Source organism: Helianthus annuus, chromosome 11 (assembly GCF_002127325.2).
Source record: "Helianthus annuus cultivar XRQ/B chromosome 11, HanXRQr2.0-SUNRISE, whole genome shotgun sequence".
Lineage (NCBI taxonomy): Eukaryota > Viridiplantae > Streptophyta > Magnoliopsida > Asterales > Asteraceae > Helianthus > Helianthus annuus.
Window position 1 is genome coordinate 169,625,409 of NC_035443.2, and position 60,948 is coordinate 169,686,356.

A 60,948-nucleotide genomic window follows, 5' to 3' on the forward strand; every position below is an offset into this window, starting at 1 on the left:
ATGGTGGTCGAAAAAGAAATATCTCTTATGATGTTGAAGGATTACTGTGTAATTGTTTTCCCTATTCTTGAATTTAATCATTGTTAATTGGTTAGCTTTGATATAGAAAACGTGGCTATAGCTGTCATGGACAATATGGATATACATGAGAGTCTTGTTACGCTAGTGAATGATGCAGCTTTCTTCAATAAGAGGACATCGTTCAAAGTGGTAACTATCTATATAATTTATAAATATGGTTCTTGTATATTTAATAAAGTAAGTATATGTGATTTTATCTGTAGAAAGATATTTTCCCAAAGTACTTGAAGGCAGTTGATCATCCGAAAGGTCATGAATTTGAAGAAGCAATGCCTTATAGGTTGGCAATTGAATGGGCGACGGTTGGCATTTATGTTGATTGTGGGTTGTTTGCAATGCGACACATGGAGACTTGGTTTGGGAGTAACAAAGGAAAAATGTAATTGTAGGTTTCTGCTTACACACATGAAAAAGAAGGCGTATTTGACATGACTATGGAAAAAATAGTTATGAAGTTGGTGTGTTAAAAAGCAAACAAACACCGTGATTGAATAATGGCTGACGCGGTTGCATATGACAAAGCGAATAAGAACTGTGTTTAGAATAATTTATGGTAGACAGTAATATATATGACAATGGTTTGTGACACATTGCTGGTTACTTTGTTTAAAAGTCGTTAGACGTTTGTTAATGTTGGTACTTTGTTTTTTTAGGAAGTAATCCTGTTTTTTTGGTTTGTGTTTGTGTGTTTTTTTTTTTTTTTTTTTTTGTGTGTGTGTTGCACATTTTGGAGCCTGTGTAAGATTTTTAGGTGTAAAACGATACCTTGGACTGTTGTTCGTCAAGTCAATTTGATGTCTATGTGTATTGATAAATATACATCAATGTATTGAAACTAATACATTGGTGTATAGAGCTCAATTTCATTAACCAATGGATTTGGAATATATGTGTACATTCATTACGTATTTTTGAATTGAAAATTAAAAATAAAAAAACTACTGATCTGTTAAAATTTTTGAATGAAAAAGTGAATTAGAATCTTTTACACAAATTAAATGATCTTTTGATATCACATAAATATAGGCTCCAAATAAGTATAACTCCCTAGTATAAATAAAGAATTAAACTAAATATATATGTATAATTACAATCATACCCTTTATCATCTTAAACTAAATGAATGGTTAGGATTAGTTCACACAGTTCACTATTAAAGGGGGTTGTTCACTCTTGAAGATAACCATATATATATACACACACACACACACACACTAGTGAGGAACCCGCTTGTTGCGACGGAAACGACAACACCGGGCAAGAACACAATTTAAAACATAAAACCATAAAAAAAAACATATATATGGTGTGTTTAAATGATATCCTGTCATGTTCTATATACATTTTGGCACAACAAAACATTTAGAGAGGTCTTTAATTTACACAACACATAAACGTAAGAAGCGAAAATTGTAATAAAAAGGGCACATTCTCCTTTAATTTAGAAGGCTTCGTCTGGAAGTGTTGGTTTCCAAAAAAAGTTGGGAGCCTATTTCCTAAGTGCACTTACGAATCAATAAACTTATGATTTATAAATATTACAATAAAAGTACTTAGAACAAATGGGTTGAGTAATAACAAAAGTTGCTTCTGAAGTACAAACATTGTCCACTACACCAAAATAGCTCATGGTTCTTAGTTTCAAAGAAAGAAACGGATCAACAGGAAACACAATGTAAGCAGATTTGCCAAATGGGTTGAGTAATAACATTTTCGTGTCAAAATGAGTATTTGTTGATGCGGTTTAAACTGGGCCACCATGGGTCAGCCATAAACATGTCTTGTCTTTAAAAATTGTATTTTCAACAAAAATAATAAACGCCGGGAATAAAATGGTTTAATTGTTATTGCATTAATCCTTGGCTGATTTTCAGCTCTTTTCACCCCCTTACTTTTCAATTTGCATCTGAGAGCTTGACGATATTGGAAAATTGTGGATCATTTGTTCGAAGATAAATTTCTTAAAATGCACTGAACAAATCAATTTTTGTATGATAGCTGATTCAAAATAAACACCATAAAGAATTTCTTAAAGAAAATAATTGTTACCATGATGGGTATTGATGAATCACATCCAAAATGTCTTTCAGTTTCTTTAGCTGAACTAATTGGCTTGATATGAAGTATGAACATTCAAAGAAACACAAGAATGAATTCATCATCAGTGTATAAAAATAAAAATATTCTTAACAATAAACATGTATGTTTTATTTAAATAACGATTTAAGGAATATCCGCGAGATGAAAGTATTGTGTCACCATCTTTTAGTGGAAAAGCTAAAGTGATTGTATCGTTTGAACATGACACAATGGAAACCAAATGAAAATTGATCATGATAAATGAAAAGATATCCTTTTTATCTTTTAATCCCATATTTAAGAACTACAAGCATTGTTAGAGTGAATCAATTAAAATCAAAGGAATGATGAACTCTGACCAAACAATGGAGCAGTTGCTATTACATTAAATTAAGTATTGCATCGTATGGAGTAAATCCATTTGAAAAAGGTGTCGTTTAAAAAAACACACAGCTCCAATTCATTGCAGTAAGGCGACCGTAATTTGGTAATGATATTTTCCATCCATAACTTTTTGATCCGACTCGATTATTAAATAAAGGGTTGCAACCTAAGTCGGTTTTTGTAGTTATATAAAATGAAAGGATGTGAGTAAAATGAACAAAAGGGGTGTGGCTTTTATAAAAATGAGACATAATCCAAGTTAAGAATTGTATAAGAGTATAATTGCTTTAAAATTAATAATTTATTTTATATTAAAAAATTAAAAGGTTATTGAGAACGAAATTGAATTTAAATTATGTACTTCCACTAACGGATGATGATAAAAACTAAATACTAATTTTTTTTTAATTTACTTTGATTTTTACTAAATATTTTTGTTAGATAATTGCTATATTTTCTAATATTAACTAGTGGGGAACCCGCGAGTTGTGCCGTAGTCGACAATTCAGAGCCAGAATATAACTCAAACCTTAAAACGATAAAAAGTTCACATCTAAGTTGTGTATGTTTGTGTTTATATATATATATATATATATATATATATATATATATATATATATATATATTGTACCAGGCGCACGAAGGAGCGGCCGCCATGTGGCTTGTTAGCTTTGGTTGTCAGTTTGTTCATCAGCTTTATGCAACTGTTAGTGGACTGGGTAGCCGCGTATTAGACGGTCAGCTGACCATTGGTGTCAATGCCAGTGCATGCCATTTGTTGTTGGTCAGGGAAGTTAAAGTGACAGTTCCACTTGCGTTATAATAAGATGTCGTCCTTGCGTGTGCGCCTTGCAGCTGCAAGGACTGTAGCATGTGTTGGAGAACATCAAGTGTTGCATGAGTTGCACATGCACAGTACAAAACAACACATCTGCATACTACTCTGCACTTCCTTCCGCAAGAGAAGGTTCCATCGCCTGATGCTATCCCCGCGTGTGCCTCCACGGGACTGTAGCATGGCGATGTGCGAAATGTAGTAACACGATAGTTATAGAAGATGTGGATTCAGGTGATACTAACAAACTGGATGATGATCATTTGTCACCACCGAGTCACAAATGCCATCTTTAGTAGTAACCACCGCATTCTGTGTATGCTGCCTAAAACATCCATTTTTATACATAAGATGAGAATCTCATCTTTATCCTAGTTGTGCATCTTTGTTACGAACCAAATCGTTAATTAATTGATCCAAAGAAATAGATAAGAGCTTGGAAGAACTTTAGAGAGAAACAAGACTTAATTTAACATATTTACTTCGCAATTTTTCAATTCAGAAACATGCCTTTAACTTGTGTAGGAGCATCCGACACCTAATCTGGAGATATTGCACGCCCGTCTTCTTTGATTATCATATTGTGCAATATGATACATGCATATACTATTAGGAAACTTTATTTGTAAGTATTGAAGAAAATAAGATTCAACTTGATTTATGAAGAAGATAACAGTCCTGAAGATCACAACAAGAAGAAGAAGATCAGATACGACAACAGAAAGCTGCAACATCTACTTCAAAGTATCATGAGTTGATCATGAGCTGAAAAAGATTATCAGAGAAGGTCCTTCTGATGGATCTGATCATCAGTTTCTGACGATTCTGATCATCAGATTTTCTGATGATTTGTTCACCAGAATTTCTGATGAAGTGGTTTATCAGAAATTCTGATGAATACCCCACTTGTCTAAAAATCAGCTCTATCCTGCCACAATAACTGAAGCAAGTTGACATTATTGGATATCATGTTGACAAAGGCCCCTTGATAATTGGATTCAATGAATATGTCAATTGAAGCTACTTTTTGCAGGAAATAATACATGAATAAACAAATGTTTATTCATGTATTCAGCCGTCTATAAATAGAAGGCTCATCAAGCAGAGAACAATGAGTTAAGCTTAGCATTCAATACATACTACAAACTCCATTGTCCTTTCACCCTCAGAATTCAAGTATTCATTTGTAATAGATAATAATCTTACAGTCACCTTGTAAACCATTTTGTTTCAAAGTGATATAAACTTGAAAATTCTGTAGGTCTTGTTTCTTCAAAGTCTGATTTTCATTTCCGCACACTTTTTTCACATCTACTGAAATCACTTGCCATATTATGTGAAAAGAAGTTTTAAAGTCCAAACTGGGACCAACAATTGGTATCAGAGCAGATTGGATAAATTATTTCCAAGATCCCTTGCTCCTGTAAGAGAGACGTATATTCATGATCTGCTAAAGGTAAAAAGAAAAAAAAAATCTTTTTTTTTTGCAGATCTAAATAAAAAAAATAAAGTATGTAGAAGAGTTATTATTTTTTTCTGTTATTTTCATTACTTTTATTATTGCTTTTATTACAGTTATTATTATTATCTCTATTAGTATTTATTTTTTCTTTCTAGTATAAAAAGAGGTGTAGAAAAAGGATATAAAAATACAAAAGAAAGGAGTTAAACAAAGCTAAATGAACTTTAGTTTATCAGAAAGAAAAATTTTGACATCTAAAAAGAAAGTTTCTGATAAAAGAAAGTTTGTTCGTATCTCATTTAATGAAATAACTCCAAATTCTGGTTAGTTAAATCTTCAAAAAAAAAAAGAATGATAATGGTTAAAAGAGGAAAAAAAACTGTGTGAAAGTTTAGAAAACATACTCATGACTATTATCTTTTAAAAAAAAAGTTTTCACAAAATATTCCTTGAAGAAAAGAACAAGTACTTAGACTTCCACCAGAAAAATATGTGTAAATAATATCTCTTTACTTATTCCCTCTCATCTAAAAAAAATCAGATTTTCTAATGCGTTCGTCAGATTTTCTGTTGATTTCTTATCCGTTCGTCAGATTTTCTGGTAAAAAAAATCAGAAAAGGCCATTTCTAATGGATCTAATGATATTTCTGATATCATCAGTTTCTGGCGATTCTGATTAAAAAAAACCTTTTATCAGATTTTCTGATTATTTTATCTGAAATTTCATCAGATTTATCAGAAAACATCAGAAATTCTGTTAAAAAAATAAAAAAACTTTTATCAGATTTTCTGATTATTTTATCATAAATTTCATCAGATTTATCAGAAAACATAAGAAATTTTGTTAAAAAAAAATTAAAAAAAAGGCTTGTATCAGATTTTCTGATTATTTAATCAGAAATTTCGTTAGATTTATCAGATATTCTGATCAGAAGAAAAAAAAAATCTCGACGGTTCAAGATCATTTTTTATAGCCTTGCATGATTGTTATTTTCTGAAGTCTCGTCAATCGATAGCCTAAACACTTATCCTATATTGGATAGAAGATACTTATATCCTACGTTGTGGGGATACAAGTTATAATGCTTACATTTAGGTGGAACTATAAATTGAGGTGAAGAATTATAACAACAAATTAAATATAATCAGATGATCATCCATAAAATGTCGGACGTTTGCCAAATAAACTTTCATGCCAATGAAGATACATTCAACGAATATCACTAAAAAGGTGCCAACATGATAACGTAACAAGAAGAAAAGAAAGATACATATTCAGCAAGTTTATTTGTTATTTCTAAGTATAAGTGCATTGTTTGTATTTTCAACAACAAATAGGGGGTGATTGTTAGGCAACTTTATTGTATTTGTTGTTAAAAATAGTTTAAGTTACTTAGAAATAATTTCGTCAACACGAACCGACCGACGAACCGTCCCAGAAGCACTATGAAGACCGAGAAAGAAAAAATAATCAAGCTTCAAATTCTTTGATTAAAGATCACGACAAGGTTACAAGAATTCAAAATGTTAGCGGGACATTATGGAGTTTATAAGATACAAAGTCAAATAATTGTGTTAATAAGATAATATATCTTATTAACACATTAAATATCTTTCCTTATGAAAAAGCTTTCATAAGAAAAAGAAAAGCATTTCTAATTAAATGATTCAAGAAAAACTTTTCTGATGAAAAGGAATCTTTTCTTTAATAGGAAAAACAATTCTGATGAAAATAATCTTTTCTTTCATAAGAAAAAGAATCTTTTCATAAGAAAAGATATATTATCTCATATGGGAGGTTTCATCAGAAAAGAAAAAGGGCAAGTTGGTGATAAAAATAAAGATAAGCCACATGCAAATGGATGGGCACACATACCAACTTCTCTCATCAGCCAATCCCATTTGAGATAGGATATGAAAAATCTCTATAAATACATAATTCCTACGAACGAATTATGTGTGTCTTTGTGTAGTAATATTTAAGTATAGAGTTTTTCATGTGAGATTACCCCCTGGTTTGGCCTAGGGGGTGACATTTAGATTCGAGTTTATTCTCGGATCGACCCCTTTTTCTTTGTTTGATTCCGACAAACAAAGATTAATTCTTATGTTCATAGAACTATACATTTATTTTATAAGAATTAATCATTGAAAAAATCCCACTCTCACTGTCTCTATTTTTATTCTTTGAATGTTTATATACTTCATAAACACCCGTCTCAACGAGCGAAGAAAGTTACATCATTCGAACAGGCCCGCCAAAGGGGACCAACATATACTATGCTATGTATTGCTTTCTTGTTCATCGCACGAACCGGTCGGTGTAGTATACCCCATCTACCCTTTAAAACACCAAAAGCCCTCTCAACATCATTTCTTCCCGATTCTTGCAATTTTTTGAACACGATTTCTTTAGCCTCGACAGGAAATGAGGGAGCTTTCACAAAAACAGACCATGACGGGTAGATACCATCCACCAGAAAAAAAAGTCTCGTCTGTAATACCGTCCGTTAACATAGAATGGAGAGGAAGGTGCGGTACCATCCGTTACGGTTTGAAACAACGGCGACGTGTGCAACACATTGATGTCGTTGTTTGAACCTGGAACACCGAAATATGAATGCCAAATCCATAAATCATTCGACGCCACCGCTTCTAGTATGATGGTTGGTCTTTTGATATCACCCCTAACATACGCCACTCGCAACTCTCTTGGACAATTTTTCCACTCAATATGTGTACAATCCATGCTACCGAGCATCCCTGGAAAATGCCATCTAGCCTCATGTGCGGCGTAAATACGTGAGATGTCGTGGCTCGTCGGTTTACATAAAAACTATTTACCATACAACTTAATGACCGCGTTGCAAAAAAATTGCAGACATTCACGGGAAGTTCTAGACGCCATAGCTAGGTATTCATCATATTAATCGGGAGGGTTACCTGTCGCTAGTTGGCGAATGGCGGATGTGCATTTTTGTATCGGTGTGAGACTTGGTTTGCCCCTCGCATCGTAACCTTCTTGAAACCATTCCTCGCTTGCTTCGATGTCTCCAACAATCTTAAAAAATAATTGTTTTGGTAAACGAAACCGATCTCTAAACGTTTCGGCATTGTAGAGTGGATTCTCCACAAAATAATCGTTCATTAACACTTCGTTGGCACGTATACGATCACGTCTACCATCTTCTTCTTTGGGCGGGACGAACTAGTATCAAGTTCGTTATACACCGATACAAAATATTTTAGCGTCTCATTATCAGAAGACGACTCGGTATCGCTGTCGCTAGACATCGGAAACGTCGAATCTGTAGAAAATTCCATTTGAGAAAGATGTAGATTGTGTGAAATGTGTTTGTGTTTTGGTGTGGGTGAAATGGTTTAAAATGGAGAAGTATATATAAAAGGTTTAAAGGGTTTTTTTTTTTTAATTAACTTTACCGTTGAAAAACGGTCAAAAATGAACCAACATTCAAATTCTTTCAATATTCAACGTGTGATATAAACGAGTTAAAACTTCCACGCGTTATAAATAGTGGCGGCGGCGGTGTGCGATCATGTTCCACTCGTGATGGGGTGGCCATCACAGACCACCCCCACTCCCCTTATAGGCTTACACGACACTTTAATAAAACAAACCACTAACCCACAATCACAATTAATGCATAAATAAAGAAAGGTAAATGAAAAGAAATTGCAACAAAGAAAAGGTAATGCATGGCAACGTGGCGGTGATGTGGAGTTGTGTGGGCTTGTGAGTTGTAGAAGGAGTCCTGGCTTGGAGACACACATCAATCCCTCCCGCTTAAACGCACCTTGTCCTCAAGGACGAGTTTCGGACGGTGCTTGGTAATTCTCCATGGTGGTCGCCATTCAAGCCTTCCTACGGCGTTTGGTGTTGTAGCAACAGGGCGCCACGGTGGGCACGACTCGCGTCTTTCCAATGCCCATTTAATTGCTGGATCGTTATGCACAAAGAAGCTCTAATTGTTGTGCGTGGAACATGGAGGAACAACGACAACCTCAATGGCATTTAAATGAACCACTAAACTCCAAAACTGTTGTGGAGATGGGGCATACGGGTCTAGTGACGGTGGTGGTTTTGGTGGAGGTGTTGGGGCTGTTTTTGGTGGTGAGGCAGGTGGTAGTAACGTGGTGAAGAACAAACCAACAAGCACAAGAACCAGGAGAACACCACTTGGATCTTTGTAGAAATAATGTACAAGTGGATTGTATTTTTTCCTTAAGTAAAAATCTTAAAAGGTTTATTACTGCAAGTCTAAAGTTACTATCAAATACATCAATATTTGAATTTTTTGCATAAATAGGGGAGTTCATCCCCAAAAGAATGGAACTAGGTGGCCTAAAAAAATGATCAAAATTAGGTAGTTCGCTGTATCAAAGTGACATATTCTATCAAGTTTCTGCCAAAACCTGCAAAAGCTGCAGGTTTCCTACAATTATACTGAACTTCGCTGTTTCAAATTAACATCATCTTAGTTCGCTGTTTTATATCACAAATATATCAGAAGTTCGCAGTTTCAGAAGTATATCTAACATGTTCGCTGTTTTGTTTTAAGAAGTTAATATAGTTCGCTGTTTTAAACTGATAAGTCCTTTAAGTTTGCTATTTCAATTAGAAATGTTCACATGTGAGTTTCTGCAAGATGTCTTCTGTCTAGGATTATTCAGTTGATTTATAAGTATTTTTTGCTTTCCTAATTGTTTTTGCTTACAAATGTTTTATTTTTTTTTCTTAATGTTGGTTTATTATACATGTTCAAGCATGATGGAAAATTATTTTCGATGTATTATACCATCAAGTAAATAGGTATGAATATTTACAACACCGTTAAGTAAATAAATAAGAATTGTTTTACCTGACCCGTTTTGCACTGCCTCATTTTTTTTCTCAACTAATTTGACCCTATCAATTTTTGCACCTCCTCACCAAAATTTCTGGATCCGCGGCTAACTGAAATTGTTGTTTCATATCAAGAAACTACTGATCACAATGGAGAACTGGAAGATAGAAAGAAACAAACTCATACAAACGAGTCTACCTACTGTTACGTATTTATTTAAATAAAAAACATGCATAAAATGTGGAGCCACGTTGACATGTTCCCACGTTTAGCACCAGCCCACTACTTCACTTTCAGAAGATCATTGTTCTAAACAGCGATTTTCAAAACATAATTGTTTGAAACAGCGAACTTTCATTACATTTATATTTGAAACAGCCAACTTCATTAGTTTGTGCTTTCCAACAGCGAGGTTCTGATAAATTGTAGCTTCAAACGGCGGACTTAATAAATTTGTTATATAAAACAGCGAACTTCTAATAACATTGTGGTTTCTGTAGGTCCGGCTAGGAGGATCTAGTCGCCTAATCCTTGTGTACAAACCAACCCGGTTGTGCGGAATCCAACCGGGAAAGCAAACCGAGATAGAACACGCAATACAAACAACACACAATATTTACCGATTAACACCTCTGTATTAATACGTATGAAAGGTCGGTTACAAAGCAATGTTTACAAATGTATTTTGCAAACTCTCTCAAACTCTCGTGTATGTGTGTTCTGTGCTCTTCCTTCTTGTCACCTGTTCTATGACTAGAGACTGTCTATTATACCCACAGACACCACGAAACAGAACTAACTCGGCGAATCAAATCTCCATCGACGAAACAAGTGGAACATGCGACGAAAAGGAAACAGGTCGACGAAACACATGTGTTTCGTCGACACTCTATATGTTTCGCCGGCTTGGGCTTCGGCCCAGAACATAGAAGGCCCAAACTTGTGATTTCTCATCTTTGTTATAAGCCCATGTTTGATTCGCCTAGTTTGTTTAGCCCAAGGACCAAAGCAGAGTCCTTAATGTCTTGATCCAACATTGATCTTGAAGCATACAACGGAGGAAAGTCGTTGCTAATCCGAATCACGTCACGTCGAGTCGCGTCCACAAATCGTGTATTAACAAACTCCCCCTTGGACGCTACTCGCGAGATTCGCCTTTCATGTCTTCTATGTCGGAGGATCTTTAAAGTCTTCACGTCTTGAAAGCAGAAAGTGTATCAACAAACTTCCCGTTTCATGTAGGAAGTGTGTTGACAAACTCCCCCTTAACATAAGCTCCCCCTTGAGTTATGCTCGTGAATGACTTGATAAAAAGTGCTTGAGATCCTTGTGGTATTGATGATGGTCAGCGGCAACTCGATCATCTTCATCATTTGAGTGCCTTCATGTCGTGTCTTCATTCCGAAGCTTGTCATCGACCATGTTCTCCTTGCCTTTACAATCTGCACATGCAAGAAATCTAAACGCGTAATGAGAACAACTGCTTGGAATATAGTTAGTATAAACAAATGACACACATATGACCATATTTTAATCAAACACCGTCCGACAGCTTGAAAGTTTAATAAATTTGTCAATTTTAGTTTTTAACTTTCAAAACTTGCAAATTTCGACCGTTTATGAAGATTTAGTCAATTCGGTAACGAAGACTCGAGATCCAACATCGTACAATCGAAAATAAGCTAGAAATAAAATCTTTTTGGCTTTTAGAAAGTTTATATTAAAACACACCTAAAATCTTTTTGGTATTTTTGAATACTTCAAATGTAAAGACTGAAAGCAGTAAATAAATATTTACAGACATTCTTTTTGCGAGTTTCGAGGGTAAGAGAATCATATCAGTGTACGGTCATTCCAAAACGCTCTTGTTGTTCAGTTAGTTAATATTAAGATAAGCATCCTATAACAATTATCGGTATTGTTGTCCACATAAGCTCAACTTATCAGATGTAATCATGGCGAGAGGATACATTAAGGTACGATTTATACTTACCGACCAGTGTTCATCCACATCGTTTTTCATTTAAGGGTTTGAAGAGGTTTGGATAGACCACTGATGTACTATCATATTCTCTTTTTCTCACCAGGAAACTCATTTTTGTTTTTCTATTGTTTTTGTGTTTTTGAAATTTTTCGATGTTTTTAGATTTTCAAATTTGGATTTACTCCCCCTAAAATCAACAAACTAAGATAAATTTAAAAGACACAAAGATATTTACAAAAATGATTTTCCGATATTGGTTTACTTTTGCTTGACCTTAATGCCGTTTACCAATAATAAAAAGTCAAACCTTGATTTGTCAAATGCTTTGGTAAAAAGGTCGGCACGTTGGTCATCGGTTGGACTTTAACAACATCGATTAACCTTTTCTCAAAGCAATCACGTATGAAGTGATATTTGATTTCGATGTGTTTGGTCTTTGAGTGCTACACAGGATTTCTAGTGATCTGTAATGCAGCAGAATTATCAACGTAAATAGGAGTAGTTAGGAATTCAAAACCGTAGTCGCGCAATTGTTGTTGGATCCACAGGACTTAGGAGCAACAACTTGGGCAGCAATGTATTCAGCTTCGCATGTTGATGTAGCAACACAAGTCTGCTTCTTGCACTGCCATGTGACTAGGCGATTTCCTAAAAACTGACATCCAGCCGTTGTGGATTTGTCGTCGATTTTGCATCCGCCAAAATCAGAATCACTGAAAGCGATGAAGTCAAAGTTATTATCCCTAGGGTACCATAGACCGGTGTCAGGGCAACCCTTCAAATAACGAAAAATCCTTTTTACAGCTGCAAGATGTGAGGCCTTCGGGTTGACTTGATATCTGGCGAGCAGGCACGTTGGGTACATTATATCTGGTCTTGATGCTGTGAGGTACATAAGAGATCCGATCATCGCGCGGTAGTATGAGGGGCTAACAGATTCACCCTTCAAGTCTGGAGTAATTCTGTGATTTTGCGGCAATGGGGTACCGATGGGCGTTGCATCAGACATCTGGAACCGGCTCAAGATGTCACCAATATATTTAGTCTGATGGATGAATATCCCAGACTCAGTTTGTTGCACTTGTAGGCCCAAAAAGAAGGTCATTTCCCCCATAGCACTCATCTCGAATTTATCCTGCATAATGCGCTCGAAATTCCTACACAAAACATCATTAGTAGAACCAAAAATAATATCATCAACGTATACCTGTACCAGTAGAAGATCTCCATCTTGTTCTTTGATGAAAAGAGTACAATCGATAAGACCTCTGCGAAAACCATTCCCCAACAGATAATTAGATAAGGTTGCGTACCAAGCTCGTGGTGCTTGATGTAGACCATATAGAGCTTTGTTGAGCAACCGAACCCGATCGGGATGGATAGGATCTTCAAAACCTGGAGGCTGTTCGACGTACACCTCTTCTTTAACCACACCATGTAAGAATGCACTTTTGACGTCCATATGGTAAACCTTGAATCCTTTGAATGAGGCATAAGCCAGAAAGATCCGAATTGCTTCCAGACGTGCAACAGGTGCATAGACTTCGTTGTAGTCGATCCCTTTAATCTGACGAAAACCTTGAACGACTAAACGTGCTTTGTTTCGGATAGCAACTCCACGGTCATCCTTTTTGCATTTGAAAACCCAATGGGTACCAATCTTCTTGTAACCAGCAGGTTTCTCTACGAGTTTCCAGACACCCAGCTTCTGGAATTGTTGCAGTTCTTCCTGCATTGCTTCCACCCAAGAGTTATCTTTCATGGCTTCTTTCCAAGTTCTTGGCTCTTCCTGTGAGACATAACACGCGAAAGACCAATCATTTTGTTGCCCGGATTCTCGAATAGCTGCATACAAGCCTGCATTATTGTTGTTCCGCAACATGTTTCTCGTTTGAATGCCACTTTGCACATTTCCGATGATGTTTTGTTGAGGATGGGTATTATGAATCCTTGTCTCAGGATTATCTCGAACTGGAATATTTGTACCCAGATTGTTAAGATTGAGATCAACAACCAAATCAATGCCCGGAATTGACGAAGAGGATGATGCAGTAGCTTCAGCTGTTCTAGGGGCATCCACTGGAGGTGTACCCTCTGAAGTACCATGAACTGTTGTTGATGGGGCTTCTTGATCTGCATCGAGAAATTCATCATCCTCTAAAGATTCGTTCAATTCGGTAGCATCGTGAAAATCCTCATTGTCGAGGGCATTATTGTTCACTGAAGATGGCTCTTGATTGACAAGAATTGGTCGAACCACCGGTGAAACTGTTGCATTGTCACTCTCGAAAAACATCCTTGCCGCAGCATTTTCTTCAACTGCTTCAACATTGATCGAATTGAAAAAGTCATCGTACTCAAACATCCACGGCTGACCAGGACATTTGACTGGCAATGTGTGCCTTTGTACTCTGACCTTAGACCATTCCTCGACCCTTTTAGTCTCTAGATTCCAAACTCTTAAGTTCGGGGTGGCATACCCAAGAAAGTATCCCTCAATTGCTTTTGCCCCAAACTTTCCATTCGGATCGATGATTGTGCATGGAGCTCCAAACGGTTCAAGATATGATAAATCTGGTTTCCATTTGTGAAGAAGCTCAAAGCAGGTCTTGTTGTGCCTTTTGACTGTAAGGACTCGGTTCAACGTGTAACATGCAGAGGCCACAACCTCAGTCTAGAATGGAATGGGCAACTGTGACTCTACCAACATAGTCCTAGCAGTCTCGATCAATGTGCGGTTCTTACGTTCTGTTGAGGAGTATAGGCTGCACTAAATTCGTGAAGAATACCTTTTGAAGTGCAGAACTCTGCCATGGCATGATTTTTAAATTCAGTACCATTGTCGCTACGTATCCGCCTAACCTTCAACTTATACAAATTCTCAATCTGAATGATCAAGTTTTTGATAATACCAAAGGTTTCACTCTTGTGTGCTATGAACGCCACCCAAGAAAATCTTGAATAATCATCAGTTATCACGAGGCAATATTGATCATTCCGAATGCTTTTATGCTTGACAGGACCGAACAAATCCATGTGCAAACGTTCAAGAGGAACAGCCACCGTGTTGATCTTCTTTGTAGGGTGTCGCTTCTTCGTTTGTTTTCCTTTCTGGCACGAAACACAGACGTCTTGAAGATGGAAATTTTTAAGAGGAACACCATTCACCAATTCATTTGATACCAAATGATTCATTTTGCGTAAGTGAATGTGACCCATACGTCTGTGCCAAGAGATTGAGTCTTTTTCTGTGGCTTTGGAAACGAAACATGTTGCTTGTGCACACGTTGTAATAGCTTGGCTCATATCAAGGACATACAAATCATTTATCCTTGGAGCTGATAAGAGAATCCATTCTTTTGGAATTTTGAAGCCCGGCTTCAGCACATAACATCCATTAGCATCAAAGTGTACTGAGAACTGCTTATCACAGATTTGAGAAACGCTGAGAAGATTGTGATCAAGTTGTTGCACGAAGTTGATCTTATCAAAGCTGACAATCCCGTTGGATATCATTCCTTCACCCGTAATATATCCGCCCTTATCTCCAGCAAAAGCAACATAACCTCCTCTAATAGATTTGACGCCGTAGAGAAGCTTCATGTCACCTATCATGTGCCTGGATGCCCCACTATCAACAATCCAATGACTACTGATAGTTCCTCCTGGAACACCCTGCACATGAACTCACTTGATTAGTTGGAGATGGGGACCCAAGCCATTGTGGACTTGGGTCTTCCATTTTCATCAACAACAATAACTTCTATTCTTTGATGATTCGTAAATTGTGATGGTCCCCCTGATTCAATAACCGTTTTTGGTTTCCAGGTCTGTTTTGTTTTACCAGTGTTATTCTTTAAAATTTTAACTTCATGGTTATCAGAAGTTTTTGAATTTTCTGGTTTGACAGAAATAGATGTTTTGTTAACCACCTCGGTGTTAATCGCCTTTTCAATTTTCTTGACCTGTTGGCATTTCTGTTTCTTTTCCCTTTCTTTACCAAGACGGGGATCTTGTGTTACAGAAATAGATCGCTTGCGGTCAATTTGGTCACGGGGAACATCAACTTTCCCTTTTTGTTTATGAAGATATGGACAATTTCGAATTACATGTCCAATTGTACCACATTCAAAACATGATCTTCGTTCAACAAACCCCAAAGCATCATGTGATCGTCTTGCCGATGATGATGAACTTTGTGATCCCGAGGTACTAGGTTTTGAACAGTTTGATTCATTTCTTTTCAACACCTTTGCTTGTTTAACAAAATCTAAGTTAGATTTGTTTTCAAACGTTTCAATTTTGTCTGTTCCCTTTGATTTCACAAAGTCCACAAAGGGGGAGTTTGTTGATTTTCCTTTGGGTTTGGTATGATTTTGCTGTTTTTGCACTGTTGGTAACTGCTGATTGCCGTATTGTTTTCGAACTTCGGCCTTTGGAATAGGAGGACACTGTGTTACTATAACATGTGATCCAGTCTTTCCCAAAAACTTACTTGTCGAATTTTCAAAGACTTTACTGATTAGAGATTGATTAACATTCTTAATAGGAAACTCTTTGTCAGAATATATTTTATCATCACCAACAAGAGTGTACAACAAATTCACACTCTCCGACTCTTTTGCAGACGTGGACTCGATTGCAACAGTCTTAGCGGTTTTTGCAGGAGGATCACATAGAATATGATTCTCAAGAGGTATGTCCTTTTCTTTGATTTCCGCATCAGACTTTGCTGCGTTAGTATCATCAGATTCATCATCAGAAGAATCAGCATCCTCAATAATAACTGGAGAATCATGATTCGGTTTAGCAGAAGACACACATGTATCTGCTGACACATCTGAATCGGATGATACTTCTTTCTTGTATCCAAGTCCTATTGCAAATTCCTTGATGTCTAACGGAACAGATGGTTCAAAGAAAGTTATATCCTCCTCGTCAGGCATTGCATCATAATTGTGTCTCACAGGTGGTGGACATTTCTTGTAACCTATGCATGTGACATCCCGTTTTTCTTTTTGAACGTCAATGATGTGATCCAACACATAGCTAGAGCTCAAATAACTATCTAGCTTAAGTTGGATCGCCTCACTTTCAGTTTTAACACAAGCCATCTCTTTTTGCATTATCTCAAGGCGAGTTATATACAAATTTATATCAGTTTGTTTTCTGGAAACCATTTTAGTTAACTCGGTTTTATCTTTCTTTAATTTCTCAATTACCGATTTAAACTCCTTTTCATGGTTTTCATAAAACATGTTGGCTTCAGTGCATTTGGAAAGATCCACGGTCAACTTCTGGTTGTGGATGAATGTCACATCATACTTTTCTTGCAAAGCCTCGTGTTTGCTTTGCAACTCACACCACTTAGCATTCAATGAAACATGTTTGTCTTGCAAGTCAAAGAAACTAGCTTGTATAGCATCATGTTTGCCTTGCAACTCAGACATATTTGCTTCTAAATCAGCACATTTAATACTCAAACTATCACAATTATCACAAATAACAGCAGTGGGTTCATCGACACATACCTGACTTGATGAACTGTCGACATTAGCCATAAAGGTTGAATGGAGAGAAGACGAAGAATAAGCAGCTTGATCCACCAAGATAGATCTTCTATTAGTTCCTGCTGCAGCTTCCTCTAAAAGCTCATCAATATCTGCATCAACTGACACACTTGATGTCTCACCCACATGATCATCGCCTGAACTCGAGGATTCTTCATCCGAACTTCTGCTGTAACCAGAAGAGTCTTCATCCTCAGAAGATTCACCACCATTGGCGGAAGATTCTCCACCACTGGCGTGAGTTAAATCCATAACAAGCTCAGCAAAACACGCTGTTCCATCCGGAGCATCACCACTCAACTGAATTGACCAATCACAACCTTCATCTACTTGAACCACAAGTGCCTGGTTGGCATTTGATGGTCCTACTTGACTTTGGTTGTTGACAGGTATCAACGTACGTTCAGTATTCCTGTTCTGATTCTGCTGGTTGCCTTGGTTTCTGAAAGGATTCTGGTTCCCATGCTGTGCTGGCCTTGTACATTCCCTTTTAAAGTGACCCCGTTCACCATAGTTGAAGCACTTCACTGGCTGTTTATCAAACCCATACTTGGTGTCTTTCTTGCTTTCCAAGCTGGTTCTGCCAGTTCTTTCCATGAAATCCTTTGCCCTCCTTACACCACTTGCAAAGGCCCACTTGATGTCCATCAAATCCATCTCTTCCTTGTAAATCTGCTGATAGTCTTCTTGTGTCAGATTAATGTTGCCAATCTGACCTTCCACTAACCCACAGTATGCGCTCACTAAAGTGTTAAGCAGCTCCATGTGTTCCTTTGCTACTTCCACACTGACCTTTGAAAAGCATGAAGTGTCGAGCCGTACTGTATTTGGCTTGGATTGCTGACCAGCAGATGACGTGCTTCCATAACAGCTTGTTGTTGAGCAGGAAGTGGATTCCCATATAGATCAGTTGCTACAATAGATGGCCGATAGGCTTGCTGTTAAGAAACTGGCTAAAGAGGATTCCCATACAGATCTGTTGTTGGAGCTGGCTTGACAGGAACCTGTATCTGATTGCCATAAAGATCTGTGCTCGTGACAAATACTGTCTGAAGAGGAGCATGTGAGACTGGTCTTGCAGAAGAGGTGCTGGAGGTTCTATAATACATCTCTGGATTCTGTGGCACTGGAACCTTCTTTGCCTTTAGAGTTTCCTCCTGATCCTTATTCTCCAAAAGCTGCACGAAGTCGTTGATGTTTGTTGTAGCCAAAATCCCGTTGTATTTCAGAATCTCCAAGAAACTATTCCACTGGGTGGCAACGCATCTGCAAAGTTCTTTACTACCTCCACTGGAGTCGTCACAACCCCAAAATTACCCAACTCTGTAAGCAAGTGATAGAACTGACTTGTCATGTCTCCCAACGATTCTTTATCCATACACGTGAAGCCATCGAATTCTTTCTTGAGTAGATCATGTCGCAATTGACGTGTTGCTTCATTTCCTACCCCTCTGGTCTTCTACGCATCCCACAATTTCTTCGTTGTCTTGAAACTAACAAACTGATGGTAAATATCTTTGCTTAACGCCTGAGTAAGAATGGCGTATGCTTTCTTTTCCAGATCATACGTCTTTTTCTGATCTTCAGGAAGATCTGCAAACGTAGCAGCAGATGAAGCGGCAACCTCTATTTTTTTATCGAAATCTGTGGTGAAACGTAACCACAACTCTGTATTTTGCCCCAGCACGTATGTGTAGAACCTATCAACCCATCCTGGATACTCATTTAAATGCATCAACTTTGGGGGTCGATTCAAACTTCCGGTTTCACTTTCGCTCAAAAGAATGCTTTGAATACTAGGTGTCTGATTTGTACAAACGCCCATTGACCAGTAGATATAGCATTTGCTTGCGAAGAAGTGGATACGGGAGATTCGGCCCATGAAGGAGATAAACTAGTATTCCTGTACTTTCCCTCATCCGGAGACGGAGTTCCCCACCAACTTGGATTCATATTTGATCAAGAAAAATGAATACCTGAAAATCACACCTCAAACAAGCAGTTAAACCACAATTGCAACCCTTCTGTTAAAAAAAATTGTTTCGACGAAACAGTTTTAACTTCTTATGAGTGACGAAACGGGCCCAAGATTATCTAAGGCCCAAGTGAACGACGAAACAAATTTTGATATAAATGAGCCCAATAGTTCGGCGAAATGGATTGTTAATTGACGAAAGTGAGGCCCACAATGGAATAGGCGAAACAGAATCTTTTGTTTGGGCTTCACAATTTACGAAACAAGGCCCACTTATGTGATTGGCGAAACAAAGGGGCCCAAGTCTTTTGGGCTTTTGAAAATCAACGAAACACAGGCACAATTTGGCGAAACAGATTCAAATGACTTTTGGGCTTCAACGAAACAGGCCCAAATACTTTATTACGAAACAAATTACATGTGACACCTGTGTCACCACCACCATCAAACAAATACCAAGCCAATGAAATATTGTATTTCATACTTGGGATCTGTATAAATATGTGTATCTTTTGCACGTATCAATTCTTGTTCGATTTCGGGCTTTAAATCGCTTTCTGGAAGGTTATACGCGATCTGATGCGTAAATATAACCAGTTTAATGCAACAAACACTCCGGAACAGTGAAATAGGCTTAACATACCTTAAATAACGATTACATAACTTAGAAATAAGTTTTGGATGGTTTGGTATGCCGAAATAAACTTTATTCGCTTACAGGGACTAAATTCGACAAACTGCGAAAGTATGTCAATTTGTACTGTAACAGACCTTCCGGAACTTGATCATAAGTTAAGTATGCCCTAAATATTCTTTACATAGCTTAGAAATTGGCTTTGAGGTGTTTGGTGCGCAAAAATAAACTTTATGCTCATTCAGGGACTAAAAGCGTCAAAAAGTGCATAAGTTGCATTTTCGCGCATATTTTACGTTCTGAATACTTCCGGACTTCCAAAAATTTATGTAAGCATTAAAAAATTTTATTTTAGTGTTTGGTATGATAAATTCCATTCGTCGCTTAATTTGAATCGTTTTTGCGTTCGTTACGACTCCCGTCGTAATTAAGCGAATAACGCAACCGTACGACCAAACGAACCGACATCCGTGATGTCTTTGAGCATATTTTAAGTTCCCTATACTTTAATATCATTTTAGAGCCTTGAAATGAGGTTAAAGGGGTTTAAAAGTGCCAAAAAATCAAGTTTTACAAGTGTAGGGACCATTTTTGAAATTTCTGGCAGATTCAATGAACCTTGTCCATTTTGAAGTGTTAATGGTTTTCACCCATGGTTTTGCAAAACCATGGGATGGTATTCAATGAACATAGTCCACATTAGGGGCTCCCATGGTTTTTGAAAACCATGTGCCCACATGTAAGGTCTAGATCAAATCACGTTTTTCGACGAACGATCTTAACGGTTCAAGGAAATCTATAAATACCCCTCACCCATTTCATTCTTCCTCACATTTGAATCTGATTCTACACTCTCTAAGTAGAAGTATATGCTTCCTACCTGAGAGTGAATCGGGTTCGAATCTTGCGGGGACCTTCTGTAAGTATTCTTTCGCGTTTTTCATTCGTTTTAGCGTTAAAGTCAAACTGCGTTTGACTTTCTGCATTAACCAGTTTATGGTCAATGCGAAGTTCGTTTGAAATTCATAACGTGAGCGTAATCACGATGGTTATAGTCCCTAGTAACTATACCTACTGATTACCACGTTATCTAGGCTCAGTGACGAGTCGTAGTTTCGGCCAAAATGCGTTTTCTCGCGTATTTTGTAACCAAACTACTCTAGGGTATTAAAACCGTTTGTTTTAATACCAAACCTGTTTTCTAACTTTACTAAACATGTTCTAGCATGTTTAGCTCGTCGCTTTTAGATTTGTGCTTGTTTAGGGTCGTAAAGGTAAGCGATCTAATCAATCGTTTATGCTTACGAACCCGACCCATTGGTCGATCTTTAGGATCCGACCAAACACATTAGGTGACCATAGTTGCATAGGGAATAACCTTCCTAGGTTATACCTTATGGTCACGACGTTTAGTTAGTTATATGAGAGGTAGTTCTTATGCCTTAGGTAAATTACCAAAATGCCCTTTTTACGCATAAATTCATTTTAAGCATATGTAACTTAATTTTTGACATCTAAACTGATTTAGCAACAATATTAGACATGATAAGGCATATAATACTTGTCATAGGACTAGTTAGGCTTTCCGAATGCGTTTTACGCAAACGACGCGTTAAAGTGGCGTAAGCTACCTAAACGGGTCGTAATGGGTCAAAAGCACTTAGGATAGGTTTCGTTTTAGTATGTAGGCTTTGTTAAACCATATTACATAAGTTCCCATACTTATTTGGTTTACGAATCCTCGTACTACCCGATCCTCCGATAGGTCCGGTTATTAATGTAGTTACCTATATTAGGTGCCGTTTGATTCCGTGATCTTCTAGCTTTGCTTGGTGGTTATCCTAAGACTTCTAAGCACCCTCAAGTGAGTACATAGACCCCTCTTTTACTGTTTTTCAAACATTTTGGGGTGAAACACATGTGCCTACTTGTTACTTTCATGATTTCATGCTTTTATATCATATACTTGCTATGTTCATTAGTACACTATTAGTACATGATTTCATTATGTTTTTGCTATGTATGCCCATTGTGTGCATACTTAGTACATCATTTTACATAACATTTCATGCTATGTATGTTCATCATACTTAGTACATTTTACATCACATGCTATGCATGCCCATTGTGTGCATACTTAGTACATCGTTTTACATAACATTTCATGCTATGTATGTTCATCATACTTAGTACATTTTACATCACATGCTATGTATGCCCATTGTGTGCATACTTAGTACATCGTTTTACATAACATTTCATGCTATGTATGTTCATCATACTTAGTACATCGTTTTACAAGACATCTTATACTTGGTATCATGCTATGTATGTCCATCCGTCGCATACTTAGTACATTGTTTGTGCATTCTTACCTATGGTTTGGTTGTTACATATTTCACTTGCCATACATGACATTTTGTTTACATAATACTTGATTGACATTTGACAACGGTTTAGACATGGGCAATTTACATTGGTGGTTTATGTGGGTAAGTGATTTGAGTAACGAGACGTGTGTAATGTGATACAAGCATGGTAGATACGCCGCTGGTACTTCCTATATATAAGTGCTTGTATTATATTACATGGCGTAGCGTTATTTAAATCATTCATTTGGATTTATACATTTTTACACAAATAACATATTTTTCACAAGACATTGTTTTACAAAACAGTTTGTTTTATACAAACTCATTTTTACTTGGTTATTCATTTAACCTTACATCATTCTTTTTAACTATACATATCTATCATCGATTTTCAAACATTTTATAAAAGCAAACACTTAAACTGGATTCATGACAAGTTTTTGTTAAACATTTTCTAAAACCTAGGTCATGAATCCTATTTTTCATAAAACCTATGTACTCGCCGGCATTTTTATGCTGACGTACTTTCACATGTGTTTCAGGTACAATAATAGTTGATGATGTTTGATGATGATATTGATGCATGCTCACATAGGATTGGACGAGGCCTTAGTGACATTAAAAGATGCAAGACTAGTTAATTTTGTTATGTTTCTTTATTGTTAAGACATTTTAACTCATTTAATTCAATAAAACGAAATTTGTTTAATCCATGGTTGTGAAACAATGATTCTGTTACAACACTCCCCGACGTTTCCGCCACGTTTTGTTGTTTTACGTGGTCGGGGTGTGACAGAAAAGTTGGTATCAGAGCCAATGGTTATAGAGAATTAGGTTATTAGTAATGCTTTGACCTAGACTATAACCTTCCTAGGACCCTAACGCGAGTTTACTTGCGTTTAGTCATAAAACAATACCGTCACTTATCCTTAGGTGACAACCACAACAAGAACATAAATTTGATCTGCTTTGAAAACTAATCATCTGTTCTAGGATGATTGATTACTAGGTTTTGAACCCTTTGTTATAAGGTTTCGAACCCTTTAAGTTTTCAAAATTTCGTCAAAGTTTGGGTCTAAATAATGTGAACACGTGCAAACTGGAAGAGTGGGTGCCTGTACCCTGAGTTTTCTGTCTAAGGCTAGAGTGTTCGTACAAATCCGCAGTATCGGACCAGTCACTCTTACCTGGGAACTCTTGGGGTGAGTGTCCACTTATAGGCGAGCATGTCTTCGCGATACATTATATTGACCCGCTTACTTTGATTAGTCACTATCTCATTTGTTGGCCTTTGGTAACAAACAAATGGTCACAATCTTCATGCGTTGTCATTCTCTTTTGGTTATCTTTCTCTTGTTTCCTCCTATGCCTTCCATTGTCTTCAAGATGCCTCTTCATCGCAACAACGCTCAAATGTCCGAACCAGGTGCTGCAACTACCCAGCAAATAGGCGTCATACTCCAGAGGACCGTTGTTTTAGCTATCACCATGACTCGCCTCAGGGATGAAGCCGTATAAGGGAACTGCTCCTTGGTGCAATCAATGTGGTCGTCATCATCCGGATCGAATACCCTGTTTCAAATGTACCCACGGTGGACGATGGGGACATTTGGTTAACATGTGCCGCTTTGCAATCCAAAGCAAAGTTGTTACCAATCCTGCTGCTGCTCAACCTTCAAAATTCTGCTTCATATGTCGCCTTGGCATATCTAGCGCCTCAACCTCATGAACTTTCTACCTTGTGTATCGACTTAAGCACGCCTAGTGCAAGGTGTCGGAACACCTTTCGTTACACAAACTCCAAAATCGATGTAGGATCTTTCTATCCTCATAATTAGGTCCTTGTGGATGGATAGCATTCATCGGAGTCCTTAATTGAATTCTTTGTATGATTCAAAATGTACATTACAATTCAATAAGGACAAAGCCGAATTCCTATTAAGATTTTCCTATCTTCATAGATAGATTCTTGAAAATGATTAAAGTGCCAAATGAAATCCACGGATTGGATTCCTGGTGTGCTTTAAATGTTCGTGTCCAAAGATAACAAATTAAAGGTCAAGTTAATCAATTATATGATTATGTGTTTATGCACTTTGTGTTTTCTTTTATGCGTTTTTGTGTTTTTGAGTACTCTGGATATTCGTTATCCAAATCCTCGTAGAATCTTCCATATCTTCGTATAAGGGATTCATAGTAGGATATCCAAAGGTACTATCTTAAATCCTTAATGGACTTCTACGTTGTAGTTAAGTACCTGGGGTTGTGAAGTACTATTCCATAATTAGACCCCTTGAGTGGTCTAGTTAAACAGATTGATCCAAAAATCTAGTTAGGAATATCATGTGATGATATAGCTGAAAGGACTCCTTTGTGGCCTAGTTAAAAAGATCATCTGTCGATCTAATTAAAAGGACCCTATGGTAGTCTAGTCACCCTCATCACAAGTTTGATATTCTTCCCCAAAACATTACAAAACAAACTGTGCGGACTGTGCAAGGAATTACATAATTATGGATGCATACATAATTATGGAATTTAGTGCACAGAAACCACAGCAAGTTTTGTCGTGTATCTAGAGTTAACCCTGTTCATTTTCGTATCTGAAGAAATTGTGTAAAATGACTCATTCCGTTCATTTTTGTATCTGAAGAAATTGTGGAAAATGACTCATTCCGTTCATTTTCGTATCTGAAGAAATTGTAGAAAATGACTCATTCCGTTCATTCGTTTCTGAAGAAATTATGGAAAATGACTCATTCCGTTCATTTTCGTTTCTGAAGAAATCGTAGAAAATGACTCATTCCGTTCATTTTTGTTTCTGAAGAAATTATGGAAAATGACTCATTCCGTTCATTTTCGTTTCTGAAGAATACCCATTAAGGAAAATGACTCATTCCGTGCATTTTCATTTCTAAAGGATTCCCATTAAGGAAAATGACTCATTCCGTGCATTTTCGTTTCTAAAGGATACCCATTAAGGAAAATGACTCATTCCATGCAATTTCGTTTCTAAAGGATACCCATTAAGGAAAATGACTCATTCCGTGCATTTTCGTTTCTAAAGGATACCTATTAAGGAAAATGACTCATTCCGTGCATTTTCGTTTCTAAAGGATACCCATTAAGGAAAATGACTCATTTCGTGCATTTTCGTTTCTAAAGGATACCCATTAAGGAAAATGACTCATTCCGTGCATTTTCGTTTCTAAAGGATACCCATTAAGGAAAATGACTCATTCCGTGCATTTTTCGTTTCTGAAGGATACCCATTAAGGAAAATGACTCATTCTGTGCATTTTTCGTTTCTGAAAATTTTCCCTCGAATGGAAATGAATATCCCTGATTTTTCCTTCATTTCCATTTCTGAAGAGTCTCCGTTAAGGAAATGACAGGATATTGCCTTGCATATCTTTGGTGGCTTTTTGACACAAAGTCACAGATAGACTCCAACGAATAAATTTCGGGACGAAATTTCCTAAAGTAGGGGAGACTGTGACACCTGTGTCACCACCACCATCAAACAAATACCAAGCCAATGAAATATTGTATTTCATACTTGGGATCTGCATAAATATGTGTATCTTTTGCACGTATCAATTCTTGTTCGATTTCGGGCTTTAAATCGCTTTCTGGAAGGTTATACGCGATCTGATGCGTAAATATAACCAGTTTAATGCAACAAACACTCCGGAACAGTGAAATAGGCTTAACATACCTTAAATAACCCTTACATAACTTAGAAATAAGTTTTAGATGGTTTGGTATGCCGAAATCAAGTTTATTCGCTTACAGGGACTAAATTCGACAAACTGCGAAAGTATGTCAATTTGTACTGTAACAGACCTTCCGGAACTTGATCATAAGTTAAGTATGCCCTAAATATTCTTTACATAGCTTAGAAATAGGCTTTGAGGTGTTTGGTGCGCAAAAATAAACTTTATGCTCATTCAGGGACTAAAAGCGTCAAAAAGTGCATAAGTTTGCATTTTCGCGCATATTTTACGTTCTGAATACTTCCGGACTTCCAAAAATTTATGTAAGCATTAAAATATTTTATTTTAGTGTTTGGTATGATAAATTCCATTCGTCGCTTAATTTGGATCGTTTTTGCGTTCGTTACGACTCCCGTCGTAATTAAGCGAATAACGCAACCGTACGACCAAACGAACCGACATCCGTGATGTCTTTGAGCATATTTTAAGTTCCCTATACTTTAATATCATTTTAGAGCCTTGAAATGAGGTTAAAGGGGTTTAAAAGTGCCAAAAAAAATCAAGTTTTACAAGTGTAGGGACCATTTTTGAAATTTCTGGCAGATTCAATGAACCTAGTCCATTTTGAAGTGTTAATGGTTTTCACCCATCGTTTTGCAAAACCATGGGATGGTATTCAATGAACATAGTCCACATTAGGGGCTCCCATGGTTTTTGAAAACCATGTGCCCACATGTAAGGTTTAGATCAAATCACGTTTTTCGACGAACGATCTTAACGGTTCAAGGAAATCTATAAATACCCCTCACCCATTTCATTCTTCCTCACATTTGAATCTGATTCTACACTCTCTAAGTGGAAGTATATGGTTCCTACCTGAGAGTGAATCGGGTTCGAATCTTGCGGGGACCTTCTGTAAGTATTCTTTCGCGTTTTTCATTCGTTTTAGCGTTAAAGTCAAACTGCGTTTGACTTTCTGCATTAACCAGTTTATGGTCAATGCGAAGTTCGTTTGAACTTCATAACGTGAGCGTAATCACGATGGTTATAGTCCCTAGTAACTATACCTACTGATTACCACGTTATCTAGGCTCAGTGACGAGTCGTAGTTTCGGCCAAAATGCGTTTTCTCGCGTATTTTGTAACCAAACTACTCTAGGGTATTAAAACCGTTTGTTTTAATACCAAACTTGTTTTCTAACTTTACTAAACATGTTCTAGCATGTTTAGCTCGTCGCTTTTAGATTTGTGCTTGTTTAGGGTCGTAAAGGTAAGCGATCTAATCAATCGTTTATGCTTACGAACCCGACCCATTGGTCGATCTTTAGGATCCGACCAAACACATTAGGTGACCATAGTTGTATAGGGAATAACCTTCCGAGGTAATACCTTATGGTCACGACGTTTAGTTAGTTATATGATAGGTAGTTCTTATGCCTTAGGTAAATTACCAAAATGCCCTTTTTACGCATAAATTCATTTTAAGCATATGTAACTTAATGTTTGACATCTAAACTGATTTAGCAACAATATTAGACATGATAAGGCATATAATACTTGTCATAGGACTAGTTAGGCTTTCCGAATGCGTTTTACGCAAACGACGCGTTAAAGTGGCGTAAGCTACCTAAACGGGTCGTAATGGGTCAAAAGCACTTAGGATAGGTTTCGTTTTAGTATGTAGGCTTTGTTAAACCATATTACATAAGTTCCCATACTTATTTGGTTTACGAACCCTCGTACTACCCGATCCTCCGATAGGTTCGGTTATTAATGTAGTTACCTATACTAGGTGCCGTTTGATTCCGTGATCTTCTAGCTTTGCTTGGTGGTTATCCTAAGACTTCTAAGCACCCTCAAGTGAGTACATAGACCCCTCTTTTACTGTTTTTCAAACATTTTGGGGTGAAACACATGTGCCTACTTGTTACTTTCATGATTTCATGCTTTTATATCATATACTTGCTATGTTCATTAGTACACTATTAGTACATGATTTCATTATGTTTTTGCTATGTATGCCCATTGTGTGCATACTTAGTACATCGTTTTACATAACATTTCATGCTATGTATGTTCATCATACTTAGTACATTTTACATCACATGCTATGTATGCCCATTGTGTGCATACTTAGTACATCGTTTTACATAACATTTCATGCTATGTATGTTCATCATACTTAGTACATCGTTTTACAAGACATCTTATACTTGGTATCATGCTATGTATGTCCATCCGTCGCATACTTAGTACATTGTTTGTGCATTCTTACCTATGGTTTGGTTGTTACATATTTCACTTGCCACACATGACATTTTGTTTACACAATACTTGATTGACATTTGACAACGGTTTAGACATGGGCAATTTACATTGGTGGTTTATGTGGGTAAGTGATTTGAGTAACGAGACGTGTGTAATGTGATACAAGCATGGTGGATACGCCGCTGGTACTTCCTATATATAAGTGCTTGTATTATATTACATGGCGTAGCGTTATTTAAATCATTCATTTGGATTTATACATTTTTACACAAATAACATATTTTTCACAAGACATTGTTTTACAAAACAGTTTGTTTTATACAAACTCATTTTTACTTGGTTATTCATTTAACCTTACATCATTCTTTTTAACTATACATATCTATCATCGATTTTCAAACATTTTATAAAAGCAAACACTTAAACTGGATTCATGACAAGTTTTTGTTAAACATTTTCTAAAACCTAGGTCATGAATCCTATTTTTCATAAAACCTATGTACTCGCCGGCATTTTTATGCTGACGTACTTTCACATGTGTTTCAGGTACAATAATAGTTGATGATGTTTGATGATGATATTGATGCATGCTCACATAGGATTGGACGAGACCTTAGTGACATTAAAAGATGCAAGACTAGTTAATTTTGTTATGTTTCTTTATTGTTAAGACATTTTAACTCATTTAATTCAATAAAATGAAATTTGTTTAATCCATGGTTGTGAAACAATGATTCTGTTACAACACTCCCCGACGTTTCCGCCACGTTTTGTTGTTTTACGTGGTCGGGGTGTGACATTACAAGCCCAGGATGTCAACGAAAAAGAAATGTGTTTCGCCAATAGTGTTTTGCCGAAAATGTTTGATTCGTCGAAAATGCGTTTCGTCGGAAAAGTAACAGAGGGGTTGGTAAACTTTTTGGTTCAGTCGTCTTATCTACTGACACAACAGTTCCTGCTTTCGGCTCAAAGTATGTTTGTTTCACCAACCAAGTATGTTGTGCAATATTTTAATCAAGTAACATTTCCCAACAAACAAACAAGTTTCTCAAATAATTTTCAAGGATCAAAAAGTGTATTTTTATGAAGAACACTTGAATATTGTGAAGAACACTATGAACTATTTGAAGTTCCCGGTGAACCGAAACTTTCCGAAACACACGATTTTGCTAAAATGTTTAATAAAAACCCATAACTAACATGTGTACATGAGAAATAACAAGGTTTTTAACCAAACACAAAGCAAAACAACAAGATTTAACCAGATTTAAAGTGTTTTTCCAGAAAAATATAAACTTTATAAACCCGAAAAACAACCAAGAACACCTCGGTTTTAACAAGGAGAAGAGCCAAGGCTCTGATACCACTTGTAGGTCCGGCTAGGAGGATCTAGTCGCCTAATCCTTGTGTACAAACCAACCCGGTTGTGCGGAATTCAACTGGGAAAGCAAACCGAGATAGAACACGCAATACAAACAACACACATTATTCACCGATTAACACCTCTGTATTAATACGTATGAAAGGTCGGTTACAAAGCAATGTTTACAAATGTATTTTGCAAACTCTCCCAAACTCTCGTGTGTGTGTGTTCTACGCTCTTCCTTCTTGTCACCTGTTCTATGACTAGAGACTGTCTATTTATACCCACAGACACCACGAAACAGAACTAACTCGGCGAATCAAATCTCCATCGACGAAACAAGTGGAACATGCGACGAAAAGGAAACAGGTCGACGAAACACATGTGTTTCGTCGACACTCTATATGTTTCGCCGGCTTGGGCTTCGGCCTAGAACATAGAAGGCCCAAACTTGTGATTTCTCATCTTTGTTATAAGCCCATGTTTGATTCGCCTAGTTTGTTTAGCCCAAGGACCAAAGCAGAGTCCTTAATGTCTTGATCCAACATTGATCTTGAAGCATACAGCGGAGGAAAGTCGTTGCTAATCCGAATCACGTCACGTCGAGTCGCGTCCACAAATCGTGTATCAACAGTTTCAATCAGATAACTTCTGAAAAAAAGGATTTATGCAGAGCTTTTGCAGTAACATGCAGCTTTTGACAGAAATTCTATTGAACTTCACTGTTTCATGTTGCGAAGTACCTATAAACACTCAAAAAAATCAAGCCCACCTAAAGGCACTCTTATCCGGGTGAAACCACCTAAGACTGGTGGGTATGGAGAGCCTCATCCCCAAGGGGATGGGCTGCCACGTCACCGCCACATAGGAGGGGCTTGAAGGGGATGGACCTAGGGGGGTGGGGGATGAACCCCTTTATATATATATACATATGTATGTATGTATAGATGTGTGTGTGTGTGAGGAGAGAGGAATGAGGCCCGTGAAGATCGTCGAGTGGGAGCTGATGTTGACGGAGCTGGGGCGGCGACGGGGCTGGGGGTGGAATGTTTGGGGCGGCGGCGGGAGGACGGGCATGGGGATGGCCCCCATACCCTCCGGTCTAATTATGCAAAATTTTCTCAATATTTATGGACAGTGATGGTAGTAGCGTTTGACCATATGGATCATACAAATTTGATTGTTCACCTCATGACATTCTTGGAGTAGTGAATCATTAATCTGGAATAACTAGTATCGCATACATATTGTTAAAACTGTTGAAAAATCTACTACTTACAATGATCGAATTATTTTGTGTGCTACTATGAGATACTACGAAACTACCGAGCATGAAGGATGGTGATGGCTTCATCATTTCCAGAGCCAACATCACAGTTCCTACCACAATTTAGTTGTTTAAAGATGAATGCTGGTTGGTTAGGAGAAGGAAGAATTGTGTCATGATTACTCAACATAAAAGCTACTTCAGTCATAGTAGGTCGGTCAGCAGCAAATTCTTGAACACACAACATCCCGACATGGATGCATAAAAGAACTTCATCCACATTGACTGTGTCTCCTAATGATGAGTCAACTACCATCAATGGTTTTTCTTGTTTCCATAAGTCCCAAACCTGAAATCGATGTTATTTATATAATGTTTCTTGGGTAAGATAAATAATCAACAATATAAAGGAAATGAATATATGCATGTTTGTATGGCAAAATGAAGTTACTTACATGCCCGATCAAATGAACTGAGCTCTCCTTAGAGTAGCTGTTGTTTTTCTTCCCACTAATTATTTCCAGAACAAGAATTCCAAAGCTAAAAACATCAGATTTTACTGAGAAAAGGCCTTGCATTGCGTACTCAGGAGACATGTAGCCGCTACAATCATATAATGTTATCGTAAGATAGATGAAAAAAACTAGTAAAACTAGTTGTGCATTAGAGTGGAGGACTATACATACTATGTTCCGACAACTCTACGTGTTTTACCTTCTTCTTCATCCCCTCCAAATATTTTTGCCATTCCGAAATCCGCTATTTTAGGGTTTAAATTTGTATCTAGCAAAACATTGCTTGCTTTTAGATCCCTATGGATGATCCTCAACCTAGAATCATGATGAAGATATAATAGTCCACGAGCAATTCCTTGAATGATCTGGAACCGTTTCTTCCAGTCCAAAAGAAATGCCTTATCTTGATCTAGGTTTGACACCATTCCATTGAATATATTTCAGAATTGGTAGACCTTTAGAAAATTAATTAGTTGGATTTTAAGAACTTGATTGTAGGTTAGAGAACAAACCAAAGATGTAAGAATCCAAGCCTTTGTTTGGTAAGTATTCGTAAACTAACATCTTTTCTTTCTTATGAAAACAATATCCCAAAAGTCGGACCAGGTTCCTGTGTTGGAGTTTCGCGATTAACGTCACTTCGTTCTTGAATTCTTGCATCCCTTGACCTGAACTTTGCGATAATCTTTTGACAGCAATTTCTTGGCCATTTAGTAGCTTACCCTGAGTGACACATTATCTATTAAGTGACAACCATTATATTAAACCTCAGAGACCACCTAGAATGACAATACTATACCATTACCTTATAACTACAAGAAAAAAGACTTTTTCGCGACGAATCAAAATAGGCTTTTCGCGACTAAATTTCGTCGCTATACACGGCGTCGCAATAGGTTGACCTATAGAGACAAAATTTCGTTGCTATAGGCTTTTAATATTTTTTTAGAGCTTTCACCTGTAGAGACTAAATTTCGTCACAATAGGCTTTAATGGTTTTTTTAATATGTCACCTATAGCCACCAAATTTCGTCGCTATAGGTGAAAAGAAAATTCATATTTTTTTTATTTTTTAAATATTTTCCAGGTTTCCCAAATTAAAAAAAAAAACTGTAAAATCCAAAATAAACTAAAGATTATAAAGCAAACTATGTTCAATTCTAATATTAACTAGGATTTAAACCGCGGGCGAGCTTCACGGCGTGCAGGCAGTCAAAATAATTACTGTTCAAAACTCAATAACATTTATGTTCCATCTGTGCAAAACATGAACTCTAAGCCTTAAACCATACATAAAAGTATAAAACAATACAAAAGCAAAATCTACAGTTCTACACTACACAAAAACAGATCTATTGTCTTCAAAAATCCAGCTTCATCTAGCTTCCAAGTAGTATCAGGCTATCAGCAACCTCCATCTTCACATTCCTTTGCCAAGCAACTCTTCTATCATGCAAACATAAACACAAGACCAGAAGACAACCAACAACTATTAATCTAAGTAATCGGAAATGTGACCAGATAGATCTAACATTGGATAGTAAACCAGCAGGTAATGAAAGCGCATCTCAAAAACCCAGTTCAAGGCTGGTCCTTGTTTAACAATGATGTTCTTCTACCCTTGTGTTTGTTCGCTTTTGTAACAATGTCTAAATCCAGTTCAAGGCTGGTCCTTGCTTCTTCGTTTTGTGTTTTGTTCGCTTTTGTAACAATGTCTAAATCCGTCCTTGAAGTAAAGATTTGTAGCCGTTCAAAACAAAGACAATCATTAAATTAACTATTACATAATTTGTTTTTTAAAATTTTGTAATGGTAAAAGTATATGGCATACATATCATACATGGTTCTTTAGACGACCGCGAATCATTAAAGAACAAAGGGAATCACTCTACTCTCTCCTTATTTGAGTTCACTAAATAACCTCCCTCTATCTATACATGACTTACAGGATCAACTGCTTCTATATCTCCGGTTAAGGATGATCCGTAGACCTCACAAACGGGTCGGGCTGGGTCATGGGTCAAAACGGGTTCGGGTCAAAACGGGTCAATTATAAAAGGGTTGTTTTGGTTCAGGTTGGAACAGGTCTGGGTTGGGTTGGGTCAGAACGGGTTTCGGGTCGGGTTAGTTTTTTTTTGGTGGGAGGTATCAAGATTGGCATATAAGGCATAACCATATTCAACTGTTAAAGCATTAAAAAAATCGCTAAACTCAGAAGCTCAAAATGTTACCTCTAAGCATTCAACTGTATATATTCAGCTGTTTGGCAAGATCAATAGAGATCAATCCAGCACTGCAACCCATCCCATCAAACAAATTCGCATCACTGTCCACTTGTCCACTTGTCCACTTGATCATCATCATCCGACATTGTCGCACACTCGCACCCGTTCCTTCTCCAGGTGACACCCCTGTTTCAACAACCAAACTTCAACCATCATCATCATCAAACAACAACATGAACAAATATCAAACCGAAATCCAAACCAACAAAGCCACAAAACCTGTCAAGCTCTATAAACGGGCCTAATATTGACCTCATCCGAGCAATCAATTTTGAGTCTTCATTTTTTAGTCAACATCTTCTGTTTCAAATAAGTCGGGCATGATAAACTTATACAATGACCAAAGCTCCTGCAATCAAACAATAAATCAACAAACCAAGAAACAAAACTTTATTATTATATTAAGAAAAAACTCTAAAAATGAAGCATACATGCAGATCATTCTGCAAAAAAAGTCCCAGTAAGCATTAAACGCTGGTTAGCATTTCTTATTGGCCTGAAAAACCATACCCGGTGTAACCGATTCCGGGTAGGGTTCGGGTACAGGTACCTTATACTTGAATACCTTTTCAAATTTCTAATTATTCGACGAAACAACTAAGGTCTCATAGATGAGTACAAAGGTGAAATTATTTCATTAATAACCGATAGAAAATGAACACATGTACAAGTAAATGGAAAAAAATGCATTAAATGAGGAATTACTAACCTGTGTTGTTCAAAATGTAACATACAAGAACAACAATGAATAGGGGCGGCATTCTACTAACCTTTATCGGAAAGATATCGTTCCAAACATACTTAGACTTCTATTAGACGCTGCATCTGTCATTAACCGATAAGATACTAGTCATTCAACTCGAAGATTGCATAACCAGCAAAAAACGTGTGGCTGAAAATCATTTTAGAGCCTACAGTAGACAAATGAAATGGATGCCATCTTATATGACTCTCATGCAGTAAAGGTGTATGTATCTTAAATAAAAGCAAGAGAATATGTGACATATAATAAAGCTATAAACTTCTTCACTCGTTATATGCCAACATAAAAAAAGACTTGAGGCCTAGAACAACTATTGGTCGATCAAATCGGCTGTAATGTCAATGATAACTCACTAAGTTTAGCCTCATTGCACGACACCTAACCAAGCAAATAGAAATTTCACAAACTAGCATACCCCATTCTTAGATGTATGGGATCTTCATAATTATATACTTAAAGCATGTTTCATGCTTCTCGTTGTACTCAACTAACATGAAGGCTCTCATACAAAGTCCTTGGTTTAAAAAAGCGTGACGCGCTCCGAAGCGTTTTGGTTCCAAAAGCTTTAAGCGAAGCTTCAAGCGCAAAGCGAGAGCTTCACGTATACGAGGCGCTCAAAATTAAAGAAAAATTAAAAAAAAAATTACACATCAATATGACATATTCTACTTGTTAATCAATAATAAACACAAAAACATGATTAAAAAACACACTTAACACATAAAAAACATAGTTAAAACATAAACCAAAGTCGATTATTGGAGAAGGTATGAAGAATCGATGGAGAAGAGGGAGGGAGGGGCTGAAGATGTTTACTAACGTTCTTTTTTTAGGATAAAGAAGTAGCGGGCCTCAATTAAACCCTATTAGAGACTATTGGACCTAAATAAAAAACCCAAATCTGACCTGATTGGGCTGAAGCGTCGCTTCGGGGTTAAAGCGCGCTTCAAAACGCTTCACATGATTTGTCGCCTCAGAGCAAAAAAAGCGACATCCCTAGCGCTTCATTGCCTCACGCTTTAAGCTCGCTTTTTTAAACCAAGCAAATGTCAAATGTTGGGATTCATCGTCACCCGGTTAAAGTTTATGAACAATAAACTTGTAACTCTCCAAACCAAAATCTTAGCGTACGAGGTTAATAAACAGCTTACAGTTACAAGGGAAATACAAAAAAAAAGTGTGCGGGGTAGTTCCAGAGTTCCGGTGGGTTTGTTTCGTGGTTCCACGGTTCCTAAAAAATTAAATACAAATTCCTAAAAAACATACCTACATACTAAACTCCTTGAAAAATACCTAAAAATAAAACAATTTTGGGAAACACAATTTCCAAATCAAAACAATTCATTCGTATCTAGAATCGTATAGCAAGCTCATCTGTGTAATAAATCAACAGTATGCAAATTTATAAGGTGTTTCATTCGTTTATATTTGTAAAACCATGCACTATTTAAGCCGACTAAACTGCTACGACTGATACAGAATACATATAAACAACGAATAACTGATGCAGATTAGCTCATACAAAATGAAATTTGACGCCTAAAGAGAGAGATGTGCCTGATACGAAGAGACTGGAGGCCAAAGGGACCGTGGCCGCCACCGTTGTCGCGGTCTTACAATTGAACTCACTGGACTTGCTCGACGAACCCTAATAGCCCCAAAACGTGTTGGAATTTCGTGTAACTTTTGGAAAATAATTTTAATCAATTTGTCAAACAAACTGAACGCAGCGGAAAACATGTACACGAGGTTCGGTTCTAAACCGATTCCACCAGTGATCTTCTTACAATCAAAATAGGTTATAATAAAATTAAAGAATCGTGACATCCAAGAAAGACACCTTGGTTCAACGAACGATCTCGCTAGATGATCGTTGACCACGAAATCATATTTGTTCGTTTGAAACGATTTCAAACGAAACCTTTAAACTAAAGAAAATAAAGTTAAAACTTTACTTACCTTTTGCGTAATCAAAACTAGGATCAACTAAAACTTCAAAAATTGTTCCTGCTCTTTGCTTTTTCTTGCGACAGCAACAACAAACAAATGTTGTAACAATTTTGTTCCTTCTGTTTCTTTTGACTTTTTTTTGGAGTGGCCAAAAAAAAAACAACCGTCTTTTTTTTATGAATGATTTATATCTCTAATATAATAGAGAGTCATGTGTAGATTAATATACAACTCCTCAATCGTATCTATTGGGAATTCCGTATTAGGTAGTATGCTTATCTATTAGCATTATAATCTAATTCAAACACAATCTCTCTTTATTAGTTATCTCATAACTAATTATATTATATTATGTATTATATATATATACAATTAAACTTTATTATAATTAACAAATTAATTATAGTTTGTCTAATTAATCCGGCTCTCCGTAATTATTCTAAATAATTACCTGTTTCTTTCATTACGCTTATTATTTCGTGATCCAGTGATTAAGTGATTAACGATTAAAACACCGTTATATGTTCGTTGCCCAAAGTGTAACTCTTTGGGTCGTACCTTGATGGCAACTTCGAATTTTAATCTGACAATTGAACATTATATCCAACAATCTCCCACTTGGTCGATTGGCCGATTAAGTTTCAAAGTAGACAATAGTGGGTGCCTAGCTGCATCATATTGCCCCCGGTAAGGTATGACAAATTTATGTCAACTAATTCTTTGCACTAATCAATCCTTTGGTTATGCAAATACTATAGCCCTGGTTATCGACTCATTTATCCCTCTGTATTGAACACTTGTTGAACATGAGACATGGATCCAATTCATTCTCATATATTATTCAACCATTTCTAATTTCGTTCCTGATTTGAAGTGGTTTATCAAACTACTACTAGTTCGAGCGTGGCCACGCGTTAACACCAGTTCAAACCAACGAAAGGCGCCAGAGTGTTCTTCTTCTAAGTATAGAAGTACAGATCCCTTTGGCTACAAACAACTCCCACTAAACTTCAGATCATTCCCAAAACTATCCTTATTACTGCCAGTTACGTACAGCGTTAGATAGAATCAAAGAGCAACCATTCATTTAAGTTAGTTCTAGTATGTACCGCAGGTCTAAGGATACAGTGATCGTACCTATTCAAAACGTCTTATGACTAAGATCCATGAAGATCATTTTGAAACGAGTTACGCCCAATATGATTCAACTAATCATATCAGTGAATATGGTTCTCAACACTTTGAGTATCCATTATATGGATCAACCATCTAATTCACAATAGTCTTTTACCAGATTGGTTCTCACGAATCTGATAGACTACGGACATTTTAGAATACAATATTCATAGATACCTAACGTACTAATATTTGAACACAAATATAATAGTTTAAAAGACATTCAACCATTAAATTCAAATAAACATAAAAGATTGTTTACAGTTCAAAATGCACCAAATTACTAAATTACAAAATCAGACCCATTGTCTAGCATATCTAAGACCTATACTATCAGCATGCTTCTCGTGTTTCACTTGAGGTATAGGCTTAGTAAACGGGTCCGCTAGATTCTGATCAGTATCAATTTTCTCTACTACAATGTCTCCTCTTTCCAAAACTTCCCGTATGTAGTGGAATTTTCTGAGAATATGCTTCGTGCTGTGATGCGACCTTGGTTCCTTTGCCTGAGCAATTGCACCTGTATTGTCGCAAAATATCTCGATAGGCTTCTGTATGCTTGGTATAACTTCGAGATCAGCAATGAACTTTTTCATCCAAACAGCCTCCTTAGCAGCTTCTGAAGCCGCTATATATTCTGATTCAGTGGTCGACTGGGCCACCACGCTTTGCTTAGAACTCTTCCAAGTTATAGCACCACCATTTAAAGTAAAAACATAGCCTGTCTGAGATCGTGAATCGTCACGATCCGTTTGGAAGCTTGCGTCAGTGTAACATTTTACTTTCAGCTCTTCTTCCAAACCGCCAAATATCAGAAACATATCCTTAGTTCTTTTTAAGTACTTTAGGATATTTTTCACAGCAATCCAGTGACTTTTACCAGGATTCTGTTGATATCTGCTAGTCAAGCTCAGAGCAAACGATACGTCCGGTCTAGTACATAACATGGCATACATGATGGAACCGATAGCAGAGGCATATGGAACCTTTTTCATATCCTCTTTATCTTTGTCCAATTTGGGACACTGATGACTATTTAGTACGGTTCCACTTGCCATTGGCAAGAGACCCTTCTTGGAATCTTGCATTGAAAAACGTCGAATGACCTTATCAATATATGTACTTTGACTAAGTCCAAGTAGCCGCTTAGATCTATCTCTATAAATCTTTATTCCTAGAATATAAGCAGCTTCTCCAAGATCCTTCATTGAGAAACATTTACCAAGCCAGGATTTAACGTCCTGCAGCATCGGGATATTGTTTCCAATGAGAAGTATGTCATCTACATACAGGATTAGAAAAGTAATAGAACTCCCACTTGCCTTCTTGTAAACACATGGCTCATCTTCGTTTTTGATAAAACCAAATTGTTTGATTTTCTGATCAAAACGAAGATTCCAGCTTCGAGATGCTTGTTTCAATCCATAAATGGATTTATTCAACTTGCAAACTTTCTTTGGATTCTTAGGATCTACAAAACCTTCAGGCTGCTCCATATAGACATCTTCTGTAAGGTGTCCATTTAGGAACGCGGTTTTGACATCCATTTGCCATATCTCATAGTCATAATACGCGGCTATGGCAAGTAGAATCCTAATAGACTTAAGCATGGCTACTGGCGAGAAGGTTTCCTCATAATCAACTCCTTGAGTCTGAGTAAATCCTTTAGCAACCAACCGAGCCTTATAGGTTTGCACATTTCCATCCATGTCTGTTTTCAACTTGAAAACCCATTTACTTCCTACAGTCCGACATTCGGGAGGAAGTTCAACCAAATCCCAGACTTGGTTGTCATACATGGATTGCATCTCGACGCCCATGGCTTGGAGCCATTTTTCAGATTCGTTACCTGAAATCGCAGCTTTGTAGGTTGAGGGCTCTTCTTGATCTATTATCAAGACGTACCTATCAGGTGAATACCGATTAGGTTCATGACGATCCCTCGTACTTCTGCGGACGCCTAGTGTTACATCAGATTCCTGAATCCTCTCAGGTTCAGGTTCAACAATATTTTGTTGAGAGGCAGATTCGACTATTGGTTGATCAATTTGTGGTTCTCGAATTTCCTCAAGATCCACAAGATTATCTCCAATTCCTCGCGCCATAAGCTCATCCTCTAGGAATGTTCCTCGACGCTTAGTGAAAACTCTATTTTCAGCAGGATTATAGAAATAATAACCAACCGGATATGCATATCCAATGAAAACAACTTTTTCACCGCGAGGATCAAGTTTGTCCGAAGACTCACTGGTAACATAAGCGTTACATCCCCATACGCGAAGGTAAGAGACTTTAGGTGGTTTACCATGCCACATCTCATATGGTGTCTTTTCTACCTTTTTAGTAGGAGCAATATTCACAAGACGTGTAGCAGTTTCAAGAGCATAATTCCAAAAGGAGTGTGGTAAGTTTGTACGACACATCATTGATCGAACCATATCTAATAAGGTTCGATTTCTCCTCTCAGATACACCATTAAGTTGTGGTGTTCCAGGTGGAGTTAGTTGGGATATAATCCCACACTTCTTGAGATGTTCATCAAACTCTTGATTAATGTATTCACCACCTCGATCGGATCGAAGTGCCTTAATCGTTTTCCCTAGTTGATTCTGTACTTCATTTTGGAATTCTTTGAACTTTTCAAAGGTTTCATGTTTAAACTTCATAAGATAAACATATCCATATCTACTATAATCATCAGTAAATGTAACGAAGTATCTTTCCCCGTTCCTTGACATAGTCCTGAATGGACCACATACATCAGTATGTATGAGTTCTAACAGGTCTTTGGCCCTTTCACTAGTTCCGGTAAAAGGGGCCTTAGTCATCTTGCCACTTAGACAACATTCGCATAAATCATAAGTCTCCTGGCCCGTGGATTCTAGAATCCCTGCAGTCTGGAGCTTCCTCATGCGATTGATGTTAATATGGCCAAGACGACAATGCCAACAATATGTTTGATTAAAGCTAGTTTTAACACGTTTAGAGGAAAGAGAGCATACCATATTATTTGATCTATTGTTAGAAGTATCTATTTCATAGACACCATTGTGAGGCTTAGCCTCAAAATAGAACACACCATTTAAAAATGCAGAAATGTTACCATTAACAATATCAAAAGCATAATTAAAACCTTGTTCTCTTAAAGCAGAAACAGAAATAATATTCTTAGTCAAACTAGGAACATAAAAAACATTGTCTAAAGAAATAAACAATCCAGAAGGTAATTCAAGAATAAATTCTCCAACTGCCTTCACAGCAACTTTCTGCCCGTTCCCAACGTGCAGCTCTAAGTCACCCTGCTTCAGCTTCCTAATCCTTTTTAGTCCCTGCAAATCATTACAAATGTGAAAACCACATCCAGTGTCAAACACCCAAGATTTGCTCGAAAAGGAAAATAGATCAATAACATGTATACCTGAGGATTCTCCAATCTGCAGCTTCTTAAGCTTCAACTCAGCCAGGTACTTGGGACAATTCCTCTTCCAATGCCCGATCTCATCACAGTGAAAACACTTGGCATCTTTATGAGGCTTTGCCTTCGAAGTGGCAACCTTTTTGCCTTTGCCCTTGTCTTGCTTACTCGCCTTGCCTTTTCCCTTGGATTGCTTCTTCTTGGTAATTCTTCCTTCCCTGATCGCCAGCACTGGATTGCCCTTAGTTGGGATGTTTGTCTCAGCAGTTTTTAGCATCTGATGCAACTCTGGGATCGTTCTTTCCCACCCATTCATGTTATAGTTCATTACGAACTGATGATATGAATTGGGTAGCGAGTTAAGGATCACATCCGTAGCTAACTCATTACTAAGGGGTGCGTTCAGATGCTCCAGTTGATCAACGAAAGACTTCATTTTTAGTACGTGAGCACTGACCGAAGTACCTTCCTGCATGCGACATGTAATGAGAGATCTCATCACCTCAAAACGCTCATGACGAGCTTGCTGCTGAAACATGTTTTTCAGCTGCTCACTCATCTCATATGCGCCTAAGTTTTCCAGATTCTTCTGAAGTTCTGGAATCATCATAGCAAGCATAAGACATGTCACATCTTGGGAATCATCAACATGTTTTTCCCATGTCCTGCGGGCTGGACCCGTATTAGCAGCAGGTGCTTCGGGAATTGGTCCTTCAAGGACATAAGCCTTTTTCTCCGTCCTGAGAACAATTTTCAGGTTGCGGTACCAATCCATGAAGTTAGAATTATCAAGTTTAGCATTTTCAAGGATGGACTTAAGCGAGAATTTGATGTTATCAGAATTGTTTGTAGACATCTGTAGAATTTAGAAGAAAATTTTATTAGTAATTTTCATGCATTAACCTAATTCAATTTTGACCCAAGATATACAAAATTTTAGGAATTAGGATGAGATCCCATCTCCCCATAACTCAGTGAATGGACTTAGCACTCTTCACTGGCATAGATTGAAGGGTAGGTGACGATCACCAATTGTGTCAACTACACAATTCTCGGTTTGGGGTCGCATGACGAGTGTTGTCAAGCATTGGTACGTTAACCCCAACTACACCCACTTTCACAACCGTAGAAGACGAATGCAGGGTAAACACTAACATTCGCTCTCGTGTCGCAAAAGTGATATTTGTCCTCAAATCAGAACTGTAGCCCGGCCCATGTAAGCATGGAAATCGCGAAACTACCCCTAACCAAAACCGTAGGCCTGGATGCAGGGTAAACACTAGCACCAGGGGTTCGGATAGATCAGTTCGGGTGTTCTTAATTTAGGGTGGCGTAGAATATCGATTTTAATTTGGGTTATATTTTAAAATTACCAGTTCGGGTCGTTTTAAAATACTTGTACGGCCTATGGCATGAACATAGGCTATACAATTCCTTTGTAAAAATCAATTTTACGTTTTAATTTGTGACGACTTGAAACACCTTTCAATCACTCGACCGATTAATTTTAAATACCCTATTTAATCTAAGTTGGTCGTGTCGCAAATTTATTTTAATTAATAACGTTTATTAATTACGGTTTCCAAATTAACTTTTAATTTTTGAAAAACCAATTTTGATATTTGTATTTTAAAATAAACTGTTTATTTTAATTACCTATCCAATACTTAATAAACCTTTTATTAAAATTGTCGTTTTAGTGATCGTGTATTAGTTATTAATTTTATGGCGTAATAAACATCTCATGGCAAAACGCAAAATAAATAAATAAATATGCAATTCCGGGTTCATAATATGTTCGGTTCGTTCGAGCCCAAGAACGTGAACCGAGCCCATTAAGTGTAGCACAAACCCTTTTGTGCTCCCACTTAATCTTGGATCCAATCCTAAAAAAAACTTCTTTTTTTTGTTTGTTTAAATTTCCGATAAGGAAAAATTTAATGAGTTCTGATTTTTTTAATAAAAAAATATATCGCTTTGATATTAAAATCATTATTTCAATATTTCCAACTTTTTAATTTATTTAACCGCGTAGCTAAAAAACTAATTTAGTACGCGTGTCATAAAAAAAATTCTAAACCCAGATTTGCATAGTACGATCATTAAGCTAAACGAAATAGGTTAAGGCCAAATATTTTGTCAAGAGTACTTTGACAAGTGTTCATGTTTGGCCTTAATAAAACTTCTTACCTATAACTAGTATACGTGACAGGATCCTATCCAAATCTACTCGATTTTAAGCATGCAATCCTATAACTATTTTATAGATCTACAAACGCATGTATAAAATAACCTACTTTGATTTGTAAGGTGGCTCTGATACCACTGTTGGAATTTCGTGTAACTTTTGGAAAATAATTTTAATCAATTTGTCAAACAAACTGAACGCAGCGGAAAACATGTACACGAGGTTCGGTTCTAAACCGATTCCACCAGTGATCTTCTTACAATCAAAATAGGTTATATTAAAATTAAAGAATCGTGACATCCAAGAAAGACACCTTGGTTCAACGAACGATCTCGCTAGATGATCGTTGACCACGAAATCATATTTGTTCGTTTGAAACGATTTCAAACGAAACCTTTAAACTAAAGAAAATAAAGTTAAAACTTTACTTACCTTTTGCGTAATCAAAACTAGGATCAACTAAAACTTCAAAAGTTGTTCCTGCTCTTTGCTTTTTCTTGCGACAGCAACAACAAACAAATGTTGTAACAATTTTGTTCCTTCTGTTTCTTTTGACTTTTTTTTGGAGTGGCCAAAAAAAAAAAACAACCGTCTTTTTTTTATGAATGATTTATATCTCTAATATAATAGAGAGTCATGTGTAGATTAATATACAACTCCTCAATCGTATCTATTGGGAATTCCGTATTAGGTAGTATGCTTATCTATTAGCATTATAATCTAATTCAAACACAATCTCTCTTTATTAGTTATCTCATAACTAATTATATTATATTATGTATTATATATATATATATATATACAATTAAACTTTATTATAATTAACAAATTAATTATAGTTTGTCTAATTAATCCGGCTCTTCGTAATTATTCTAAATAATTACCTGTTTCTTTCATTACGCTTATTATTTCGTGATCCAGTGATTAACGATTAAAACACCGTTATATGTTCGTTGCCCAAAGTGTAACTCTTTGGGTCGTACCTTGACGGCAACTTCGAATTTTAATCTGACAATTGAACATTATATCCAACAAAACGAACAACAAATCATGGTTGCATTCTGTTTCTTGTCGGAAATCTGTAAATAGAGAGAACAATGGGGGTGTTTGGGATTCCTTCTCAAAATGACTTATTGACTTATATAGAGCTAAAAGTCCTTTTGAGAAGGAGAAGCATAACCAAACATTATTGAGAAGTCAGGAAGATGAGAAAAGCTTAGCTAAACACAAGCAAGAAAATGACTTTTCAAGGGTTTTTTTGTCTTCATGAAGGAGAAAAGGAGAACTCACAAATTGTGACTTCTTGAGAAGGAGAAGTCCTTCTGAGAAGGAGAAGTCAAAAAGCTTAGCCAAACACCCCCAATTACACCCTAAACGAACGTAAATGACGAAAAAGAGGGATGGGGCTTACAAGCGACGAGTGAAGGCTGTGGTCTCTTGCCGTAAATCGCCATATAAGAGGAAGGGAATTACGAGTGGGTTTAGGGCTGAAGTTGCAAACCAGATATCGACCAGTACCTTTTGGTGTATTATTATTTCATAAATTAAAAATTAATACCCGGACCTATAGGAACTATATTTAGTCGCAATAGGTTAGCAAAAATAGTTTGAATAAACTTCCGTTTTGCTCCCTGTGGTTTGGTCACTTTAACGGTTTTGCCTCAAACCTTTCAAAATAGCCATTTTACTCCCTGGTCTATAAAGTTTATCTCTATTTCACTCCCCTTTCCTAACGTCATCCAATTCAACTGTTAAATCATGGTCACATGCCCCTCACATGAGGGGCATTTTAGTCTTTTCCCACTTAAACTTATTAATTTCCCTATTTAATCTTCACACACTTTCTCTCTCTTTCCATCATTCCCCACAACCTTCATCATCCCCAATTTTCAAACCCTTATTTTCCTCAGCAAGTTAACAAATTTAGAATTCTATATCAAGAATAAATCTGATTCTCTTTTTCTTAAAAATGTTTTCCTCCAAAAATCAAATTGTAACTTTTTCTTTTAAACCGTCTGATAACCAAAAGTTGCCTTATCTCGATTTCCTTTAGGTATTATTTTATTTCCTTTTCCTTAAAACATATATTTTCTTTTGAATATAGAGCATTAAAACAGAAATTGTAATTTTTAAAGGATAAGATCTAAGTGACCTTTTATTCTTCCGGTTTGACCTTTTGTTTTGATAGAATTGGTTCTGACTTCCGATATGATGCCAACAGCCGACACGGTTTCTTCAAATATTTTCCAGTTTTTTATTCCAACAAAAGTTTGATTTCGATGTATTCTGATTAAAACGTAATACTGCATTTATTTTCGTTTTTAGTTTCCCGCCACAGGATGTTTCGTCGCTCTGTTCTTCGCTTTTTTAATCGAAAAAGTTGATTTTGATATTTTTCTTAAAAAAAGATGAACAATGATGATGTTTCCTTAGCAATTAATAAGTTAAGAAATTCACTGTTATACTTTAACAACAGTGACAAAGTGGTAAATGCTAGGGTTAGGATTTGAGAATTGGGGACGAATCTGGAACTGCATAACTAATCACGGATCAACTGGATAACTAATCACGGATCTGAATTGATTGCTGGTTATCAAGGCTGGACGGATCCAGCAGATTATTCGTAGGGAATAGAAGGTTATCACCGATCTGGATTTAGAAGTCCAAGATGTCACATACGAGGTTGGAGACCCACAAGCACAATGGAAGTCTGCCATAGAAGTTAGGGTTTTGAATGTGATGGGGAAGAAAATGAAATGGAGAAGCAGATAGATAATGGGTTGTTAGGGTTTTAAATGTGATTCATTAATCAGGGTTGGGAAAAGACATAATTGCCCCTCAGGTGTTTTGCATGTGACATGCTTTAACTGCTTAAATGGATGACGTTAAGTGGCGGGGAGCAAAATCATGAAGGCCTTCAAAGATCAGGGAGTAAAATGGCTATTTTGAAAGGTTTGAGGCAAAATCGTTAAAGTGACCAAACCAAAGGGAGCAAAACAGAAGTTTACTCAAATAGTTTTTTTTTCTTTTTTCTCACTTTTCTGCCCCATTTAGGTTAATAAAAATGAAAAAGAAAAAGATTTTCTTTATCAAAACGAAAATTAGTCGCTACACATATTTCCCCAAAGCGGGATATTTTCCCTCCATCCCGCCAAACCTATAGCGACGAAATTTAGTCCCTATAGGGTTCAGAAAATGAAAATTTGTGAAAAACTTGTTGCCACCAATTTTCGTTGCTACATGTTGTCTATCGCGACGACATAATTTCGTCGCTAAAGGGTTTGTCGCTAAAAGCCAGATTTCTTGTAGTGTAAATGGTTCCAAAGCCACCTTCTCCAAGCTTGTTTGAACAAGAAAAACTATCGGTTGCTTTAGTTATTGTGCTTAAATTAAACACTTGTAAATCAACATTTCCGCCAATATCCTTCTCTGTCAAAGAACTTCTTAAGGATTTCAAGCTACTTTCGAAATTGAACCCAACTTTGGCTTCATTTCGTTTGGCTATATCAAATAATTAAAGTTATCATGAAAACTATCATGATTCTCGACGAGCCTAGCTTGTCAATAACCAAAACCAAAAAAAGAAAAGAAAAAAAAAATCAAACAATTATGGACTTTTGTGTTAGTATAGTTTCATCCCAATTTGTTCAAATTCTAGAAGAACTTGATTCATGTTACCAGGGTTTTAGACCGCATGTTTTAATTCAACCCGATTTTTTATTGATCAAACTAAACCAGTGTTCTTTATTTTACAATGTTAACTAAACAAAATAAAAATAATAAACCCTTGCAGGAAATCAGTTAAATGAACAAAATTAATAAGGTAATATAGTTTACAGAATAAATGAACAAAACAATTTGTAGGAATTATGATTTTTTTTTTTTAGTATTAACATTACTTAATCACAAATTTTACATTATATAAAAGATTTATAGGAACGTCACTAGCGAAAGTTTTACATATGTTAGTATTCACATCAAGGCCTCTATAATATGCTCTAGGACTGTTGGTGCACTTGTGTCTGTACTTTGTCTGTATTCGGTCACGATGTAAACGATGTCCTTGTTATTGTTGTAAGTTGACCAAGTTAACCATCCTCCGGTTTGACTTGGACAACAGTTTGTAAAATGTTGTAAGATGTTCTGTGTCGACGAATAGCTAATCGAAGGATATTGTAGATCCTTCGTTGACATCGAAAGATAGGCTACGAATGATACTGTTAGACTTCGAAGGATATGCAATCCTTCGAAGTATTTGTGGATCATTCGACAGCTTTGTCATCGATAGATGATCCTTCGATCATCTATCGGATCCTTCGGACCAGACATCAGATGCTGGGTATAAATACCCATGCAGTGTGTTCAAGACAGATAGATTCACACAGACACTTTCGAGAGAGTTTGAGAGCATTCTGTCCAGAAACACACACACACACTAGAGAGTTTACAAAACTGATTTGTGAACATTGAGCTTGTAACCGAAACCTTCATACGTATTAATACAGTGGTGTTAATCGGTGAATCTTGTGTGTTTGTGTTTATACTTGTCTCATCCCGGTTTGCTTGCTAGCTTGGATTCCGCACTCGCTAGTGGGTTAGTATAACAAGGTTTAGGTTCGTCATCCTCCGCGAGAAAGGGACCTACAAGTGGTATCAGAGCAAAGGCTCTTTACCTTGTTTAAAACCGGGTTTTATTCAAGTTCTTGGTGTGTTTGGACATTTGGTTTTGCACCCGTTTTTGGACTTTTTATTGCACTTTTAAACTGAAAAACGAGTTTTAAACCTTCGGGAGTGTTCTAGGTTGGGTTGGGTAACTTGAAAACTTGTTTTTAAGTGACTTGGTAATTTCCGGCCATATCTCCGGTAAGTATTCCGGTGACTGGTTCTGGATAAGGGGTGTCTATTTTGGGTAACATTTTCAAAGTTGGTGGGAAAGTACAACCTGCACATCCCTTTTGCCGAAAGTTGACTTACCAACCCATCACCTTTTCACCAACCTTTCACATCAGTGTCAGTGTGTCAGTGGATCTCGAAAGATATCTTTCGACATCGAAAGACCATCTTTCGATCAAGGAAGGCTCGATAGATAATTGTCTTTCGACGCATCCTTCGAAGTCCGAAACATATCTTTCGATCAGGGAATCTATTCGAAAGACAGTTATTCGAAAGATAAGGATAAATACTCGAAAGATAGGGATCTTTCAAATAGTGAATCCTTCGAGATTGTGAATCTTTCGAAATCATTGTTCGAAATTCAACAGTGATCTTTCGAGCACTGTTGATCCTTCGAACAAGATTTGATCTTTCGATTGTGGTCTTTCTATTATTAACAAGTTTCTGTGATTTCAGATCTTTCAAACAGGATCCTTCGACTGTGTGATCTTTCGGAATATTAACTTAGCATTTATTTTGCTTATCAATCATGAATCCGAGTTGGTGGGGAACTCCGGCTCCAGACAGTGGAAAATATACAAGTTCGGGTTCCACTCCCTCATGGTTGGGTACACCGACTCCAGACAGTGGAAAATACACGTGTACAAGTTTATCTCCATCATGGGCCGAATCTCCCACACCACCTTGAATTACTGCATAAATGTGGGCATCAGTTACAAATCAGAAGCAAAGTGAACCGAAAATGACAATTACAACAGATTGGTTTGGCAATCCAATACAAGTTCCTGTAAAGCCAGCTCCAACCACAGACTTGTATGGAAATCCATTACCCCCAGTTGGTTTACAACACCGTTGTTCTACTGTAAAACCATCATCTCTTGATCCAAAGAACAGTTGTCAGACAAAATCGGCGTTGTATGCTGAAATTGTCAAAGATGCAAGTAATGGTGAATCCTCGGGAAATGATAACAGTTCTGAACGTGATAGAAGTTCAGATGAAGATGTTTCAACTTCAGTTGAGGGTGATACAACTTCAAGTTCGAGCGAGGATGGATCTAAATGTGAATCATCAAGGGAGGTTATTAATTCTGATGCAGAAAGGTCAACACCTGAGAGTGATTCCAGTCAGGTATGTGTCGATAAACCCACTGCTGTAGATTGTGATAATTGTGCTAGATTAAGAGTTAAGTGTGCTGATCTAGAAGCAAACATGTCTGAGTTGCAAGGCAAACATGATGCTTTACAAGCTAGTCTGTTTGACTTGCAAGACAAACATGTTTCATTGAATGCCAAGTGGTGTGAATTGCAAAGCAAACACGAAGCTTTGCAAGAGAAATATGATGTGACGTTTATCCACAACCAGAAGTTAACCGTGGATCTTTCTAAGTGCACTGAAGCCAACATGTTTTATGAAAACCATGAAAAGGAGTTTAAATCGGTAATTGAGAACTTGAAGAAAGATAAAACCGAACTAACTAAAATGGTTTCCAGAAAACAAACTGACATTAATTTGTATATATCTCGCCTTGAGATAATGCAAAAGGAGATGGCTTGTGTCAAAACTGAAAGTGATGCGATCCAACTTAAGCTAGACAGTTATTTGAGCTCTAGCTATGTGTTGGATCACATCATTGACGTTCAGAAAGAAAAACGGGATGTCACATGCATAGGTTACAAAAAATGTCCACCACCTGTGAGACACAATTATGATGCATTGCCTGATGAGGAGGATAGAGTGTTCTTTGAACCATCAGTTCCTCTAGATGTAAAGGAGTTTGCAACAGGACTCGGATATAAGAAAGATGTGTCATCCAATTCAGATGTATCAGCAGATACATGTGTGTCTTCTGCTGAACTGAATCAGGATCCTCCTGTCATTACTGAGGATGCTGATTCTTCTGATGATGAATCTGATGATGCTGTTCCAGCAAAGTCTGATGCGGAAGTCAAAGATGGGGACATACCTCTCGAGAATTACATTCTATGTGATCCTCCTGCAAAACCCGCTAAGACTGTTGCAATCGAGTCCTCGTCTGCACAAGAGTCGGAGGGTGTGAACTTGCTGTACACTCTTGTTGGTGATGATAAAATCTACTCTGACAAAGATTTTCCGATTAAGAATGTTAATCAATCATTAATCAATGAAGTCTTTCAAAATTCGACAAGTAAGTTTTTGGGAAAGACAGGATCACGTGTTACAGTTACACAGTGTCCTCCTATTCCAAAGGCTGAAATTCGAAAACAATATGGCAATCAGAAATTACCAACATAGAAGAGGCAGCCAAATCACACCAAACCTAAAGGAAAAGCACCGACTCAGGGTCAGAAGAAACAGACCCAAAAGAAAAACAAGAATGTGAACTTTGTGAAATCTAAGGGAACGGACAAAATCGAAACTTTTGAGAACAAATCTAACTTAGATTTTGTTAAACAAGCAACAGTGTTGAAAAGAAATGATCCAAACTGTTCAAAACCTAGTACCTCGAGATCACAAAGTTCATCATCGTCGGCAAGACGATCACATGATGCTTCGGGGATTGTTGAACGAAGATATTGTTTTGAGTGTGGAACAATTGGACATATCATTCGAAATTGTCCATATCTTCATAAGTTGAAAGCAAAGGTTGATGATCCCCGTGAACAAAATCATGCCGCCCAAGAGAATAGAAAAGGCAAACAGGGCGAAAACAAGAAAAAGGATCGGAAGATAAACTTCGTGAAATCAAGAGGGACTGATAAAATTGATACTTTCAAAAACAAATCCAACAAGGATTCTGTTAAACAAAGTAAAATTTTGAAAAGAAACAGTCAAAACAACTATACACAACATACAAACGGTTGTGATGTAGGACCAAGTACCTCAAGATCACGAAGTTCATCATCCAGCTATTGCAGTTATGATACTCCGAGGTTTGTTGAGCGGAGATCATGCTTTGCATGCTGTGAGTATGGACACATCATTAAGAATTGTCCATATTTCACCAAAACAGGACCCTCGTCTTGTTAAACAACGAGAAAAGAAACAGAAAAAGAAACAAAGAAAAGAAGTTGAAAAGGTTTTAAAACCGGAGGTCATCCAAACAAAATCTGTTAAATCAGATGTTAAACATGAAAAACAGAAACAAATTTGGATACCAAAACCGGTAATTGTTTCAGGGGAGCTACATCAATTCCGAATCATCGGGAAATGGATGTTACAATTCTCGATGATGACGGGCGACCCAAGTCTGTGAAGGCTTGGGTCCCCCTCTCCAACTAATCTCTGAATGAGTGTGCAGGATGTTCCAGGAGGAACTATTGATAGTCTTAGGATTGTTGATAGTGGAGCGTCCATGCACAAGATTGGCGACATAAGGCTCCGAAACATTGTTATATCTAGGAGAATGATGTTGTCATTAATGGAGAGGAAGGAAAAGGAAAAGAAGACAAAAAATGTCTGATGAATGAATGTGGCTGAATGAAGTTGCAAAATTCGACCAAATGAAGGACGTGACAAAATTTGGTTGTTATGGTTTTTGATCGGGTCCTCAGGAAAGAATACAATGAAATGTGTGCAGAAGCTTTGGCATGGATTGAACATCCGCACATCATTTCTGAAAGAGAAAGTCAAAGACCTTCGCTGGTGCAATATGGAAGGCCAGCCGGAACCAAAGGTTTTTGATCATGTTGCTGTGAAACGATTCTTCAGTAGCTACAAAATCGACTTTGAAATCCACACCGGGTGGATATCCAGTTGGGAGAGCGCTCAGATTCCTTGCATTGCACGAAACAGTTGCAGGATACGGTTTTGAATTTCTAATCTCTCCTATGCTTGTCGATATTTAAGCTGCTTTATGAATTATTATCATCTCATACAGCACTCTTTGGCCTGACACGTTGATCTCAAATATCACCTCACACGTGATTGTTTCTCTATAAAACTTGTCAATGTTGTCATGGTCCGCACCGCTTACCGACGTGCCAACTCATTTTTCCAAAATTCGATAAATCATTTCTGATTAAAAATTAATTTTGGTAAACGGCATTGAGGTAAAACACGAGTCAAAACCAACATCGGAAAATCATTTTTGTAAATACCTTTGTGTTTTAAATTTATCTTAGTTTCTTGATTTTAGGGGGAGCAAATCCAAAAATCTGAAAATCCAAAAACATCGAAAAATTTCAAAAACACAAAAACAATAGAAAAACAAAAATGAGTTTCCTGGCGAGCAAAAGAGAAAATGATAGTACATCAGTGGTCTATCCAAACCTCTTTAAACCTTAAATGAAAAACGATAAGCAGCTCTATATAAGATGTATCGGTAGGCTCACAATCATTTTAAAGTGTGCAGGGTGATATAAATCTTAAACTGACTGAAGACCAGGTGGGAACCATTCATTGGCATATGGTCTTAGTACCGAAATTTCGTTTGATAGATTGCCGAGGTTCTGAGATATTCGGTCTTTATGCTGCTTATCATCTGGGTATCATGGTTGTATCTTTTACCGAAAAATAACGGGGACGCAAGTCTAGATCTTCCATGATACTATACATACGTGTACATATTGCATACTGCATTCGACCTCAATAAGTGATAAACAATCACATGTCCAAATCAAATAAGTGATAAAATATCACATTTATCCGGGTGTCAAGTTCGTCTCTCTGCTGTACGGAAGTACTGACCTGTTCACGGACTTGCACCTGTGCCCTCATGCATATGAAAATCAAGTTCCTCATAAATAAGTGATTCTATCACATAGGGCTTGTTTTTCAAATCAAAATAAGTGAGAATCTCACATCATATACGGTCAAACAGATGATAATCGGTATACTCACCGGTAAGATGAACTCTCGTGCATACCTTGATACGGGAATGTGTCGTGATGTGGATGAACACCGGTCGGTAAGTATAAATCATTCCTTAACGTATCCCCTCGCCATGATTACATCTGATAAGTTGAGTTTAAGTGGATAACAATACCGATAATTGTTATAGGATGTTTATCTTAATGTTAACTAATTGAACAACAAGAGCGTTTTGGCATGACCGTACACTGATATGATTCTCTTACCCTCGAAACTCGCAAAAAGAATGTCTGTATATATTTATTTACTGCTTTCAGTCTTTACTTTTGAAAAATTCAAAAATACCAAAAAGATTTTATTTCTACTTTATTTTCGATCGTACGACTTTGGAGCTCGAGTCTTCGTTGCCTGAAACCTGACTGAAAACCGAACTGACTAAATCTTCATACACGGTCGAAATTTGCAAGTTTTGAAAGTTAAACTAAAATTGACAAATTTATTAAACTTTCAAACTGTCGGACGGTGTTTGATTGTGACATGGTCATACGTGTGTCATTTGTTTATGTTAACTATATTCCAAGCAGTTGTTCTCATTACGCGTTTAGATTTCTTGTATGTGCAGATTCTAAAGGCTAGGAGAACATGGTCGATGACAAGCTTTGGAATAAAGACACGACGTGAAGGCACTCAAAGGATGAAGATGATCGAGTTGCCGCTGACCATCATCAACACCACAAGGATCTCACTTCATAAAGATCAAGTTTTTCACGAGCATAACTCAAGGGGGAGCTTATGTTAAGGGGGAGTTTGTCAACACACTTCCTACATGATACGGGTAGTTTGTTGATACACTCTATGCTTTCAATACGTGAAGACTTTGAAGATCCTCCGACATTGAAGACTTGAAAGGACATCTGAGTTTTGAGAACTCGAAGACCAAAGACCATCGAAGTTCGAGACGAGTCTACAACTATAGAAGATAAAGACAAAGCTACAGCCAAGGGGGAGTTTGTTGGTGCACTTGTGTCTGTACTTTGTCTGTATTCGGTCACGATGTAAACAATGTCCTTGTTATTGTTGTAAGTTGACCAAGTCAACCATCCTCCGGTTTGACTTGGACAACAGTTTGTAAAATGTTGTAAGATGTTCTGTGTCGAAGGATAGCTAATCGAAGGATATTGTAGATCCTTCGTTGACATCGAAAGATAGGCTACGAATGATACTGTTAGACTTCGAAGGATATGCAATCCTTCGAAGTATTTGTGGATCATTCGACAGCTTTGTCATCGATAGATGATCCTTCGATCATCTATCGGATCCTTCGGACCAGACATCAGATGCTGGGTATAAATACCCATGCAGTGTGTTCAAGACAGATAGATTCACACAGACACTTTCGAGAGAGTTTGAGAGCATTCTATCAAAACACACACACACACACACTAGAGAGTTTGCAAAACACATTTGTGAACATTGAGCTTGTAACCGAAACCTTTCATTCGCATTAATACAGTGGTGTTAATCGGTGAATCTTGTGTGTTGTGCTTTATACTTGTCTCATCCCGGTTTGCTTGCTAGCTTGGATTCCGCACTTGCTAGTGGGTTTGTATAACAAGGTTTAGGTTCGTCATCCTCCGGAAAGGGACCTACAAGGACCACTATAATATTCTATATAATTTAATTAAAAAACTATATTTTTCTCAAAAAAGAAAAATTATCTTTTAAAAATTTGCCCACATTTTGAATCTTCATCAAACTCAGAAACAATTATTTTACTGTCATTTCTTAGTTTTATAAACTCACAACATTTAGTTTAGAGCTGATACGTGCACAATTACCCCACGTAACCATGCACCACTACTTGTTTGTTTTCCATTGTTTCCAACTATTTATTTTGTGCACGTAGCAATTAGATTAAGTCATGCACTAGTTAGTTGTTTTTATACCCATTTATTAGAGTTAGTGGGTTAGTGGTACTTTTTACTTTGCAGTTATTTTCTTTCATTGTGTAGCCTATAAAAGGCCATTTATGTTTTGAATAAAAGAAAAAACTGATGCAAAATTAGAGTCTTGTTCTTTATCTATTTCTTGGAGTTTAACCCACTCTACGGGTATATCTATCGGGAGATTAGCCATCTCGAATCGGCTTCTATCATTGGTGCTTTTATTGAGATCATCATGCCTCCTCGTACAAGCTTCGAAGAAGGCGTCACGACCTTAGTTGATATGGTCGACCGACTAGTGATCCAACAAGAAGCTATTGCCGCCCAACAAGCCTCGCATACCATGTCAATGTTTGACACCATGTGGAGTTTTCTCGCGGTACAACAACTCTTGCATTTTTGCGCCCGACTCGGCCTAGAACCTCCACCTCCGCTGCCCGCTCGACCACCACCCACGACAACCCTTTCCAACACCAACCCGAAAAACTCACATCCACCACACGCTGCCACTGCCACCATACCGCCTGTTCCGTTACCCGCGTCAACACTAAGGCAAACCGTTTCCACAGCAACATATCCCATTTACACATCATCACCCACACCGGCAACAACCTTCTCCACCTCCATCATTGTTAAAACCCCATTCCCACTAAAACTTCAACCCAAAACTGTTTCTAAAATTGTCACCATACACACCAACCCAAGTTCCTTACTATTGAGACCACCAAAGCCTAATACCAACTCATCAGCCCGCAAAAACAAATCGTTTACACGTTTCGCCCCACCATCAAAAACGACGACTATGATTTCAGCTACGAAAAAGATGAAATTCACATCGTTCATCACGACAAGCGGAAGACGCGACTGGCGCCCACCATTGCGACCTGTTAAGACCTCACCAAATGCAACCGAAAGAATCGAATGGCGACCGCCATGGCAACCACCTTGGCGGCCGGTTGTGACTACACCAAACTCTTTTGGGAGAGTCGAATGGCGACCCCCGTGGGAGTTCATACCGTCCGTCCTTGAGGACAAGGACGTTTTCGAGGGGTGGGCATTAATACGTGCACAATTACCCCACGTAACCATGCACCACTACTTGTTTATTTTCCATTGTTTCCAACTATATATTTTATGCACGTAGCAATTAGATTAAGTCATGCACTAGTTAGTTGTTTTTATACCCATTTATTAGAGTTAGTGGGTTAGTGGTACTTTTTACTTTGCAGTTATTTTCTTTCATTGTGTAGCCTACAAAAGGCCATTTATGTTTTGAATGAATCAAGAAAAAACTGATGCAAAATTAGAGTCTTGTTCTTTATCTATTTCTTGGAGTTTAACCCACTCTACGGGTATATCTATCGGGAGATTAGCCATCTCGAATCGGCTTCTATCATTGGTGCTTTCATTGAGATCATCATGCCTCCTCGTACAAGCTTCGAAGAAGGCGTCACGACCTTAGTTGATATGGTCGACCGACTAGTGATCCAACAGGAAGCTATTGCCGCCCAACAAGCCTAGCATACCATGTCAATGTTTGACACCATGTGGAGTTTTCTTGCGGTACAACAACAACTCTTGCATTTTTGCGCCCGACTCGACCTAAAACCTCCACCTCAGCTGCCCGCTCGACCGCCACCCACGACAACCCTCTCCAACACCAACCCGAAAAACTCACATCCACCACACGCTGCCACTGCCACCATACCGCCTGTTCCGTTACCCGCATCAACACCAAGGCAAACCGTTTCCACAGCAACATATCCCATTTACACATCATCACCCACACCTGCAACAACCTTCTCCACCTCCATCATTGTTAAAACCCCATTCCCACTAAAACTTCAACCCAAAACTGTTTCTAAAATTGTCACCATACACACCAACCCAAGTTCCTTACTATTGAGACCACCAAAGCCTAATACCAACTCATCAGCCCGCAAAAACAAATCGTTTACACGTTTCGCCCCACCATCAAAAACGACGACTATGATTTCAGCTACGAAAAAGATGAAATTCCCATCGTTCATCACGACAAACGGAAGACGCGACTGGCGCCCACCATGGCGACATGTTAAGACCTCACCAAATGCAACCCATAGAATCGAATGGTGACCGCCATGGCAACCACCTTGGCGGCCGGTTGTGACTACACCAAACTCTTTTGGGAGAGTCGAATGGCGACCCCGTGGGAGTTCATACCGTCCGTCCTTGAGGACAAGGACGTTTTCGAGGGGTGGGCATTAATACGTGCACAATTACCCCACGTAACCATGCACCACTACTTGTTTATTTTCCATTGTTTCCAACTATATATTTTATGCACGTAGCAATTAGATTAAGTCATGCACTAGTTAGTTGTTTTTATACCCATTTATTAGAGTTAGTGGGTTAGTGGTACTTTTTACTTTGCAGTTATTTTCTTTCATTGTGTAGCCTACAAAAGGCCATTTATGTTTTGAATGAATCAAGAAAAACTGATGCAAACTAGAGTCTTGTTCTTTATCTATTTCTTGGAGTTTAACCCACTCTACGGGTATATCTATCGGGAGATTAGCCATCTCGAATCGGCTTCTATCAAGAGCTAATTAGCATCAAATATAGATAATGAATTTACTCTCTACTACATATTTTTGAGATAAAAGTATAATGAAAAAGTTAATGTAGTTAAACAAATTAAAACTCTATTATTTTTCTATAATAATAAAATTGGAGTTTTTGATAACAACATTTGGGTCATAAAATTTGCGACGTATGCATGGGTTAAACTAAAAAGGTCATGATAACAATAACAATCAATAGTTATAGGAATAAATAAAAATAAAATAAGTTTTCTCCGAAGTAATAGTTTTTATAATAAAGTTAATTCTATAATAAATAGAAAAATACGTTAAGGAAAATACTATAGGAAATGCATAGGAATTTCCGACGTCTTATTTTTCAAGAAAATGCGGCAAAAATTGTGTGAAAAATGCGAAATGTGTAGACGATTTCTTACGAGGGTTTTTTTTGCCGTAATTTTTTATCGCAGAAGCGTTTGAAATCCATGCTTGCAACGCATGTTTGAAAATGTATGTCAGAAACCGTGAGTTTTCTTGTAGCGTTAATCAATTAATTCTAAATGAATGACATACCTTTTTTCTTCCTTAAGATACACCAGAGCAACCCAGCTGCAATTATTGACATCCCGATGACCAGAAAGAGATTTCTATGCGATCTGTTTAGCGTTTTTGATGAGTAGTTTGCTGAAATACAATTGACATGAAAGATTATTCCAACTGATATGAAATCAAGCATCCCAATTAGCGGCAACTCTTAAAACAAACAAACAAACAATAAACAAAAGGATCCTGTCAATCATTAATGCATCCACGGTAGTAAACCAGAAATATCAAACATGACATGAACTCATTACGTCCAAGTTATAATAAAAGATATTAAGTCACTTGGACAACCTTGTCAAACATTAATAGATCTAAACCTCTTTTTGTGACAATCCGTATTCTTGACCCTAATCATCGAGAAAAGGGTATTTCATTAATATTTGTATCTCTTATTATGATTAATATTGTTATTTAATTATGATAACGCGCGACGAGAGAAACGCACTATTTAACGGATAAACTCAATCGAGCATGTATAATATAACGTATAAATAAATATAGTATAATTACCGTCATACTATTTACGGCTATTCTCGTATACACAAACAATTAACGGGTCATACACGGGCCAAGCCCAACCCTACTCTCTTTCACCTAAAAACCCTAGCCTATAAATATATATCAAAAATCCCAACCCCTCATTTTTATAAACAAACAAAACCCTAAAATGACTCCCCCTGCCGTACACTCACCCCTTCCCATTCTCTGCTCCCCTTCAAGTTAGAAGCAGGACGTGAAGCCACTAACAAGGACTAGAAGGATCGACGACGTCATTCACAGCCTTTTAATTCATGCACTTCCTTTCTCCAACTTAAGAGGTGAGGGTCGTTCCCTCGTCCAACTAATGATATGGATTCTTGACAACTGTCTGGAAGTGTCCTAGTAAGTCCACACTGCTATCCCTTGTTTGCATGCCTCGAATACGAAAAGCGTACGCGGTATATAATTCTCATGGCAATACTAACGATCGCATCGCATTCCCATCGATCACGAAGCTATTTCTCCGAATTCCCTGCTACATGGATAATTCTTAGGCGGACCTAACCTTATACCCCTGCATACTCCAATTCAGCAAATTGATAACTTTCTAAATCGAATCGACGGATTCGGAGACATAGGGGAATGAAGACATGGATTAGTTAACTCACCGACAAGCACGATAATCTAGACGTTTACCTTATCCCTTGTTTGCAAGAACCACTATCTTAAAATAACTCTCTGGTTATGTGAATCTTTTTGCTAGCATCCATACAAACCGACATTTTACTGATTCGAAGGCGATGCCTATTCTCTATTACTAGCTCGGATGAGCCTATCGTTCCTTTATCACGATACTACGATGTCCTCACTTCTTCATACAGAAACCCTGACCAGATTTCCCTCTATTGGGGAATTCAGCAAGCTCGACTTCTAGTCAATAAACTTCATGAAACCTGAAAAATTTGTGACGTGTGATTCAATCGTATGCTTTCAGACATGTTCTCATTACCTTACAAGGAAGCCTTTCGACGACACAAGCACTGCTTCTGACTCATCCTCACGACATAGACAGTCCATTCAAATTTGGTTACTTACCGGTTTGGGAAATCACAAACTAATTTTCGCATACGGCCTAGCTCAGAACATCTTATTAGACATTTCAGTAAACCTTAACCCTACAAATCCGTACGACGACCATCCTTCTCTATCATTAGTTCTTGTTGTGCCACTTATATTGACTTAACACTTCTTATCGGCAAACGACGTTCTTTATTTTAACCTCATACAACTTTTGTTCGACCATCTATATCATCGACAGCAGCTAAACCCTTACTGCTGATCCCCAAAGCCTTTATGTTTTGCCTCAAGTTGAACGCATCGACTGCGACTACCCTTCTTGCATATTTTCACTACTCGTGTTATGCTTCGTGAATTGTATGATTCTTACCCCCGCTTTATTCTGCGCAAATCTCCGTTTGGACTTTTTACTGTCTAAGAACGTTACTCGATGGAGCAACAAATCAAGGATACCCCGAGGTAAAGGTATCGCAAGCACTGTCCTTCGAACTCGATACGACCAATACCTAGTCACGACATTCGAATTTATCCCACACTGTCAAAATTCGACGCTTGTTTCCTTCAACGACATTTGAACCTACTTTGAGAACCAGTAGGAAACCGAACGACTCCTACGCCTTACCCTGGAACTTCTATGGCACAAATCGCCTTGCGCTAAGTTTTCAAGGCGCGACTTTTAGCGTCGCAAAGCCCGCTTTTCTCGATTGCTTATGCAATCCCTCACGACTTAAACTCGAAAGAGTATCACCTAGCATTAGAAAGATGTTTAGGATTTCGCAATTCTAGCAATTGGAAGATAAGCTATGAGGTGCTCCTATCCTATCTTATCATGTCCGAGGCATTGGTGAAATATGTGCTCGCAACTGTACGTGGTCAAAGAAACCGGCAAGTTTTCAAATCCTACAAACATCTACCTGAAGGAAGTAGTTACTAGGCACGGGGCGCTGATTTCCATTGTCTCTGATTTTGACTTACGTTTCGTACCCGGTTTGTGGTAAGCCAAGTACAAATCCTTCGGCTCACGAGCACCACTTAGCACCCACAAACGAGCGGTCAATCTGATCGTACCATCCAAACTCTTGAAGACATGCCGCAAGCATGTGTTACCGGTTTTGGCACCGGCTGAGAACGAAATTTACCTTGGGTGGAAGTTTTCTTATAATAGCAATGATCACACTAGCATTCAGACAACACTCCTTGAGGCATTGTACAGACATAAATGCTGGTCACCTTTGTGTTGGGCGGTAGTTGGCGAGAGCCAAATCATCGGCCCGGAACTTGTACTTGATACTACGGATAAAATTGCCCAGATCAAACAACGCATGGCGGTGGCTAGAGACCGTTAGAAAAGCTACACTGATAGGCGTAGGAAACCTTTAGAATTCCAGGTCAGGGACCGGGTTCTACTAAAAGTCTCACCTTGGAAAGGTGTGGTAAGTACGCTTTGGCAAAAA

General features: G+C 37.5%; 2 protein-coding genes and 1 long non-coding RNA gene across 3 annotated transcripts; all 3 read right to left on the reverse strand.

Moving 5' to 3' along the window:
- Positions 1 to 30,911: 30,911 nt before the first annotated feature.
- Positions 30,912 to 55,355, reverse strand: LOC110919452 (G-type lectin S-receptor-like serine/threonine-protein kinase RKS1). Its single transcript, XM_035980160.1, has 6 exons — positions 55,013 to 55,355; positions 46,458 to 46,649; positions 31,884 to 32,096; positions 31,543 to 31,780; positions 31,312 to 31,459; positions 30,912 to 31,205 (listed from the first exon to the last, which is right to left on the reverse strand). The coding sequence occupies exons 1-6, from the start codon at positions 55,353 to 55,355 to the stop codon at positions 30,912 to 30,914; spliced, it is 1,428 nt and encodes a 475-aa protein (XP_035836053.1).
- LOC118484136 lies at positions 33,055 to 33,708 on the reverse strand. The gene is made up of 2 exons (XR_004872839.1): positions 33,603 to 33,708; positions 33,055 to 33,097 (listed from the first exon to the last, which is right to left on the reverse strand). It is a non-coding gene; the product is annotated as an uncharacterized LOC118484136 (long non-coding RNA).
- Positions 40,814 to 41,361, reverse strand: LOC110916297. The gene is made up of 2 exons (XM_022161041.2): positions 40,964 to 41,361; positions 40,814 to 40,874 (listed from the first exon to the last, which is right to left on the reverse strand). Exons 1-2 carry the CDS (start codon positions 41,286 to 41,288, stop codon positions 40,858 to 40,860), a joined length of 342 nt encoding a protein of 113 aa, XP_022016733.1. The 5' UTR covers positions 41,289 to 41,361; the 3' UTR covers positions 40,814 to 40,857.
- Positions 55,356 to 60,948: the final 5,593 nt, after the last annotated feature.

Coding starts and splice junctions, on each gene's coding strand:
- LOC110916297 (XM_022161041.2), bottom strand. CDS start 41,288: ATGAACTATAACATGAATGGGTGGGAAAGAACGATCCCAGAGTTGCAT.
- LOC110919452 (XM_035980160.1), bottom strand. CDS start 55,355: ATGGGATATGTTGCTGTGGAAACGGTTTGCCTTAGTGTTGACGCGGGT. Junction 31,781..31,883: donor CTTGGATTCTTACATCTTTG/GTTTGTTCTCTA, acceptor TGTCAAACCTAG/ATCAAGATAAGGCATTTCTT. Junction 31,460..31,542: donor CGTAGAGTTGTCGGAACATA/GTATGTATAGTC, acceptor ATATGATTGTAG/CGGCTACATGTCTCCTGAGT.